The sequence below is a fragment of the Polyodon spathula genome, chromosome 2, assembly GCF_017654505.1.
Source record: "Polyodon spathula isolate WHYD16114869_AA chromosome 2, ASM1765450v1, whole genome shotgun sequence".
NCBI classification, from domain to species: Eukaryota; Metazoa; Chordata; class Actinopteri; order Acipenseriformes; family Polyodontidae; genus Polyodon; species Polyodon spathula.
In genome coordinates, this window is record NC_054535.1 from 30,121,310 (window position 1) to 30,193,398 (window position 72,089).

General features: G+C 35.8%; 1 protein-coding gene across 1 annotated transcript; it reads left to right on the forward strand.

The window, feature by feature from the left end:
* The first annotated feature begins 19,939 nt into the window (after nucleotides 1–19,939).
* Nucleotides 19,940–46,052, forward strand: rbm46 (RNA binding motif protein 46). Its single transcript, XM_041272140.1, has 4 exons — nucleotides 19,940–20,103; nucleotides 31,225–31,692; nucleotides 33,893–34,660; nucleotides 45,862–46,052. Exons 1-4 carry the CDS (start codon nucleotides 19,953–19,955, stop codon nucleotides 46,050–46,052), a joined length of 1,578 nt encoding a protein of 525 aa, XP_041128074.1. The 5' UTR covers nucleotides 19,940–19,952.
* Nucleotides 46,053–72,089: the final 26,037 nt, after the last annotated feature.

Genomic DNA, 72,089 nt, shown 5'->3' on the forward strand with positions numbered 1-72,089 from the left:
AGTCAAACCAAAGCATGTCTGATTATAGCGCATCATAGCACTGTCCCTGCCACAATATTCTGCAATGCCTGACACTCACTCACTCGCCAGTTAAAACAATTAAAAAAAAAAAAAAATGTATATATGAATTCAGGTGTGCTACCAGAAACCTTTCACATGGTACGCACAACTGAACCACACCGACATCTCATCCCATGCTGATAACGACTCTGCATCAACATGCTGTGTATTGTTTCTGAGTGCTGCATTTCTGTTCTTTCCGGCGTTTCCCTTTTTAAAAATGAATAAAAACAGCACGCTGTCATCGAGACAGAATAGCAACTAGTTTCAGCCAAATAGTCCACAATAATAAAAGCTACAAATAAACCTATTTGAAATACAGACTTAAAGGAAAAACTAGCTCACAAATATTTTATGCTGGTTCCATTTCTAATCATTTTACTCTCACAATTACTACCACTAATCATTACTCCTACCCCTCCTCCATGCTCTTTGGGGGGAAACAGTAAAAAAAAATGTAAATAGAAATGGCAGGTGTCCCGTTTTTGCATTTTGAAAAAGTTGTCACCCTAATTATTGCCCACATTGTTAAATGGGTAACATAGCAAGAACGAGCCATGATGTGGTACGGAACAGAAAAGCCAGAGCACTTGTTTTGGGGTTTATGTTTTTTTGTTTTTTTAAGTCACTGCAGTAATTTAGAAGACATATCTCAAATCCCAGTGCACTAGAGCAGCCATTTTGAAAATAACTTTGAAACAGACTTTAAAGTGTAAGAAGTTGTCAGGATGGTAACAATGAAAAGATAAATTACAGGTATGTTACCTACACAGTTGCAGCAACATGTGAGGACAGTATAATGATATATATATATATATATATATATATATATATATATATATATATATATATATATATATATATATATATTATATGCGTACTCGATGAGAGAAATTCCCGAACTTAAGGGCTTCCATGTATATTTTAAATTGTAAGCAGGAAATGTAATTGAAACATATCTTTTTGAAAGAATTGAGTATTAGCTTCTTTGCAGAATGTTTTGTCTAATTAATCAGTAAAGCTTCAGAGGAATGTTGACTGTAACCGTAGCTGGCCTCCTAGGGCTTTAAAGCATTTTGTCTAGGGCTGCACACAAAGTGATGACAGCAAACGTCAAGACCACAGTTTGCGAACAGTTTAAGATTACAAAGGCATTCGATTCTTAGTAGCTTATGTATACTTCACCTTTGACAGGACACTAAATCAGCTTTTTACCTGAAGGTTTATTCACTACTTTATCAGACCCTGCTGATGCACACTTGCAAAGAAGGATTATGGAACCCCAAACAGACATTTACAGCTACTGGTGTATGCTAGAGGCTTAAATTGTAATACTGATATAAATTTTAAAATCCCAACCAGTTATTTCAGTCACATCTTGCAGATTACTTGATATCATACTGGGTGCAGCTGTGTAAATGGATTGCATCAGGTTGAAGATTTATTTTACTTGTGATGTTTGAATCAATATAGAGAGCTTCAGAAGATCCAGTGAAAATGTGTTTAATGTATTACATATACAGTTGAAGTCAAAAGTTTACATACCCCAGTGGAAATGTATAATTTTAAGAACTTTCTCGAAAACAAATAATTATAGGAAAAATCTTTTGTAGCTAAAGTTTTGCTTTTGTGGATGAGAGAAAAAAAGTTACAAGAAATAGATTTCTGCCATTTTTTTTGCAAAAAAAATGCTAATTCAAAAGTATTCATACCCTGACAAGGAACATAACATTAATGGCTAGTTGAGGCACTTTTAGCAATAATATCTTCTTTTAAATGATTAAATGATATTTGTCAATGAGCTTTTGGCATGATTCTTTAGCGATTTTGAACACAAAATTGTTCCAGTTTATTCAACTTCCGAAGACTTCTCTTGTGCACAGCCTTCTTCAACTCATACCAAAGATTCTCAATCGGATTTAGATCTGGACTTTGACTAGACCATTCCAGAACCTTTATTTAATTCTTCGTGAACCATTCTGAAGTAGGTTTTGATGTGTGCTTTGGATCGTTGTTGTGTTGGAATGTCCAGTTGCACTTTAAACAAGTTTTGCACCAGAGGGTTTCAGATGATTGGCCAATATTTTTTGGTATGCTATGGAATCAATTTACCATGTACTGGAACTAAATTACACATGCTATTAGAGGAAAAACAGCCCTATAGAAGGATATTACCACCTCCATGCTTTATAGTAGGTATGGTGTTCTTTTCTTTGTACGCCTCAACAAATTTTCTCCAAATGTAACGACTATCAGTGTGACCAAATAGCTCTATTTTTGTTTAATCACTCCACAAAACCTTTGACCAGAACTCATGTTCATCATTCAAATGCCATTTTGCACACTTTAAACGATTGTCCTTGTGACGTTTTCCTAAGAGTGACTTTTTTCTTGGCTTGCGACCATTGAGACCTTCAGTATGCAATACTCGACCTGTGGTTGACATGGAAACCCCAGTCATACTTGCAGCCAATTCACTTTGAATATCTTTGGCTGTCAATCTCGGCTACCTGCATGAGCCAGGCTAGAAAAACATGAACAGTTACATGCATCCCAGTTAGAAAGTGGCTATGGCCACCTCCCCCCAAGAGACGAGGCAACCAAAACATGAATGAATAATAATAAATAATTAATGAGCTCCACAGTGGCACTCTGCCACCTATCCCCCAAATATTGAATTTAATGAAAATCAGCAGCTGAGACACGGCCCGTCCCCCAGAGCATGACTGTGTTGGAGGAGAGAGCCCAGCCTTTCTAACCCGACCACACATCCTGCAGAACTAAATACGAACCACTCAGCACTCAGGTAAGGAAAAACACCCTTCTCACATATTTTTTTTATTTTTTAGGGGGAAACCTCAGGGAATCCATGGCTGAGGGCAGCCCTTCCTCCAGGCTGTAAATGGTCAACTCCCGTTTGGGCTTCCCAGTGCTTGACTGAGCAGCCGAAACAAAAAGAAGCGACAAGAAAGAATAACACACAGAGCTTTTATGCACTTGCTGATGACGTTTTGGTTAGGGGTGGATTCTCCTTCCAGAAAAGCAACCGAGTTTAGTCAATATTAAATATATGTGTACTTGTTATTACTTACGTAAAGTGTTAACTGTTTTAAAAAAGCTTTTATGAAACATGACTGTGTAGTAATAGCTTTTATCTTCTAAAAAGCATCCTTCAAAATGTTTTTTGTTTATAGGCAAAGCCAAACAATTACTGGATTTAATAGGGGTGTATATGAGATAGTATTTATTTTTTCAATATAAACTCCACATTGAAAATAACTTCATATGCACCTGCTACTCAGCATTTCCTGATAACTAAAGTTATTACTGCAGACAAACAAAAAGATCAAGCAAACATTTTATTTGGTCTAAAAAGTAAGCATTTATTATATTTGAACAATTTTTAACAAAATGAATAAAAAAATCTACATTACATTTTTAACATGGGGTACCATGGATTATTATTATTATTATTATTATTATTATTATTATTATTATTATTATTCTTTCCACCAAAAATTGCTCAAAAACTCACCAGATTCGGTAGGTTGGTAGATGCTTATGGGAAGACGGAAAATGCTAAAGAACTTATGTCGTAAGTCACATGGTTTGGCCGCCATATTGGATTGGAAAAACACATTTGGCGTAAATGTAAAAATTTGTCTTTCGAAAACGCCTTATTGTAGTGCTTAAAGTTGGTATAGTTGTTGAGGGATAGTCCAAGATTAACTGGTGTTTGTAAGAAGCTGATAGGTTGTGTGGTATGGTGGTCATGCTGCATAACGTCAAAATTGCACTGTACAGATCTCATAATCACAAACTACAAAGAGATTCTTCTCCCAAACCTCTAGTCCGATTAAAACAAACCCAATGGCACATATGATCGTAGTGTGATTGTTTTTAAATGGCGTTAAAGGGAAGTCGCTACAAAAAAAAAAAAAAAAAAAAAAAAAAACATGGCGGCCATGTTGGATGACATAATCAATGTACAAAACTGGCTTAAAAAAGTAGTCTCTGAAATCGCTAGTCCGATTGAACCAAAATGATCATACATGATCCTAGTGTGGTTCTGTATAAAGTTTGGTCAAGGGAAGGTGCTACAATAAAAAAAAAAAAAATCATGGTGGCCACGTTGGAAGACATAATCAACTTACAAAACTGGCTAATAACTCCTTGTAGAGTGCATGGAACCCATATAGTAACTCATGTATGTTCTACCAAAAAATGTCATTGCCTGTGACCTTTGACATCTCCTAAAAGTCAAATGTAAAACTTGCTTATAACTCCTGAGAGAGTGTAGATAGAGTCATGGTTACTATGGAAAACACATAGTAACCTATGTATGCATTCTGCACTGTTTGCCAAAGTGTTTGATACTGGTACTGTTAGTGACACTGACATTCTGCACTATTTGCTAAATTAATTGGTACCGGTACTGACATTCTGCATTGTTTGCTCAAGCATTTGGTACTGGTACTGACATTCTGCACTATTTGCTAAAGTGTTTGATACTGGTACTGTTAGTGACACTGGCATTCTGCACTATTTGCTAAATTAATTGGTACTGGTACTGACATTCTGCACTATTTGTTAAAGTGTGTGGTACTGTTACCGGTACGGGTACTGGTAGCCATAAAGTTGCTGGCAACTCTAGTTATTATTATTATTATTATTATTATTATTATTATTATTATTATTATTAAATTGTATTTGTGTGCTGACGGACGAAAGCTGCCTGACAGTATTATTTGAGACCACTGAAAATCCAGTCTCGTACAATGTTGTTTGCATGGATGGGGTCGAATCCCCCATCCTAAGTAGTTCGTCTGAATGTGGCTGGAGCGTTGTTAAATTCATCGGATGCACTTTCACATACAGTTCGCCCACTTTTTGCAACTTTGTAACATATTTGTTTGAAGTATAAAAGGACAGATAACATACACGATTAAAAAAAAAAGAAAATCTGTTCTCTCTCTTGTTGAATTCTTGTACGTCACCAGCTCAGTCGGCTTACACATTTTCAAAAGATTTAGCATATCTGAATCTACAATTACATTGATAATAGTATCTCCGTACAAGAAAAACTTCCACAGTGGGACTTCCATTTGTTTTGCTGCAGTTCACCGACTCTCAACTCCGGTGAATCCACTGCTTTGGTGGTGAGGCACCGGTGAATTTAACAACAGATCGTTGAGAAACTCCTGGTGAATTTAACAGAGCACCCTAAGGTAAATTATTTAATGGGTAATGAAGGCTCCAGCCACAGCATAAAAGACCCACTCCGGTCTCAGAGTGGTGGAGAGTATTAGAGTGAGTTGAGGAAGTAAGTAATTATTTGTTAGTGTTTATTTTTTGCCCTTTATTTTTGTGTTTTGTATAAATTGTTTGTTTATTTTTGTTATTAATACAATACTGAGCGCCGTAGCGCTTCAGTTTCACCCATACATCCTGTGTTTTTTGTTTTCATTTCCTGGTCTGACATTACCACTGCAGCCGTCACTGTCACAGAGGGTGCGTTCACGGAAATCATTCTGTGCAGATTCTGTGCAGAATCTGACCAATTTAGCCAATGGGCGCATTCACGAACATCACTCTAGAAGATCATTGGCTAAATTAGTCATAGTCTGCGCAGAATGATATCTGTGAACACACCCAAAGCCTCTCTCACTTCAAACGCTTCCTTGTAGCGTTGTTGCTGCTCACACGGGAGATGCCCTGCATACCTGGTTGTTCAGTGGTAGCAGGGCTTTGCAGTGTAGACTCGCCAAATTGGCTCCTCATGAAGTTGTGCAGGTCACATGTTGCCTTCACCACTATCAGCATTTTGAGGGCTCACACCAATAACACGCCTGTAACATGCCACTCTGTTGCTAAAATCCCAAAGGCATTTTCGACAATTCTTCTGGCACAAGACAGGCGGAAGTTAAAAGTACGCTTTTCATTGGGTAGGTTTCTACCTGAGGAAGGCCTCATGAGATTTTTTTGTGCAGTGGAAATGCCTCATCTCCCACAATAACATATGGTACAGGTCCCAGGTGATCGGCTCCAGGGAGAGTGGTGTCTTCAGGGATGTTTAGCTTCCTGTTTTGAAGTGCTTTCCCTAAAGTTAAGCTTGCCAGTGTACCTCCATCACTGTTTCTGCCAAATGCTCCATCACCAGTTACTGTACTGTAAAGTAATAATTGGCATCCATTAGTGCCCAAAGCACAACTGAGTAGCTTCCTTTGTAGTTATGAAACTGTGACCCAGGAGAAGCTGGTGCCTCGATCACCACATGCTTCCCATCAACTGCTCCCAGACAGTTTGAGAAGTTCCAGCGATTGTGAAATTCTCTAGCAATTGCTTCCCAATCCTCTTTTTTGGGTACTCTCATATACTCTGACACAAGAGCGTCCCATATGGCCTTGCACACTTCAGTAACTATGCCAGTCACTGTCGAAACACCTATGCTATAACTGAAAGCGATTGTGCGGTATGAGTCCCCTATTGCCCAAAACCTGCAATTAGATTAAAAAAAAAATGCCAAATGCATTATTATTATTATTATTATTATTATTATTATTATTATTATTATTAATATTAATATATAATAATATAATAATAATAATAATAATAATAATAATAATGGCATCATTAAAACAATCCTTTTATTTTTATTATTTGTTGTTTAGAAGAAGAGTGCCGGAAAAAAATGGAAGAACCCGAGGGACAGGTTTATCAAGGAGAGAAAAACGTGGAGCTGCGGGAGACATTTACCGGTGCTGGAAATATATCTAGGTGATGTCCCTGACTCCTTTCATAGAGGCAAGGGAATTGGAATTGAAACCCCGCTCAGGCGCGCAGGATTTATTAACACAAAACAGAAAGTAAACAGATGGGTCATGTGATGCTACCAAGGATGGTAACGCACAGAGGGCACATACAAAAGGCAAAATAAAACACAGTACAAAAACTACAAATAAAAGGTGCCACACAGGGCGAGCGCTAGCCTTATAAATGAGGCGTCCAGCTCCAGGAACCGGCTACACTACGTAACCCTCGCTATACATTACATGGGATAAATATCCCCTAAACTAACCTACTTATGAGCTGGTATTCTTGCGTTGCCTCCTGCTTCTTCATACTGCCTTGGCTGGGTATTGCCTTCACGAGCACCGTGTTGCAGTTTAAGGGTTGCATAGCTGTAGTTCCTGCAGAGCAGATGCACTCCTCCTGAGTGTTTGCAGCACCCCTCTGTGTAGCATGGAGGTGCAGTCACCCACAACAATCCCCTCTGGATGTTTTTATGTTGATGAACACTCAGTCGAGACCCGCCAACCAGCTGGTCGAGGACCGGCACAGCCAATCACTTGCTGCCATTCCTCTCAATCAAACCTAACAGACAACAAGTCCCATATATATATATATATATATATATATATATATATATATATATATATATATATATATATATATATATATATATATATATATATATATATAGTAAATATGGACTAGAGAGGAGGGCTGTAGTGAAAAATTATTGACCTGAGGGAAGACTATTGTTAAAGACAATGAGGGCATTCCACTCGAGGTAACAATAGTCTTCCCGAGTGGCATTTAATTTTCCACTGTGGTGTGCAGTACATATTTAATATATGAATCAGCGAAGAAAATAAGTGAGGCAAGGTTGGATAGTAAATACAACTTTATATATTTTGTTTAAATAAAGCTGATAAATAAATAACAGAAAATGTTTTTGAAGTTCATAACACATACAGTAGTTATAAAAGTTTTTTTGGCGGCTAGCTCACCGTGAGGCTTGCTGGCTGCTGCATAATCCAGTTTATATTAAACCATCATATTTGTTTACATCGTCGAGTCGAAAAACAGAGACAGTTACGTTTTAATCACACCATTTTTTTTAGTATTGTTTTGTAATTAATTTTCTGTGACAAATTCACAAATTGTTTTAAATTGTTACCCTTGGGCATGGTAGAAGGAAATTCTTTTGAAAAGGGGAATACTGTCTGCCTTTGATAACAGGCGGAGACATTCCTCCGTTCCGTTATAAAATTAGATGTAAAACGAGGTTACTACTCAAAATTGGTTAGTGTCCCATGATGAAGGTTTAAACAATTAGTCACAATTTCCAACCATATTATATATATATATATATATATATATATATATATATATATATATATATATCTAGTGTATGTGTATATATATAATATATCACAAAATAACATAGTACCTGGTTTTAAGTAAAAAAAATTGCTCATGGACCAAAGCCATTTTTTTTAATGTACAGTTGATTCAGTGAGATTGTCTACTACGTCCACTCTTAACAACTATGTATGTTAAGACTTTAATGTGTGAAAATCACTGATAGTTCATCACAGTTCATACCATTTGTTGGACCTACTTTCCTAGAACTAAAGGGTTTTGATCTCATATATATATATATAGATATATATGGGTCCAGATAGTCTCACTATATAGATATATATATATATATATATATATATATCTATATATATTGACTGAGAATCTGGCCCATGATCTTCTGCAACTTCATTATTTATGTTCAACTCATATTCTTTAAAATCTCTTCTCTGATTCTTTAAAATACCTTCAACTTCACATTGTTGTATTTTTTGTGTTTATATTTATTACTGGAATTGCAAAATCACTGTAAAGGATGCTGCTGTTTAATATGTCACTAACCAATAATAACAGTCAGTAGTGTAGGGTTCTGGTAAAGCACAGGTAAGTAGGTAAATCACTGATAAGTACGGTAAGGTATTGTAAAAACTATGGATAACATGGTGAAGCATAGGAAACGCATGGCAAACCGCAAACTTACTGGACAACTTGGTTGCAACATAAACTCTGGTGAGCCGCTATAAGAAGAAAGCTAAATAATCAACATAAGGGTGATGCAAATTTGAACCTGTGGTGAAATGTCATGACCCCCAATTGCCTCAAACATTAGTTTTATCTATAATTAGGTAAATGTTTAAATAAACATAAGTTAGCAGGAACTAATTGATAAGATGATGGAAATAATTAAAATGCTAATCGATTATGTAAATGAAGAAATTTAATTACAAATGCCTATAGATCAGCACAGAGTTGTGGAAACAATGGCAAACATTTTAAGGTAATCACCTCCCAAGCTGAATCCTCCTGGGTTTAAGCTGGGAGGGTTCGCAGTATAATGATGGATTTTAAGGCTAAACAAAACATGTTTATTGACTCCTTTTCATTCGCTTTTTACAAAAGCTATGCATAGTGATGACAGTATTCATGAAGACTTATTAAGATACAGTGGTATTCAATAGAGCAGCAGGTGCTTGTATTCAAAACCTTACCCTAATGGCTTCACAGTAAGATCCAAAAGCTCTCCAAAACATGCATTGCTTCCCATGATTGCTAATTGGATGATCGGCATGTCTACAGTATCAGTAACTAAGGTGTTGTAGGCTGACTGGCCAAGCTTAAACAGATCATTCAGCTTTACTGTAGTTCAAGACTTATATCTCAGGGCTTTAAATGTAGTTTATGATTTTGACCCTGAACACCTATAAATTATTTTCCTGTGTTGAGCTGTGCTGTGTGCTCACTCAGCTGGATCAGAGAATGCCTTACAAACTGTTCTTGTTCAGACCTAAATGAATCTGCTAATGACAGTTTCTAGTCCCTTATTTCATAATGTAAAAAACAAGGTATACAATGAATACACATACAGGGGATGAGTATACTGGGGGTGGGGTGGGGTGTTTAAAAAATTAATGGTATCTGCAACCCACCTTTAAATTCCAGTGGTCATGTAGAACCTGTTAAAACAAATCCCATTTCAGACCACACCTTTTGTTTCAAAATTAGCAAAATGTCTAGGATCTAAACACATTTATTTGGAATACAAGTGTGGTATCTAAATCATCTCATCTGTGGGTTTTGAGAATTAACATTTTGGAACATAAAGCCTGTGTGAATGTTCATTTGTAAAATAATGTCTCATAGCAAGCATGGTGGAAAAGCAATTATAATGTAAAAACATGAAGTATTATGATACTATTTTTATACAGTATATAAACAGCTTTTTTTTACAGTATGATACTGTTTTTTTATATTACTGGCAACCCAGCTGCCAGTTTTTACCGTAAAAACAACTTTTTTTTTTTTTTTTACAGTGTATGCTTTACCCACTGTCACCAACTTCAATGTGTATGAAGGGTGCAGTTGAATTGTATATATAAAAATCCATAACTTTTTTATCCTGTTGAAATTCTGCATAGTTTTCCAAGCAAAAAACAAAGTAGTGGTGGCGTTTCACCATTGTAAAGGTTTCTGATAGTAAAAACATAATAAAGTGATATAAAGTGTAACAAAAGATTTGCAGGTAAAGCATATTCAAACTTTATTGAGTATCATTATGTTTTTATTTTATATATATAATCACAGAATACCACTTAATGATTCATGATTTTCAAAAGGTAGAGAAGCTATATCGATGATTTTTTTTTAAAATTTCATTCATCAGAAAAATGCTAAAGGTGAAGTTATTATATTGTAAATGTATTTATTAATCTTATTTATTTTTGGGTATATGGTTCTACTGACATATAATGCTAGATCTGACAACCCACTTACTGTATACTTTAGTTCAGAAAATAGTACCACCTGGTGGGCACAATCCGATATAGTCTTTATCATTTTTACTCCTTGCATGCCACTTAACAACCACGAGCACCGAAGATTGTGAGGATACCTCCATTCCAGCTGTCACGTTAACTGACTCTTTTCATGCAGCGTTCTTAAGAAACAGATGTTACCAAGCTACTGAGACCTGGAGGCGAAGTCCCACTCTTGAAAGTCAGTCTGGATCGAGCACCTGACCATCGGTGGTTGCTAGTTCGCCATGAGGCAGAATAGACCCAGAGAACTTTCCAAAAACAATTTTAATCGGAGACAGGAGACTCATGTTTAGTAATCTAAGCAAAGGTGGGTCTGAATATCCTCAACCTTAAACTCATCAACTCTTGTGGAATATTTTGACTGTATTTTAATTGTATTTAGTTAACACAAGGGTAAATAAATCATCTGAGAAAACATCCAAGGTCTCCAAAAATTTTACCTTTTTTTTAACCTTTAAGTCTTCTGAAATGTCTACTATTCTTAAGTTGTCTTTCTTGTTTTGCAGTACAGTGTAAAGTCCAATATGTATTTCAGCACCAATTCACAATCAGGAGTGGAACAAGAGCTTGTGGTTAGGAGGAGACACAGAGCTTCAGCTTAAACCTCAGATTTACATATGCATATTGTACATACAGTACAGCTTTTGGTCAAAAAATTAAAATCACTTGTATGTATTCCACAATTTTGTGTTGATAAACTGTCCCCTTACCACATGAGAGTAACCTGCTATGCAAATGTAAAACAAACCAAAAAAAATGTACATGCATCAGTTGCCGTCATTTTTTTTATCCTAGTACTTTTAACTTTATTTGAGACATTGGTCCCCTTTCTAAGACATATCATTTAGAAGTTAGCAGCTTGACCCAGGCTCATTTTCAGCTCATATACCAAGTTATGACCTCATATCCGGAGAACCTTTATGGCTACACACATCAAATCAATCACTAGAAATGTGGTCCAGTAAAGCTGGAAAGAACCAATTTGGAAATACAGTTAAATACTGTATGTTAAAGACTTCACTGACCATATATTGAATTCTCTCATGGTAGTTTTTTTTTTTTGTAACTTGAAGACTAATGTAAAACTTTAAAACTGGATATAATATTCATAAGTTGACCCTGATTATTTTGTCAATTTGAAGGTTAACTGTGGAAGGTTTTACATAAGAAACATTAAAATTAACATTCTCTAGAAACACTGTATAGGATTGGGTGAACTACTTCAGTTTTAACTGGTGAAAGGATTATCCACGTTCTAAAACGAATAATTTTACTTACTGTGTTATGAAATAAACCCCTCACTAATCAGCATGTTACTTCTTTGAAAATAGTCTCTTCTTTTACATTTTTTTAAAGACAAAATTCACTTAGCCAAAATTGTTGAACATAATCCTATGAGGTAACTCTGACTCCTCCCTGTATCCCAAGGATAGAAGCAGGTGGTGTACAAATGCTCCAGTATTCCAAAATATGCTTAATGTTTTCTTTCTGCTTCCAAAGGAAATTTGGAAACACAAAATCACCATGTCTACATACAAAGAAGAAAATGGCCACTGCTACGACTTCGCTTCTTTCAAAAGAGGAGGTTTGTTGGAGGCACCTCGCACTTTGTTTACCCATTTCGGTACTTGCCTAGGGGACAATAAGGTGGCTTACCTGATACCAGGCATTCTCCCTGTGCTGACTGAAAACAGCAACAACATTCAGCAAATGGTGACCAATGACAGGCTTATCATGAGAGTAATCTTAAAAATAGCCAGTGTAAGGCTTGACATGGTTGAGGACTTTGCCACTTATGGGGCTGCCATTGTAACCAACCGTATGGACCAAGTCTGCATTCAACCGCCATTAAACAATGAAGAAGTGGCCAGAAGGGTTGAGAAACTTATAGGATCAATAGGTTACAGTCTTTTGTGGAATAACTATGAACACTTTTTTTGTACTTTATATCCAATATCCCTACACATATTCTCGTTATTGCGTTAATTGTACTGAGATACAGTATACTGTATATCTAAATGTGAATTCTTGTTTGCCAGTTTGGCTTCGTAGTAAACTGCAGTCAAAGAATCTCACAGCTTTTCATTAAAGACCCGATTTGTAGTAAATCGTTAGAAGAATGAATGTTTGATGATGTTCTTGCAATTTTTTTTCCAAGAACTTCCAATATCAGCATCAGAATAATGATCTGTGAGTAACAAGGAATGAATTTGAAGTGAATATAAAATAGGATAAGCCTTTTATTGTTTGATAACTTCATTGTTTTAATATTAGCATAACAATATACAGTTTCTGGTTTAGACAGACCAGCAAAAAGAAAATGTATTTATTCAGCCACCTACAGTGTATGTAAAGTGTATATTTATAGAAAGAGAATGTTCATTCTTTTACATTCCTTTAGACTCACTTCAATAGGCCAGAATGCCACAATACATATACTGGCAATCATTCAATGCAAATAACATAACTATGGTAAAAATAAAAAAATAAAAAATAAAAAAAAGCAGATTCTCTTACAGTTTAGTGTTAGTTATATTATATTTTTCAAATTGTTCACTGATGTTGTCCTTTCCTTGACAAAGAATAATTTTATTTTGTGATGTGGTAGTTTAGTTTTCAATGCCTTTCCAATAGTTATACATGCATTTAACATACTTTACCATGTTTGCTTTACCATGTGCTTCATCATACCTCTCTGGGCTTTACAATGCCATGTTTAATATACTTTTCTATGCTTCCTTCCCTCTGTAAACTTGTATAAACAAAGTGGCCATCTGTACTTTAAAAAAAATCACTGCCTCTTAGCCCAACCTTTTATTTGAAGTTGCACTTCATTTATTGTGTATTTTTGCTATCCTTAACATTTGCCATGCCATTCCTGATACTGTTCTTCAAAAGAGTTATTTTTGGTGGAAAACTGAGTAATCACAGTTTTCACGGTTTGAAAAAAAAAATGAGGTAACAATTTGAATGATCTGGTTTTAGTTCACATCAAGCCTTAGTCTTTTGTACAATGAAAAGCTGTTTATTGAACATGAACTACATGACCTAGTGCAGTAGAAGCTGAGCATTAGGGTTATCCAATTAAACACCTTTACACTAAGAAATCCTGCCAGCTCTGCGCTAGTATTTTAAAGGTTTTCATTTTTGTTTCAACAAATTGCTTCAAAATATGAATGCTAAATTTTAATATTTGCGCATTCTGTCCTCATTTGTCTTACTTTACTTAATTCCTGTGGTCCAGTGGTTATGAATCACTCTTTACATGGCTGTTAGCTGTTAGTTAGCTAAAGATTTAGCAGAGATTGAATCTGACAAGAACTGCTACCGCAAACCCAAGGACCACTGCATCTCAAGGGTGGCAAGCTTCCAAGAAGACAACTACTGGTTATTCAAGTGCAGTCAGAAGTGACTGCTACCTGGTATAACACTTGACAACAGAGCATACATAGGGTGTTTTTGCAGGTATGGGTTGATTTCACATTTGCTCTCAGTTCTTTAATAATAATAATAATAATAATAATAATAATAATAATAATAATATGTACCTAAAAATATATAATTCAGCGCTACAGTATTTATAAGGTAGTCCATGATTAGTACTAATTCCTAAATGTTAAATTATGTTAAAATCACCCACATATAACACAAACATTACATAAATTAACAAAACAAACAAAAATTGATAAATGAGAAACAAAGTAAAGTCATTTATACAGATAGTGACACATCCTTCCTAAAGTCTGGCAGCTGACTGAGTGAAGGCATTGGTCTGACTAAAGAGGTGCAGTGACAGAATGAGCCACCATCTGGAGACTTAACAATGTATTAGTTTGATGGGATCTGTGCTTTAATTTGTCCCAAGCTGATGATAGTGCCAAATGGTAACATTAGCATTGGAATACACATACATGTATCCTAATTACACTCACGCAACTAAACTGAACCAAAACACAGGGGCAGTAAATCACTGGTTAACATACTGTATTCTCATCTCAGGGCAAATCATTATTTTTAAGCAATAAGATCCATCACAGAGGGCATTATCAGGCATTAGTGTTTGGGTGGTAAGGGGTCCCCCGGCTATGCCAGAGGGACTATTACTCCTTATCAGTCCTTAACGAGGTTGCCGTTAACAAAAAAGTTCCATAAATCTTACCAGCCATGGACTTGCTATATGGGTCTTAAATGTGCAGTTTTGAAAGAAACACGTTATAGCAAACTTGCATTTCATTTTTTTTTAAAACCTTGCATCTGGTAGCGTGCTAAAACAATCTCTATTGCAGCCCTTCAGTTTATCTTGGAGAGATTTTCCTAGCCCTTTCTACTCCTATATTTCTGTTATTAATAATCCAGCAGCTTTCTCTATTGACCCCTGTGGAAGGGTAGTGGGTGTAGTGGGGTATACTTAGGCTGTATTAAGATGCATATTTTAGGCCTTTCTAAATAAATTAAAAGTATTAAAAAATTTAAAAAAATAAAAATAAGATGGTTTACTATTAACACCGGTTGGCGGGAGCCCATCCAACCCCTGGAGGGCGTCAGTCCCCAGTGGGAAGCCCTGTACTCCCCACTGGTCCCCAGGAGTGCTGCACAGAGCGCTCGCGTCAGGAGAGATCCTGCGTCACTTTATCGACTCGGACGCCGCATGCCCTTTCTGCAGTTAGTCTGAGTCGGTGGCTCACATTTATTTTCTTTGCGCCAGGCTGCTGCTGTTCTTCCTGCTTTTAAAGAACCTCCTGCTGCAGTTCTGGCTGCATTTTTCACCCACCCTCCTAATTTTTGGGCACCCTGTTCGTGGCTCCACCAAGGCGAGAGACCACCTGGTGAATCTGCTCCTGGCTCTCGCTAGACTGGCCATCTACAAGACCAGGAAGTGTAAGATCGCTGGGGAGGGTCTCTTTGACTGCAGAGTCATGTTCAGGGTCCTGGTCTGTCCCCAGGTTAATTTGGAGCACGCCCACGTGGAGTCCGCTGGCGACATGGCCGCCTTTGTCGGGGGCGTGCTCTGTACCACCTCCCCTTTGGTTTTGTGAATTTAATTTACAGTCCTTTTTTAATCGTTTTTTGTTTAATTAGTTAAGAGCCCATCCCTTTTAGCATCCTCAAATTGAGGATGCCAATGAGAATTTTTTTCTCCAGTCGTTATTTGACGGCTGGAGATGTCCTATATATTGGACGGTCCAATTTAATGGGCTTTTAAATAGGACTACTACTACTACTACTACTAATAATAATAATAATAATAATTGCAGCCAATATATTTAGTCACAGAAGTTCTAGCGATTTCAATTAAACAGAGATGTCAACCCCTAAGTGTTCACACCAGTGAGACCCCTGCAGAAAAACCTTGGGATTAATGAAAAACCTTAACCTAGACCAGTGCTGGTGATAGACCTTTTTGCACATGGCTGACAGCTAGACCACTGACCCAGACTAACGGCTATGCACATCGGGAGCAAAACAAACTACACGAATATAGTACCAGCACATACAAAAAAAAAACAACAACAAAAAACTGTTGCTAGTCATGAAAAGAAAATACTGTCTGTTTTTGCTCCTTTTGTGGAGACGAAATAAAATAGAAAAAAAAAAAATAAAATAATAGTCTGGGTACACCGCAAACTAAAAAAATGACATTTAACAGTGAATGTTTATATGTGATCTGGTTTAACACGTAACTTATTCAAAAATAATACATCTACACATATTTCTTTGTAAATACTGAGAAAATTAGTTTAATATATTATATTTTTTATTGATTTTCAGTTTTAATAAAATCTTCTCAGTTAGTATGTGAATATGATTATTTTTTATGCAATAGTTTACATTTTAAACTGTATCATGTATTATGCATTTATTTATTTATTTTTACTGTATGTCATGTATTCTCTGTATTTAAAGTATTATGGATTTTCTTGTTATTGCTTCTTGTAATGCGCTTTGTGAAAGGCGCTATATAAAATAAAGATTGACTGATTATTATTGGTCAACATTTAAAACAAAGAAGCGTCATTTTACAGAAATACGAAACCAGTGTGTGGCATCATAAAGAACATTATATTTTCGACTTGTATAATTAAATTCTTATTGCTGTCCATTTCTATTTTATTTCTGTGGTAATTTCTGCGTGAACGAGACAGTGCAAGACTAGCAGCCTCTCATTCGACTCTCTCAGAGTAATGACTTGTTGTGTGCAGAAACGTAGAAGTCAGTTTGTGACAACATGGTAATTTTATCTTTGGAAATACATATATAGAATTGTAATGTACGCCTCTTCATGGTGACCCCGTAATCCCTCAAAATGAAATAATACGCTTGAACAGTTGTATTGGATTTACCACTGTATCACGCACAAAGGAAGGGTTTTGCAGCCTCGCAAACAATAACAAACGTATGCACAAACGTGAGAATCCATTGCGCGGCCGTTAGACTCAAAATTGTGAAAAACAATGAGTTTCACGGGTAAACCTTGAGACTTGACATGCATAGTTAAATTGCTGAATTATTTCTCAAACATGATGGTTTGCTTTTGGTATACGGTACAAAGAAAAATGTAAATAACCAGACCCCAATGGTAAAAAGTTGTCATGCAAAATAAGAAAAAATAAATATAATAATAATAATAATAATAATAATAATAATAATAATAACTTTACATAAAATAACTAACTTTGAAACGTCAACAAGAAACTCCCTCTCCCTAGAACTAATACCCGCGCCTTGTCTGTACTGTATTATCTTCCTTCCTCTGATTGGCTTCTTTCCACATTGGCACGTTTAAAATAGTGACCCGTTCATGGACCATTTACTGTTGTTGATGTCACACAGTTCGGTCAATAAGGAAAAGCTGCGGCGTAGAGGACATACTTTGAGAAGCAAAGAGCGGTGCTTAATTACAAATCATACATTTGTGTATCAATAACAAAGAAGGTAAACTAATAATGACAATAAAGTGGCTCTCCCGTAAAAAAAAAAAAAAACCTCGTCTGGCTTTGAAAGAATTTATTTTTACAGGGATTTCCTTATATTGCATTATGTTTACTGTTAATTTATATATTTTATATAGGCTTCATGACAATTGAAATCAGAATGTAAACGATATGCTGCTTTGTGTCAGTTAGGTAACTAATTGTGTAATTAACATTGGTACCTGTAATCATAAAGTAATGTGATTTTTTTTTTTTAATCGTACCGGTTGTGTATCTTCTGTCATGGTACTGCAAATAATCAAGTCATTTTTGTTTAAAACAAACGACATTAAGTCTCAAGTGTTTCCTAGGTGTGTTTATTGTCAGTAATAAAGCATCCACCGCTGTTTAGTTTATTATGCTATTATTCTTCTTACAAAAAAAAAAAAAAAAATACTGTTTATGTATGACATGTGATTATCGTAATTTTAAATAATATTTATGGAGTCCATATTGAATACTTTGGGATTTCTGGCGGTGACACAGTTCTGGGCTTCAGGGACCATTTCGCGCCAAACAAACTGCTCAAAGTTTCTGCGCGAGGATGTACGCGTGTGTTTTGCTGCAGTTTAGTCGATGTCGGAGGCTGAGGAAAATCTTGATTTAATATGGTGTGTGTTTCTGTTGGCGCAGACGAACATTATTGATTGAGGTAATACAAATAAAAATGTACATTTCGGAATAATTAATCTTTCTGTGAGATGTTAGTGCGAGCCAAGTCAGGTAGTGGACTTAATTCTTAAATAACTGATCTTATTTACAACTTAAACTTTGAACACTGCCACTATTGTTGTCCAGTTGTTTAATATTCTTGCATGTCTCGCTGTGTTACATTTAAATATGAACATAGATTGTAGACTAGTGGAAAGATATTAAAAAACACTTGCAACTCTAAGTAATATGGTTGTACCAAAACTCGTCTTGTGTCACATTGGTCGAAGTGTACTCTCCAAATTGATATTTTTCTGTTTTGCTTGACTTGGCTGTTAGTGCCAAAGCTACTGTTTTTTTTTTTTTTGGGGGGGGGGGGGGGGGGGGGGGATCTGGTTAAAATGTTTGTTTAAGCGTGTATTTTTAATCTTTTCCTCAACATAGTCATAATAATCAGCTGGCGTTGAAATAATAGTCTATTTTGGTCCAGTGGTTCAAGAAAAGGGCTTGTTGTTTCCGTTTCAAATAACTCACTCACTGACTCACTGTGTGACCCTGACCAAGTCTCTATGTGCTCTCATCTTTTCGTGTGAGACGTTGTATAAATGATGCAATACACACCCTAGACTGTGCAAGTCGCTTTAAGACGTCTGCTAAATAAATAAACAGATAAAAAATATTTTTGCCTGTTTTAAGCTCCAAATGATGAGATACTGTATTCAGTTATGCTTTCAAGCGGGGTTTCTTTTTTTATGATGTGTTGAAACCAGTGTTTCTGTTTAAAGTTGTATCCTAAAGTTATTAATTTGATTTTCTGTAGGGTGCCTAGACCACTTGGTCAAGCATTCCTCTCCATTTGTGCCCCTGTGCTAGACTGGAATGGGTGCCCACTTTCAGTTAACACATGCTGTGCTATCTATCATGCTTTACTATAACTTGCACAGCTGAATGACAGTTTCTTAAATCCATGCTCTGTCCAGCACATAGCTTAGGGAGGTCAATGTGAGGAGAGAGTACTGTAGCTCCACACAGTACCTGTGAAAATGTTTGATACTGTACTTAGCAAACTTTCTAGAAAAGTTAAATTAAACAATTGTAAAGGGGGTAGTTAAGATGGTACCTACTGAAGCTATAGAACAGAATCTGCTTATCCTTTAAGCAGAACTCGTTATGTGTCCGGTCTCTTAGGAAGTGGTGAACTTAAAGCTTGAGATAAACATCAGTGGAAATGTTGAAATCTTGGTATACCTTAATATATCTTGCAATCTTGATATAACCAATTTATGACCATAGAAGTAACATAGGTATGGAAGTATGTAATATGTATTATTTTTATAGCATTGTCAGATTGTTGCATAGGGAAAAAGGGTTATGTCCAACTAATACAACTGTTTAATACAATTCTGAGGCAGACAGGTCACTTATAGGCAGTAATGTAAACTATTGGGGAATAGGTCAATTCACTAGTACATTTAAAAAAAGGGTAATTCTGTTGCAAATGCTATGTCAGTGTTGCACAATACAAATACAATCTTAAAAATTGGTTTTGTTTTCTACTACACAGATTGTAGTATTTATCTTCCAAATCATGGCTGATGAAAATCAAGACTTGATGTACAGCCCCAGTGAAGGCAGAATGGGAAGCCCCAGTGAAGCTGCTCTGCTTGCACTAATGGAGAAGACTGGCTACAGCATGGTACAGGAGAATGGACAGAGGAAATTTGGGGGGCCCCCACCAGGTAGATATGGGAGGGACTGATGTACATCATAGGCTCTATCCACGCTACATAAAAGATCTTGAGACGCATACTCGAAACCGTTCTAGTTAATCCAGCACAAAGTGTCAACACTGAAGTAAAGTACTGTTTCATGTTTAGTTGGGCTTAGTGCACACACACACTATTAAAATAGTTCGATTACAGTTCCTAGCAGCACAATGAACAGTGGAAGTTAATACAGTAGTATCCCACCATGCACTGTATTTTATTTTAAAATAATGTGGAGGGTTCTCGTCAGTGCTATAGAGCGTAGTGGGCCGCTACGTTGCTACCTGGAAAAATGACGCTGTATTCAGGCCGTTACACTGTGTTTTTAGTTTGCATACAATACAATAGTATCCCACCATGCACTGTATTTTATTTTAAAATAATGTGCAGGGTTCTCGTCAGTGCTGTTCAGAGTAACGGGCTGCTACGCTGCTACCTGGAAAAATGACGCTGTATTCAGGCCGTTACACTGTGTTTTTAGTTTACATAATTGCCAAAAAATAATAATAATTCTCTGAAACATTGTTCATTATTCCTTTATGTGAGAAATTGTTTTGTTTAAAATACTTATTTCAGCTCTCAATATTCTTCAATGGGTTGGTTGTGACAGCATGTTCTTTGGTGAGTGTAATGTATGCGACACAGAGATGAGATTGAACTTCACTTATTATAACATTCCCCACTGTTAACAGATAAGACTAGATCCTGGGTGCGCCACTGATACACCGCTCTGTAACAAGCAACAATGTTGCAAATCTTTATTATTATACCATAACTACAGTGGCTCTCAAAAGTATTCACTCCCCTTGGACTGTCCCACATTCTATTGTTTTACAACATGTAATCAGAATGGATTTAATTAGGAGTTTTTGCCACTGATCAACACAAAAAAGTCCATAATGTCAAAGTGAAAAATAAAATCTACAAATTTTTCTAAATTAATTACAAATATAAAACAGAAAATAATTGATTGCATAAGTATTCACCCCCTTTGCTGTGACACACCTAAATAAGCTCTGGTGCAACCAGTTGTCTTTAGAAGTCACATAATTATTTGAATGGAGTCCACCTGTGTGCAATTAAGGTGTTTTACATGATTTCAGGTTAAATACACCTGTCTCTGGGAGGTCCCACAGCTGGTTGTACATTTCCTAACAAAAATTACATTGTGAAGACGAAGGAACATTCAAAGCAAATCCGGAATAAGGTTCTTAAAAAGCACCAATCAGGGGTAGGATATAAGAACATTTCCAAGCCATTGAATATCCCCTGGAGCACAGTAAAGTCCATTATTAAGAAATGGAAAGAATATGGCACAACTGTGAATCTGTCTAGAACAGGCTGTCCTCAAAAACTGAGTATCTGGGCGAGAAGGGCACTAGTCAGGGAGGCCACCAAGAGCCCTATGGCAACTCTAAAGGAGTTACAGTCTTCCACGGCTGAGCTGGGAGACACTGTGCATACGGCAGCAATAGCCTGGGTGCTTCACAAAACTGGCCTTTGTGGGAGAGTGGCAAAAAGAAAGCCATTGTTGAAAAAAACTCACATCAGATCTTGGCTAGAGTTTTCCAGAAGGCATGTGGGAGACTCTGAGACCAAGTGGAAGAAGATTCTATGCTCTGATGAGACCAAAATAGAGCTTTTTGGCCTCAACGCTAAGTGCAATGTTTGGTGCAAGCCTAACACCGCACATCATCCTGAGAACACCGTCCCTACCATGAAGCTTGGTGGTGCCAGAATCATGCTATGGGGATGCTTCTCTGCATCAGGGCCTGGAAAGCTTGTGAAGATAGAGGGCAAAATGGATGCAGCAAAGTACAGAGAAATCTTGGAGGAGAACCTGCTGAAGTCTGCAAGAGACCTGGGACTTGGGAGAAGATTAATTTTCCAGCAGGACAATGACCCCAAACATACAGCAAAAGCCACACTGGAGTGGCTTAAAAACAAAAAAGGTCAATGAATGTCCTGGAGTGGCCAAAAGCCCGGACCTCAGTCCAATTGAGAATATGTGGAAAGAGTTGAAAATTGCTGTTCACCAAAGGTCCCCATCCAACTTGATGGAGCTTGAGCAATTTTGCAGTTGTAGTTGCAGTGTCCAGATGTGCAAAGCTGGTAGAGACTTATCCAAAGAGACTTATGGCTGTAATTGCTGCCAAAGGTGCCTCTACCAAATATTGACTCAAGGGGATGAATACTTATGCAATCAATTATTTTATGTTTTGTATTTGTAGATTTTATTTTTCACTTTGACATTATGGACTTTTTTGTGTTGATCAGTTGCAAAAACTCCTAATTAAATCCATTTTGATTACATGTTATAACACAATAACATGTGGAAAAGTCCAAGGGAGGTGAATACTTTAGAGAGCCATTGTATTCATGTACTGCATAATCTTTTACATTATTTTGACTGACACGGTTTTCTTTCCACTACAGAACATTAAAGCAAAATTGTGCCAGTAGACAGTGCTATTAGTGTGTGTTAATATTAATGCCTCCCTGACCAACCACAGCTCTAGTTACACAAGATTGTACTAATGTGATTAATAATATTAGTAGGATTGTACAGCTGCTATGTTTAAAATTTTTTTTTTTTTTTTTATTGTGTTCTTTCACCTGTAAATACTGACAGTAAAACACTGCACTGATTCTGACATAAAAAATTAGACAAATTCTTTTAAAAATAATAAATGTGTTTATTATTATTTTATTAAATTATTCCTCTTTCAAATACACTTTGTTACTATTTCCAAAATATATTTTAACACATTTTAAAGAGATAGAAAACAATGGGGGGGGGGTAAAAAAAAAAAACCCACCTTAGCTGTGATCTTGAAGCTGCATGTTTCTGGCTTGCCATCTGTGAAAATGTTCTTTTGTGACCAGAGGGTATGTTTGAAACCATGACTGCTTCACGTCCCTGTGACTAGTATCACAGTCATATTTTAGTTGTGTGCTTGGGTGAATGGGTGACTGGTATTCCTTGGGCTGCATCTTTTGGAATATGATTCTGGTAATTGGTCTGCAAAATTTGTTTTATTTATTTTTTCTTCCCCGTTTGGATGCCATGTGGGTTTTTTTGTTTGTTTGTTTTTTACAAGCAGCGCCGTCCGCTGATTGTTTCTATTAGCGCCTCTGTGACATGCATATGTTGTTACGTGATCAAGCCAAATGGCTTTCATTTGGCAAAATGAATTCAGACTAAACCGTTTGTATTGACTCATCTGTCAGCACACGTTGAATGTGCTGGCAGTCTTACACAAGTACATTTTTCAAAGCCTTCGCCACCGTGGCGAACTTCGGGAAAAATAGTTGAGCCACAAGGGAAAATGTTTCACTTGTGGTGACATGGCAAGCGGCTAGCGGGAACGTAGCATAACAATCTGGGTTAAATAAATAAATCGTTCAGATGAAGAACAGTAACGTGTATTCCAAACAGTTTTGAGATATTCAGACTTTTATTTTAAGGTCTTTAGAAAAAAATCTAAACTTACAAGTTTTACAATAATCCTTTAGCATGACTTCAGTTTCCCATAGATAGATTTATGAGGGTTTTAAAACATAACATGTGGGACACAGTACATGTCCAGTTTTACTTGCAATAAGTGGGAAAAAACATTTAAGTTGTATATTCCTTTATTATGGAACAACAGTGACAGAGAGGTTTTCCACTTATTAGCACATGTGTGGTCAAATGTAAGTTACGTCTTTGAATGGTGTAACAACCATATACATTGGAACAATGACAACAAACGCAAAACTCCACAATCACATGATCACAGTAAAGTTTATTCGAATATTTAAAATGTGAGATGATCCTTATTAGTATAGTTTTCTTATCAATACGTAACCTATGTTATTTTAACAACAAATAATAAAGTACAACTCACATGCAGAAACTACTACTATGCAGTAGGCTACAATTTAAAAAAAAAGTTGTGAATTTAAAAAAATGTTTAGAAAACCTAATATTTACGCTATTCTTGAAAGAATAAAAACAACACTAATTATATCCACATAATCGTAGGCTATTTTAATGTTTTGAAAGGTAAAAACAGGTTTCTCAGTTTGACAGAAACGATAACACTATGGCAAAAATCTAGTTTCCCCTCAGCGGAATGGCGTACATGGTAGGGAGTACGTCAACCTATGACGCAGACTCTGCATCTATCAGTTTACAACCATAGATATAGAATATTATCCTGACAACTACTTCCACAAAGAGTAAGCATGTGCATGACTTGTCCTGGCTCGCCTGCAGGGGGTTTCGAGGATCTCCGTTTCTTTCACCTCATGGCCCCACCCTCACTGCTGCCCCTGCCCCACCCCCGCTCCTCCCAACAGCACGCTGTGAAAAATTCCTGGTAAGAACACTGATGTGTTAAGCCCCATATAAATAGAGGTCCGTATTGCAAAAAATAAATAAAACAAGTATTTTGGAAAAAGTAAATGCGAACACACACACACAAGTAGGACTTAAAGTTTTTGGGTTTTATTTTTAATCAGGTGACGTCCCTTTAAACAAATTGAGCTGATTCTGTTTCATAATTAATCTCAGAAAAAGCTGTTAATTACAAAACAATCTTTGCTTTTACCTTCATATCTTGCATGAGCCTACTTCTGGTCCCTTTAATTTTATTTCAAAGAGAGCTGAAGGCAGTTGCCTAATTTAACGTTGAGTTTTTGTTATTTTCTCCACTAGTTTAACAGGTGTCCTAAGCATAACAATTAATACCTACTGCAGAGTGTACACTGATAGCAAGCCCTTCAGATGACTGCTCAGAGTATTTCGCCAAACCACAAAGCATTTTGGGATATTGGAGGATACACAAAAAATGTAGTTTGGTATTACAGTGTCCACACTTCTGAGAAACCGCACTACCTAGTGCAATCTAATTTAGAAACGGACTCGAAACTACCGCCTGAGTTGGTCTTGAGTCCAGTATTAAATGCTTTGTAGTGTGGACGCGAATCGTATTTAGCACTTTTAAGCTGGTATAAAGGAAACTAATACTGTTTAAAGGCATACTATGGACTTAGTTTGCTTTATCCTAAACCTTAGTTTGCTTTGTCCTAAACATTTTGCAGTATTAAAGTTTACTCAGTGATCTATAGCTCTCTAGGTGTACTGTTAAAAGTGAAACACTAAAAACATTAAATACTTTCAAAGTCTTTGGCTATGACTTCATTAAAATGTCAATGTGAATTAGCAGTTATGCGTATCGAAAAATGCAGCAAAGCTTGTGTGCATAATCAGAAAAAAAAAAACTATTTCTAGCAAAACAAAAATGGCCAACATGGTGAAAAGGATTATGGCTAATTATAATGGATTGTCTGTTGGTTTATTTGGTGGAGCTGGTATAAACATTTCAAAAACATTTATTTTAACTGAAACATAGCTAATGACAATTGAAAAAAATAACTAATATATTTAGTAAATAAGAGTTCTGACATCCATTCAGTTATTATCTTGAATTTGCAAGATCTCCTTTGTATTTAATAGCCTAATTTAATTTTCCACAAGTCTGGGCCATACAGTTATGACCAAGTGTTTTACATCACCCTATAGAATTATCAGATTTTGCCATCTTAAAGTCAAATGAAACCTGCTGAGTAATATGTTACGCTAACATATTGAATTACATACTGCGTTGTAGTTTTCCATTTACTTTACAAGAACTGACAAAAATTGAAAAATTTGACATTTCAAAATCTAACCTGAAATACTGTAGTACTGTAATGGCTTCCGGTAGATTTTTTATTTATTTGTATTTTTATAGCTCTTTTTATACACAAGTATCTAAAAGCATTGTACAGTAAGTACATATAAAAATCAAACCACAATACATTTGTAAAACATCTACCACAATCATACCATTTAACCGGTAAACAGCCTAGCTATCCGGTATATAGTCTGGGTGATCCTAAATGTTAGTCAGTGCTCGAAAAGAGCTAGGTGTTTATTTTGTTTTTGTTTTGTTTTTTGTAAACAAAAGTGCACAACCCCGCTAAAACTGCAAGTTCCTTTGTCGGATCAGTGGTTTTTAAAGGGGCAATGAATTCGAGAGTTGCATTTCGGTTCACTATATATGTATACACACACTGTAAGACTTTAAATAAACGCCCCAGCGTTTATTTGCAATATTTGCTAATAGCCTGGGCGACTGTTTGAGACTCAGTGTTTATTATGTAAGATCATTAACATCTGCACATACTCCCTGCACACAACCTTATAGAAACGACATAAGTAAATTACAACATTCCAAAACTTAATTAAAGGTTGTGTATGTGGGTAATAACAGTTTGTATTGTAATAATAATAAAAACAGTAAAATCCACTAGACAGCCCTGTAAATATCAGAACACAAGCATGTATTAAGTTAGGTTTGCTGCACAATAATAAAAAACTAAAACAAACATGGTTTTAAAATTAATAAAAACAATAAGTATCAGCTCTATTAACTTTATATTAATATTATATTTATTGTTTACCCTCAAAACGTGTACATTGGTAAGTATGGACAATCGATGAAAAATTAACCAGCAGCGAATCTTCATTGCAAAACAACCGCATGAAATACTGTGTTAATACAAACAATAAGTTCATACTGTTAGCCCATGACACACTAAAAATTGCTTCAGACTGTTTAAAGATGAACAGTAAAATCAATACAATTAAGTTTTATCACAAAGTCAAAGCAAAAGTGCCAAATCTGTTTTTATAATATGTACATTGATAAATAAGAATGCTGGAAAAAGAGCAAAATATGAATATTCATAGCAAGATTCAATGCAAGAAATACTGTTAATATAAAAAAAGAAAAACCTGTACAAATACACTAAAAGGAAACCCTGCTAATATCAGAAAACAAGATTGTATTTTACTTACTTTCAGCACGCTCAAAAAGGCTTCACAACTGGTTTTAAAATGAATAACATCGCAAAAAAAAAAAACTACACATTGTCTTAAAATAGGTTAAATTCAGCGTTCTTATCATTCATTCTGAGCCTCGGTATCTTCATCGCTGTTGAAATACAACTTGGTAAGCTCGCTGTACAGCCATGTGTGTATTGACTAGAACATTCAGTATGACGCACATCATATTATTTATAATCCTCTGTTTAAAAGAGGGATGGCTATAATGTGTCATGGACAACAGCTGCAATGTCATGGAAAAGTCACGGAAAATTATTCTTAAACAAGGATGGGAACTCGGATTTCTCCAAGCACTAAATATACACACATGCAGACATAGGTAAATATTAGGGGTGCAACAATTAATCGATGAATCGATCCTTAAATTTCCAGAGCTTCGATTACATATTGGTGAATTAATGCATCAAATTAGAACCTGGTTTGAAGTCTCCTGTTGCTGGTTTGCATTAAAACCTGGAGTGTGTGACAGTGCTCTTCTTTTAGTGCTAGTAAGGTATATTAGCGTGTTGCAAGGATACACACTTTAGGCCTTTACGGTTGCGTTGGACAAGCCAAATCAAAAGTAGGCCTGTCGTGTTTACGTTTTCTTGATTTAAAAATTAAGGCAGGCGTTTTTTTGTTTTGTTTTAAATCGATTAAATCTACTTAACATCTGATGTGGGTGTACGTACAGGCTTTTCAGTTAAAAACTCTTCTTTGTAAAGTTCTTTGTATTTCTTGTTTTTTTGTAATCAGAAGTGTTCTAATTTATAGAAGTTGTGCCTTGTTCTTCATTTTGAAAAATAAAATGTCAGTGCATTTATTATCAAAGAAGAAGAATTTGTGAGGTTTTAAGAAGAAATGCGTCATATGGCTTTTTCGTTTTTAACGCCAATTTCTTAAAAGTCAGTTGTATTGCTACAGTGTCAAGGATGATGCTTGTGAAGTTTGGAGTTAGTCAAGTACATTGTTTGTCAACTGACACAGGTTTAAATTTCAAATGTAAATGTATAACGGGCAGCCATCTTGTTTTATAAAACATCCCCATTTTTACATATTTGTATCCCATTGTTACTGTTACTGGGATGATAACTAGTAAGTTTGGAGTTTGTTGGACAAACGGTTTTCAAACAGCAGCAGTTTGTTGTTAGGGGCATGTTTCGATAAGATTTGTGGCAGCCATTTTGACATCAAAATTTATCACAACAACTTCTGCTTCGCAAACTTGATGTGGGTTTGGATGCTGATGATATATGCCAAGTGTCAGATCAATTGCTTCACCAGTTTCCAAGAAGAAGATTTCGAAAGGTTTTATCGAAAAATGCGTCACGGCAGCATTTGCAGGGGCACAGCAGCACCGTTTTTTCAACATCTGACAGCCAGTGCATCCAGCTTGCTACCTGCCAAGTCAGAATCTGATCAATCACACAGCTTCGAAGCAGCAGCAGTTTAAAGTTCTGGGGGAAAAAAAAAAAAAAAAAAACTAACATTAACAATAGGCTTCCCAATCCTTGCTTAGAAGCCTAATAATGCAGTAATATAAAACTCACTAAGACAAGAAAACCATTTTATAAAAGTATGTTTTCAGTCAAGACTTAAAAACTGTAATGGTCCCAGCTTCCCTGGCAGATGCAGACAGAGCATTCCACAATTTAGGAGCTTTACAAGAAAAAGCTCTACCTCCCATGGTGATTTTGTTAACCCTAGGAATAACCAGTAGCCCTGATCTCAGAGTATAATTCGGAAGATACAGGGTCAGTAACTCTTGCAAATAACAGGGTGCTAATCAAAATCAATTCTATAGTCCACAGGGAGCCAGTGCAAATAGTCCAAAACATGGGGTAATGTATTCACGTTTCCTGGTTGTAGTCAGAATTCTAGTGGCTGTATTCTAAAAAAGCTGCAAGCAAGAAACCACCCGTTTTCAGATACCAGAGAAAAGTGCATTTTAATAGTCAGTTATTGATGAAACAAAGGCATGCATTAGCCTCTCAGCATCATGTATGGAAATATTAGGTGTAAGCTTAGCTATATTTCTCAAATGATAATGATACTGTACTTTTGTAATTTTCCTAATGTGATTCTCCAATGATAGATCAGGATTAAAGATGACTTCCAAATTTCTCATTTCTAGTTTTAGTTCCAGTGAGAGACTGTTGAGGTCTAACTTAAATAAATTGATGTTCTTTATTGATGCTGTGGGCATACAAGCATGACCTCAGTTTTGTCACAATTCAACATTAAGAAGCTCTGTGACATCCCAACACTTCTCGTCAGCAAGGCAAACAGCTAATAGCACATGATGTTAAATAAAAGACTAAATTATGTACTTTTTAAAAAAAAATGGTATTTCTATCATAAAATTCTAGGTGATGGAAAACTTTTGGCCATAGCTGTATATTTTGCCACATCTCAACAATTTTAGTGGTTTAGTACTTCGACTGTCTTCTTTTTTACCACCCTTTTTAACTTGATACACTGCCACTCTCACTTAATTGCAGTAGATGCAGGTTAGATTGGTTTTATCCAAAGCCCATTAGTTTTAGATTATCTTCAGTTTTAAATCCAGTCAAACACTGCAGGGTCAAGTTGAAGAGGGCAGTGAAAAAAACATCACTAACTACTGGTCAACTGAAAATGGTTGAAAAGTGTGGAAAACCAGCTCATACCATTAAGCTTATTGCCAGCATTACAAGTTGCTATACCTGTCAGTAAAATATTGCTGAAGCTGTGGAAACACCACCATCTTGTGGCTGGGATTGAGATGTAAATGTAACTTTCTTTTATTAGCAAACATAGGGGTAGATGTAAGTATAGGCGCAGTGTAAATAATTGCGGATGCAAAATTTAAATTGCATTGTGGCCAGGCAATTATTTTGCACTGCACCCTATGTAAGCTTAAGAGTAATGCAAATTACTTAACACGCACAAATAATAATCCGCAATTATGATAATGAGGGTCTCAATGAGCGCATCAGTCTATTTAGCGGCCGCACTTGCAAAGTTAGGAGTACAGAGAGCAGTAGGCACTGTTTTACATTTGTGGAGCATGAAAATACAAAAGGGCAGCAAAGTCCTCTTGGTGCATGGAAAAGAAAAGAAAAGTTTTCTGATGAGCTGATAGTCCTTATGGCTGAGGTCACTTAGCATGAAACTGAGTTGTTTGGAAAAGCCTTAGCCAACATCAGTTATGCTAGTATCCTTAATAAATTATATGTATTGGCCTGCCTTTTTTAGCATGACATCCAGAAATGTGCCTAGCACACTAGAAATTCCAACTGTGGTCTGAAAGGAACCAGTGGCTAAGTAGAGCAGATAACACAGCACTTTCACATGTTCAGGGACATCGGTCCCTAGATTGACGCTGGGGTCTGGCTTATCCCAGAATTCAGCTATTAGGTCTAGGATGACCTGCAGAGTGAGACGATAACGTTTAGTACTGCATCCTCCGGCATCCCGCACAAAGTAACCCTGGGATTGAATATGCAGGTTCTTTTTCGTCTTGCCCTTCTCCAAACGTGTTCCTGCCTCTCAACAAGAGCCAAGTGAACCACAGCAGCCACCCTGTAGCAAATGACAGGTCTCTGCAGGTGTGTGCTTTTATACAGCTCTTAGTTAACTCACTTCTACAAGGTTTGCACCTTGTATAAGAGGTGTACAGTTTTTGGAGGGTCAGCAATTGCCTAAGTGCAAGATAAAATCCTTACATCACATAATGTTTGTGCCCACTTAGTATCCAGATCCTACCTAATTCCATGCTCTTTTCTTCATTTGAATGCATTTCAATATAATTGTAATGGATTAATTAATGATGGCAAATACGCCGCATTTTTACCGGCTTGTAAATTCAGACTTTACGGCAGCTAAACACAATTTACGGCAGCATTATGATTTGCACCCACAAATCACTTTGCACATATCCCATAATGTCAATCTTTTTTCACAGTACGTGAGGGTCATAGACTCCAGCTGTTTTGAAATACAAATGACATTGCATATTTAACCTCTATTACATTAAGAGTAAAACCCACATTTTATATTAAGTGTACATTTAATATAAAGTCACACACTTGTGTTTTAATGTAATAACGAAAAACTTGTTTTATGAGTCTTACACATAAACAGAATGTCTCACCCACTACTGGTTTTATTGCTGTTTTTTTTTTTCTTTATTTCAGGCTGGGAGGGCTCACCTCCGCCTCGTGGTTGTGAGGTATTTGTTGGTAAGATCCCTCGTGACATGTACGAAGATGAACTGGTTCCAGTGTTTGAGAGAGTAGGAAGGATTTACGAGTTCAGGTTAATGATGGAGTTCAGCGGGGAGAATCGTGGTTACGCGTTCGTCATGTATACCACTAAGGAGGCTGCACAGCAAGCCATTCATATGCTGGACAACTTTGAGATTCGCCCAGGGAAGTTCGTAGGTGTGTGCGTCAGCCTGGATAACTGCAGACTGTTCATTGGTTCGATCCCGAAGGAGAAGAAGAAAGAAGAAATCCTTGAGGAGATGAAGAAAGTTACAGAAGGTGTTGTGGATGTCATTGTCTACCCGAGTACCACAGACAAAACCAAGAACCGTGGGTTTGCATTTGTGGAATATGAGTCTCATAAAGCAGCAGCCATGGCTAGGAGGAAGCTTATCCCAGGTGCTTTATTCTGAAGTGTTTGCATTGATTATATGTAGGGGGGTAATGATTCATTGTGTGTCGATGAATCATGATTTTTTTTACATTATATATTTTATTGTAACAAGTATGTATCATTTGTATTGAAATACAAGACCAAAAGCAGAACATAGCTCATTGTAGCTATTGGTTCTTGAATGAAGAATGAGTGTGTTTTATAGTTGGTCTGAATACATACATTCCCTAACTCATGTAATATTAGTCATTTTAACAAAATAGTTCCTCAGTAAATTATCATTTGATTTTGTGCATCATGCAATGTTATGTATCGTATTGTGACATTAGTGCATTGTTATGCCCCTAATTATATGGTATTGATAGATATGACTGAAGTGTTTGAAACAGAAGTGCAGAAAAGAAAATATTTTTATGTAACACTTTACGGTAATGGTTGCAGATACAGAAATCCAGTTTTGCTTATTCCTTAAATCAAATAATTGAATAGGTAAAGTATTCTTTTGGAGAAGTAGCATTGCTTGTATGGAAAAAAATACATAAATAAAAATATTACAGACAATGTTAGTGTCTGTAATATTAGGTGGGACAAAGTTGGTGCTGGATTTAGGTTGCTAGTTTTCAGCATTGGAGGTAAAATATTACAAATGGATGACAAAAAAAAGCAAAGTATTTTTCGGCTGATGATAGTTTCAAGATATTTCCCAAAGAAATTACATGCAGAATGAGGTAATTGTTTTGCATATCTTAATGTGTCTGGAGAAAATACGATCGATCGTTATTTAGCTTCAGAATCACACATTAAACAAAAGGCTACTACAGAGGCTGGTGAACAGAACTTAAAATAAACAGCTTTCAGAAACCAAACTGGAAAGTCAGCCCAGACAAAAACTATTTCTGTCTGCAAGTTAAATCAGTACTACACGATCGAGCACAGCCACCTCGCTTCAACCTGTTGCTTACTTTTTCGCAGTTGAAGTTTTTAGACCCGAATAGCCATGTTTTCTTTGTTTTGACTCGATACTAATAAAATTAATTATTGGATGGAATAAATAACATGACAACGAACATGCTGCATACATTGCCTTTATTAAAGTATGCCAGATGTCCTTGGGTAACTGAGTTTTTGGTTAGTTTCTAATCGATTTCCACATCTGTATAATTTGGCAAAACTTTGCCTTAACTTCCAACCAATTCAGTGGCTGGAACGTGCAGTCCCAATGTATTGGCAAGTCAACTGCAGGGGGATGCTACATGCTTGCCTTTAACAAATGACAGCACTCTGTTTTAGTAAGAAAGCAAGTACCACTATTTTTTTTCACACTTATTAACCATTAATCATTCAATTAAGGCTCCAACCACATTCTCACATTGATGTATGGCAAATTTTAACCACCTCGCTACCAACCCTATATTCCCAACGCACACAAATATACAATTTACATTTAAGGCTTTCGCCCTACCACAGCAACTTACAGAGACTTGGGGGTGAACTATGCATCGCAAATGCTGCTGCAGAGTCACTTAAAATAGGACTTCGGTTTTGTTCTTGTTTAAAATATTATGTTGCTTTTTTAGATTCTGTCCCATAATACTGCATTTGTTTTTTAGTTGTGAATTGAGTTGTTACGCCATGTTATTGAATTCAAGTAAGAATAGCTTTTTTTTTTATTTTATTTTTTTTTCCAGGTCATGAGAGACAATTTTAAATGCTTCCAAGCCAAATAGTTTCACAGTGAATGTATACGTAACATAGATGTTCATTGGCACTAGCTGTGTTTACAATGACTTGGCACCAAGAATAAAACATTGTGGAAATGCATGTTCCAAGCATGGAGCACTTAGAGGGGGTAGGCCAATGCCATTTTGGCACAGTTAACATTGTTCCATGGGTCAAAATGCATCAAATTCAAGGACCAAATTAAGTTGTCATCTTAATGAGACAGAAATGTATCCAGAAGCAGGTTAATCTGTTTGTACTGGTTCTGCAATTAGAAGTTTGTTGTAAACCCATGTCAAAATAAAAAAAGGACAGTCCAGTGGGTTTTTTTCAGGAATAATAGTGCTGCTATCACAGCGTGCTATCTTTATTTTTGGTGTAAACTTAGCCACTGTCAGCACTTTTAAATTTATGACTGAATTTACAAAGCTTCATGAACGCACTGTTGCTCAGTGAAGTGAAAGTGTTTATTTTTTTTGTATTCAGGCACCTTTCAGCTGTGGGGACACACTATTCAAGTAGATTGGGCAGAACCAGAAAAGGACGTGGATGAAGAAACTATGCAGCGGGTGAAAGTGCTTTACGTGCGTAACCTGATGATTTCTACTGCAGAAGAGACGATACGGAATGAATTCAGCAAATTAAAGACTGGTGCGGTGGAGCGTGTGAAAAAACTGACAGATTACGCATTTGTGCACTTCTACAGTCGAGATGACGCCATCAGCGCAATGCACTTCATGAATGGGAAGAGCATTGATGGTTCGAACATTGAGGTGACGTTGGCCAAGCCAGTCAATAAGGAGAGCAGCAGGAGATACAATCAGAAAGGTCAGGTAAGCCAAAACCCTGAAGGCTTTCTGTTCCAAAACAAAGACGATGGGAACCCCACCACTCCCACACGACCACTGAGCCTGCCAGCCAGACTGAACAGTCATCACAACCCCAGTACCCCTGAAGTAGAGAGATACGTTTACCCATTTTTCCCAGGGATCAACCTGGTTGCAATAAGCATGTATTCCTTAAAATTGGGTCATTTCTGCTCAGCAGTAACACGTCTAGATTACTACTGCAGCAAAAACAATTGGGCACCACCAGAGTATTATCTGTTCTCCACAACGAGTCAAGATGGGAAACTCCTGTTGATCTATAGGATTGTTATCACTGCCACTCGCAGCAGTTTTATGCCAGATAAACTCTGTACCATTCTGGAAGATGCCAAAGAGTTGGCTGCACAGAATGCACTGTGGAATTTAGGTGAGTACTTTGTGAAAAGTGTATGATTTACATGTTAGATTATATTATTTAGAGTTCTTAATGTTTTTTTTTTTGTAAATGTGGTTGTGTGGAAAGCATTGGTGGTTCAGGAAAAAAAAAACTGGTAGAGAAGCTGCATCGTGTTTGGCTGTTCTTTGCTTAAACACTATGGTTTTAAACAACATAACAAAAGTGAACCTTTTAATACGTTAAGTAATACATTAAGTTTTTCCAATACATGTATAAAATAACACAGTACTAATGAGTTGATTTTTACTACAGATCCACAGATTTAACACCTATTATTTTCTTTGTTAAAATAATTTTACTCAAAATAAGTAAAAGGAAATATCGATCAGCCTGTAAATAGGCTGGAGTAAAAATCCAGTTGAATAAATCAAATAGTAATGACTTTTTTGTGTTAATGCAATACTGGGTGGAAAGAGCATTATTATTATTGTTGTAATGCAAACTATTTTCTAAACTATTAAGGTTCCACAAGAAGAACAATACAACAGTGAATATATGATTGTTGAAAATATGCAATATAAAGATTAAGGGCCGGACCAAATCAAACCCCAGTCGCTCTTGCGAAAGAGTGTTTATGCGATAATATTGCTAGTTTACATATTGCATTTTCTTGATCCCAAAACCAAAACTAGCCATTTCCAATCCGTGTGCGTAAGGGGCGAAGACAGATATCGCTTTTTCAGAAGCAAAAGTAGGAAGGCACAGAACAGCAGCTGTCGACCAATCACAGCTTACGGTCCAGACCTTCCAAAAGAGGGGGAAACAGGATGAACACTACGGAAAACAAACAAAGGTAAGAGTGATTGTAAAATAATGAATATACGCGCAAAACCCTGGTGTGTGTGTGTGTATATGTATATAATATTAGTAGTATTTTTCTTACAGGCATTTAACGTTGTGTGTGTTTTTCTACAGTTGTTTTTTTGTGTGGTTTGTTTGTGTGTATTCCCTATGCAGTTGTTTCCTGGAGTTTTGTTTGTTAATGAGTTTGTATTCAAAAGTTGTTTACAAGATTGTTTATGTTTTGCTCAATTGCACAGGTTGTTTTGTAGATGTTTATTGTATAGGTTATATCTACGTGTACAAGACGCTAATGAGAACAAAACCAACACATGAATACATATTTTTCTGCAATCAGAATCAAGTGGCGACATTGTAAAGCTAGCATAACCTACAATATGACGTTTGTTCATATGTAGTTGATGTTAGTAGTAGCAGTGGTGTGGTTAAAGCATTTATCCAACAAGGCACCTTACATACAACAGTTGACAATGAATATGTAGTACACCAGTTGTAACAGTACAAGCAATTAGGTTTGGGGCCCATTCCTATTTTCCATTTCCAGTTCGGTTTTATAAGCAAATCCAATTCTAATACAGCCTATTCCACACAGTTACAATTCCAATATAGCACAGGGTTAGTTTACTTATAAGTAGGAGTTTGAATAAAAAAAATTAAACTGCAATTGACCCCACCCCTTCAAGTAAATGGCAGCATTTCCAGAAAATCACTGAAACTATTTAATTATACAAACATATAGCATATAGGGTGGTGCACACAACATGAGGATCTGATTTCATTATACACATGCATACATACAACCTATGTTCTGGGGAGTAACTATTCACGAGTATGCTGAGTGAAGCATGCATGCTTTCTGTACACACACTGTACAAGCTGTGAAATACAGCAGTTTTTTTGTTTTTCTTAAAAATATTTCCCAACATAAAACCAATGTCACCTTACAATAATTGATTCTGAGTTTCAGTGTTTAAAAATAAAATATCAAACAGAACAAAATTTCAATGTACCATTTGTAATTCGGTAATATGAGAGAATTGGTCAGGGGTCTGAATACTTTTGCAAGGCACTGTGTGTGTGTGTGTGTGTGTGTGTGTGTATATATATATATATATATATATATATATATATATATATATATATATATATATATATATATATATATATATATTTATTTATTTATCTGTCAAAACCAAAAACAAAGTCTTCTTTCAATTGAAATGTAGCTGCACTCACAGAAGATTAACATTAAACTGTCTGGTCTGTCACATAGGGCCAGAGCCACCTCTGGAGGAAAGTTCCAGCACTCTGCCACAGACCGAGGAGCCTGACACTGGACTCAGACACCATCAGCAATGAGGGCAACCACGAGCACCAACTAGAGCCCAGAGTGCCATCCACAGCCGCCTCCACTGCCTCCACTTCCAGATGCAGGGGTCCACCTCCAGAAGACGAACTGGCCCCCATCCTGGAAAGACAGGAGCATCCCTCCAAATATGTATAAAAAAAATGTTATAGTTTAATAAATGTTCTTTTGATATACATTTGTAGTGTTTTGTTGTTTTTTTTTTTTTTTTTTTTTTTTATAAATACCTAATATTTAAACACCTATTTTTTTTTTTTTTGACAGCCTATTTCAAAGTTCAGTGTAATGCTTAGGACATGTTGGAATTTGAGAATATACTGTATCATGTAATAATTATTCTGGCACAGTTTGTGCATAACATATTTACATAAAATAAAATTTTGCTGGCGTTTTCTTTGGCCCTGGGAATAGGTTCCCACATCCTCCTCATCCTCAGATCTATCACCTCCTGCTGCCTCGTCACCGGGATCATGCCGTTCCTCAGCAAATGGATGCTCTGGTTGCTGGGGAAAGTTGGCCTATTGCCTTTTTGTGATTAAATGATTCATATATGGGGGCTCGCAAAATCGCTACCCCGAAGTTCCGGGACAACCAAAAAAATCTGTCGATCAACGTCTTTTTTTTTGGCTGCTTGCCCGATGGGCGATCTGTTTTTTTTTTACTCTATAACAAGATAACTCTCTGTGCTTTAATTAAACATCAGTTTCTCAATCGAGATTCCGCTCACAGATCATCCCGGTGAAACACATTTAGAGGGATCTATGTTTTTCATTGATAATGCTTGAGTGATTTCTGGAGTGACGTACACGTACACATTGCTTGTGACCAAGTCCCACGAGGATTGCCCTGTGTAACACCCCTGACAACTCAAGCAATCCTATCTAGTCAGCGTACTGGTATATGTCACGTGAATGTCTGCTCAGTGAAGCAAAGTGTAAAACGAACACTACGACAGCCAAAATATTTTTTATATTGAAGGCTATGATTTGTTAAAGTTACAGACTGGAATTACAAGCGATAATTATTATCAAATACAATAGTTATTATCTCTGACTCAGATTTAGCACGTAGCATGTTGACATCTCTTTTTTTCTTTTCTTTAATGTGATTAATAAAATGTACCAGTAATTTTATTTTAAATGTATGGTACTTGCTTGTAACTTATTGAACCGAGTGCAGCAACAGTCTAGGGTCCAAACCATCAGCCGAGTGTAGATATACTATTTACATCCTCGCTATATGGTCTTCGTTATACGATTAAATACTGATTTTAAAAAAAGATAAAAATCAAACTGCTGCTGATGTTGGCTTGTACAGCTCTATTTAAACAGCGAGGCAACATTAGAATTTTGTTTTATTTTATTTTTAAATAAGGAACTAAGATTTCAATTAACATTTACATTTGAAACAAAAGTGAAACTTTGTTGATACGCTTTTTTTTTGGGGGGGGGGGGGGTCGTTGTACTGTGTTCTTTAACGAATACGATATAGCCAGAATACTGGATGCAGCATGCCACAAATAGGTACTGTACTTGTAATTCTGTTTTTATTCACAATCTCATTATTATTATTATTATTATTATTATTATTATTATTATTATTATTATTAGTGGTAGTATTGACAAATACTGTAAAAATAAAGAAAATCAAAGCATAACAGTACTAATGTGAATAATTTAGCTAATGCCTTTATCCAAGGTGACTTCCATAACTTACTCCAGCAGCTTATGTTGTTCATTTTGGTTTGTCCTTTTACTATAGCGAACAAAGGGCTTTGGGTTTATAGGGAGGGTGTACTGTATTTAGTATTTGACATGACACTTGCACATTTTTTATATATAATGTGCACACATTTGCTATTTCATTTTTGTTTTTCACCTCCCATAGTGTTCAGCATTTAACAGAGAGTATAAAGAAGTTTGGATCAGAATCCAATATCATCCCTCACAAAAAAGTAATATACTACAAGTATACTTGTGCCAAAATTGTCTGGTTTTAGTATGCTATTAGTACCATTATACTATCCTGTTTTGGTACTATACTTGCAGTATAAAACTTTTTTATTTTCTTTTTGTAAATAATACAACGTAGTTCTTAAATGTTGGACATTTCTTAGATTGTATCTTCTCTTTTGCATACCTGCATTGTCTCTTGCTAGATATGCACCTCCAGAATCTGACAAATACTTTTAGTAAACCAGGAGCAACTGTGCTCTGGTTTAAAAAGGTATAATGCTCTGCGGCTGCCCGCCTATGTGGATAACTATCACAAAACTAGTAGAAACTAACTAAAACACAAGTCTGGGAAAAACAAATAGAAATCTGGAAAAAGTCTGGAATTTAGATGTTGAAAAAGTGTGAGAACCCTGATATACTGTACCTATATTGAGTACAGTGTATTTTGTACAAATCACACTCCATAGGTCAATTATGGGCAACTTGACATTTTTTGGACAACCAAATGTGGACAATGGACTATGGACAAAGGGCAAGTACAATTACCAAAATTTTGCGAGCCCTGTACATTCTTTATTAGCATTCCAGTTTGGTTACATTTGCTTTACTCGAGTTTGATGTGGTTCATTGTAATGGAGCACTGTGCCTTTAAGAAATGAAAAATTAGAACGAAAGTAGGTGACGTCACAGCTTACGAGTGAGTGAGCAGTACTACTAGCCTACATGCCCGTGGACTTAAAAATAAAGTTTGTCGTGGACACCACAAAGACAAGAAATAAAAGAACATATATCTGAAATGCCTTACCATCACTGAAAGACATTGCTCCACGCAAAACTATCCGTGAGTAGAAAAGAGTTTATTGTTTGTACGCATTAAAGAAATAATACATATTGTTTTATTAAACATTTAACTCGAACTGGTACAAAAAAAGTAGTAAAGAACAAAACAGTCTTGTGTGTGTTTTGTTTAAGGGTGCAGTAATAGGCATAATACATATAATAATATTTGATACTGTAAATTATTATTTTTTAATTATTCAGTGTTGTGTGCAAATGTTCAATATACGAGGTCACTGGAGCATCTTTAGGCATGTGCTGTTTTTTTTTTTTTTTTTTTTTTTGAAAATATCAGGATGTTTAGTGTTATTTTTTTTACTATTTGTTTAATACGCAATAGTTTCCAGAACTTTGAAGTTGACTATAAAATCTAGTCCTGCGAAAGTCTTGCAATGTGATTTATAGCTGGAATTGAGTAGATTTGGTCGGGCGATAGCAAGCCACTCCCCCTTCTCAACCAACTTGTAGTCACCAAGCGATAGCTGCTTTTGAAGGCCGAAAAGGGCTTGTTTTGGTCCTGCGAGATTTCACTTGGAATTTTTCTTGTGCTTTATTACCGCGAATGCTTTTGCATCCTTGTTCGCTAAGACCAATCAAAAGCCCTAAATCCAGTATTACACACTACACATTAATGCTGAGGAAAGTTGTACTTTTCCAACTCGCTGTGGTGGTTGAAGTTATTAACATAAAGAACTTTACATGCACAGCAGTATGATCCATAAGTAATATTTGGATCCTATGTATTTTTAAATTTTGCAGTTTTTTCCTCATGTTTACAATATATTGTGCCTATGCTATCCTTGTTAACCATGGTTTTTACCATGTTTTAGTACTCTGATTCCTAAGCATGCTGAGCTTTATCATATTTTAACTATTCTTTACTACTAGCCATTCAGTTGAGTGTTTTAGTACTTTAAATGTATCAGTTGGGGTCAATTCTGTTTTTCAATTCCAATTCCAATTCAACCTCAATTCAATCTGGTCAATTCCAATTCCACCCATGAATACTCAGTTCAAATTCCAATTCCAATTCCATTTAATTAATTTCAATTAAATTCCAATTCCAGTCCATGAAATAATACTATAATTGTGTAGTTAAGCATAATAACTCACATTCATTTAATATGTATGTCTTTATTATTTTATTACAACTGTTCATAATAAAGTATATTGTATAACAAAGAAATACAGATTTTTTGTTTTGATTTTTTTTATGTTAGTAATGCAGGTTATTGTATACATTATAATGTACATGTGTATATCCAAGTAATATGAGGAAAAAAGACAATGTTCTCTACAGATGTACAACACTGTCCATGTGATACTTAAAAAAAAGTCAAATCATCACATTACCATACAAAATACAGCATCAACATAACAGTTTATCTTATGAATCTTATTTTTTCATTCAGCATTTGTATTCAAACATGAACATTGTCATGGTTACACCGGATAATCATAAGTTCGTCAAATTTCAGATCTCTTAGCTTACACCGTTCTGGCCTGAATACTTTGTCTGCCACACAAAAAATTCCCTACAGGTGCTGAAGAGACAGGTATGGTGAGATACAGTGCCTATAGAAAGTCCACACCCCATTTCCAAATTTTCACCTTTTGTTGCCTTATAGCCTGGAATTAAAATGCATTAAAATAGTTTTTGTTTTCTTCATTTATCTACACATCCTACCTTACAACTTCCAGTGAAAAAAATATTGAATTTTTTTTTAGAAAAGTAATTAAAAATAAGAACCGAAATAGCTTGGTTGGGTAAGTGTCCACCCCCGTTGTAATAGCAATCCTAAATTAGCTCAGGTGTAAACAATCGTCTTCAAAATCACACACCAAGTTAAGTGGCCTCCACCTGTGTTAAATTGTAGTGATTCACATGATTTCAGGATAAATTCAGCAGTTCCTGTAGGTTCTGGGTAGTGCATTTCAAAGCAAAGACTCAACCATGAGCACCAAGGCACTTTCAAAAGAACTCCGGGACAGAGTTGAAAGGCACAGATCAGGGGATGGGTATAAAAGGCCTTGACTATCCCTTGGAGCACGGTCAAGATGATTTTTAAGAAGTGGAAGGTGTATGGCACCACCAAGACCCTGCCTAGATCAGGCCGTCCCTCCAAACTGGATGACCGAGCAAGAAGGAGACTGATCAGAGAGGCTACCAAGAGGCCAATGGCAACTTTGCCAATTTTGCCTGTATGGTAGGGTGGCAAGAAGGAAGCCATTACTCAAGAAAGCCCACCTTGAATCCCATTTGAAGTATGCAAAAAAAAACACTTGGAAGATTCTGCAGCCATGTGGCAAAAAGTTTTGTGGTCTGTCGAAACTAAAATGGAACTTTTTGGCCTAAATGCAAAGCGTTATGTTTGGCGCAAACCCAAAGAACACCATCCCTAGTTTGAAGCATGGTGGTGGCAGCATCATGTTATGGGGATGTTTCTCATCGGCAAGGACTGGGGCACTTGTCAGTATAAAAGGGAAAGTAAATGGAGCAAAATGCAGACATGTCCTTGAGAAAAACCTGCTGCCCTCTGCAAGAAAGCTGAAACTAGGATGAAAGTTCACCTTTCAGCATGACAACGACCAAAAGCACAGCCAAAGCTACACGAGTGGCTAAGGATCAAAAAGGTAAATGTCCTTGAATGGCCCAGTCTGAGCTCCGATCTAAATACAATGGAAAATTTGTGGCAAGACTTGAAGATTGCTGTCCATCAACACTCCCCAAGGAACTTGACAGAGCTTGAACAGTTTTGTAAAGAACAGTGGTCAAATATTGCCAAATTTAGATGTGCAAAGTTGGTAAAGACCTATCCCAACAGACTCACAGAGTTGCTGCCAAAGGTGATTCCAGCAAGTATTAACTCAAGGGGGTGGAGACTTATCCAATCTTTCAGTTTTGTGTTTTTAATATATAATTTTTTTCTCAATAAAACCTTTTTTCCCTTTAACAGTGTGGAGTATGGTGTGTAGATAAGTGAAGAAAAAAATCCTCATTTAAATGCATGGAACTTTGAGGCAGAGACGCATCAAAATGTGAAAAAAAGTTCAAGAGAGTGTAGACTTTCTACAGACACTGCAGGCAAGTTGTGCTAAGAAAGGAAACTTGTTCTGGTTTTCCTTCCAGTATGCTAGACCGTTAGCATCTTTTGACTGGCATGGTTGGCTCAAGTAGTTAGTGACTTTGTCAGAAGCAGCTGTGCTTGGTGGAGTGGGTGGTCATGTATGAAGACATTTTCACACGTTTCTTTGGTGGGGGGAATCTACTTTTGGTGACAGAGAGATGACCTTGTTAGGCAAATGTTCCCTGATACTGTTGGCAGCATTATCAGTTATTATGTCAGATATCTTGTTTGCTATGTTGTAGCATGTCATTCATTTTGAAGATGTTTTCTGCAGTGTGTTTGCCCTTAAAACGCCGACAGGCCAACATGACACATTGTAGTGCATAATCCTGAATAAAGTGGCCTGTGATCCCAGAAAATCACCTCATGTTCCTGCTCGACCACAGATCTATGGTTAGGCAGATGTCTTGAGCTTGCTGCATTTGACTCCTGGTGATCTTGGACGCAGGCAGTGTGCTGAGGAATAAGTGTCTGGCTGATGTGTTTCGTACTGGGCATGGTTAATCAGGTTCAGCCAAGCTGAGGATGTTGCGAAAGTCTATGCTGTCTACAATAGACAGGGGCAGGAGATCATTAGCTATGAAACTAACAATGCTGTCGGTCAGCTTCACTTAGTGAGTGTCTGTGGCCTTCCACTTGATGGTTTGAGGGTTTTTTTTACAGGGTTGTATTTACAGTATAATCGTAAATCTTGAAAAACTACTCACTTCTAAATCTTTTGTAGTCATTTTTGTATTACTTTAGTATAAATACATGTTAATTTGGATTCATATGTTGTTTTTTTCTGATTTTATGTGAACGAAAAGACACACATTTGCCCGTTTTCCCATTGGAAATAGTGATATTTCGAAATATCACTCTCCTGGTCACAAAAGCAAAGTTTGTGGGGAATAATAGCCATTTTCTATACTTTTGAGGCATAAGCAATTAGGAAATAACACTTACTACCCAGGAACAAAAATTGTGTTACATAGTGTTATTTATTAATGTAATTAATTTGTCACAAAACATGACTTATGAATTATGACATCATGTACTTACTTGAAGGTGTCTTGAAGCTGGAGGCTACTCTTGTTGAACTAGAGACAGATATACTGCAGTGCTTACATGTAGCACAGTGATTTCCCACTGCACTCGGCTCATCAAAGTGATCAAGGACTGAAGTCTAGACATTGTACCTGTATGCTTATTATGATGTAGTATTTTTTAAGGGGCTGTTCAATAATCAGTGGTTATGTCAGTGCAGAGTTCATACACAAGAATCAGGTAATCATCCAAAAAAGGGTCAGGGCAGCCAACAGGGTTCTCAAAACAGTCGAAGGTCATACATAATAAAGCAATCAAAATAATCAAAAGCACAAAACAAATCTCTCCCAACAGCACCAAACTCCTTTTACTCCCTTTCACTAAGAGGCTGTCAACTGTTCTTTATATAGAGCTGGTCATTACCCTTGATTTCATGCATGTGTGCTGACACACACACACACCTTGATTACCTGCACAGGATTCTGGGTGATGCATCATGACCATGCCCCAAGTTTTACCAGTTGATTTAACTCAGATGTACTTGCAAGCAGTCGTCATATTGGCAGATGATAAAGATATGGGGCATAATGCCATGACTATGGTTTATACTTATATAGTGTCATACTAATTGACTCACATGTCATGAAATGGCTATAAGTGATCCATAAATCTGAAGCTCATCTTCTAATTGGCAACTCAAGCTGAAATCTGCATATCAGTTATGACAACTGTTTCTGGTGATTGTGTTATGGACATACAAATGTGTTAACTTGAGGAATAATACAGCTCTTAAACTTTTCATTATCAAAACGCACAAAGCTTTGCAAATTTTAAGTCATTCTTAAAATGAATATTTAGCCAATCAATTATACATTCATCCAGTTCAGCACAATCAATATTGATATTGATTTACTTAGATTCTGGTATAGTAAGCAAGCTTGTTAAATTTGCACGCGACAAAAATAGGAGTGGCAAACACTTGGAGCAGCGAAGGTCATTCAAAATGATCTAGACAAGATTCAGAACTGGGCAGACACTTGGCAAATGACATTTAATAGAGAAAAGTAAGATACTGCACGCAGGAAATAAAAATGTGCATTATAAATATCATATGGGAGATACTGAAATTAAAGAAGGAATTATGAAAAAGACCTAGGAGTTTTTGTTGACTCAGAAATGTCTTCATCTAGACAATGTGGGGAAGCTATAAAAAAAGCCAACAAGATGCTCAGATACATTGTGAAAAGTGTTGAATTTAAATCAAGGGAAGTAAAAAACTACAATGCATTAGTAAGACCTCATCTTGAATATTGTATTCAGTTCTGGTCACCTCACTACAAAAAGGATATAGCCGTTCTAGAAAAAGTGCAAAGAAGAGCGACCAGAATTATTCTGGGTTTAAAAGGCATGTAGTATGCAGACAGGCTAAAAGAATTGAATCTTTTCAGTCTTGAACAAAGAAGACTACACGGCGACCTAATTCAAACATTCAAAATTCTAAAAGGTAATGACAATGTCTACCCAAGGGACTTTTTCGACCTGAAAAAAGAAACATGGACCAGGGGTCACAAATGGAGATTAGACAAAGGGGCATTCAGAACAGAAAATAGGAGGCACTTTTTTACACAGAATCGTGAGGGTCTGGAATCAACTCCCCAGTAATGTTGTTACAGCTGACACTCTGGGATCCTTCAAGAAGCTGCTTGATGTGATTCTGGGATCAATAAGCTACTAACAACCAAACGAGCAAGATGGGCCGAATGGCCTCCTCTCGTTTGTAAACTTTCTTATGATGTTTTTTTTTTTTTTTTTTTTTTTCAATTCAGTGAAATTTAACTGTACAAAAATGGGTGGAAGTGAGTGGAGTTCAAGTGAAATTCATAAATTCTGTTGCTTTCAAACTTAATTCCAATTCCTTAGCTCTACTATGTTTCAATTCCAATTCAAGAATTGAATTGGAATTGACCAAAAAATTCCAATTCCATTTGGAATTGACCCCAACTCTGATATGTATAGTAGATTGCTTAATTTTTACATTCTCCATTTTTTGATTTTCAGATTGCACTTTTTGTGGCCCTACATCACCCAATAGCCTTTCTCCTGGTACTACTTCAAGTAACAGTTTGCTTCCTTATGGATGTAGACCTTGCTCTTACCCAAGCTTCCCACTCTCACCAGCTCTACCTGTGGTGAATGGAAGTCATGTTGGACAGAGATTATTCATCTCCAATCAGTCACCGTTCTTTTAAGAAGAAATGCCAAGAGAAGTACGTTTCTGGGGTAAATTCTTTCCTGTGGAACCTAACAATTTGTTATTTATTTGTTTTAATTATTGCATTTCATATAACATAGAAAAATCCATTACATTAACATTGTGGGTCAGTGGACTGGTTGGATCCATTTTCTTTTTACTTGCTTTGAAACAGCTAACCTAATAAAACACTGCTCTTTCACTATAAGTAAACCACATAGCACTGTTCAGGTCATATATTAAACAATCATAGCCTCCTTATTGGCTCAGTCTTAAAAAAAAAAAAAAAAAAAAAAAACATCTAAATATAAAGTTATTTCAAAATAAGTTAAATTGTCAATATTTATTCAATACAAAAATATCTAGCCTACATGGCAGTAAATTAATTGGTAGAAAAAAAGATGTTAAAAGTATAAAAAAAATTACTTGAAGAGAAATGTTTATCATTATCAAAAGGAATGAAACACAGTTATATTACTGATATTTACAGTTGATAATAATGCAATTATTCCTTTGTCATTTCAGTGGCCTGAACAGCTGAAAACTAACATATAAATGCCTATACAATCACTAGTGTTAATGTAATGCTGTTAAACATTTTTTTTACTTTGTTATTATTTGTATTATATTGCAACTTGTATTATTATTTAGTGACAAGATTTATATTTGCTGTTACAAAAAGCATTGTTGGTGTTATTTTTCAGTGTTTTTATTATAAAGGATGATCAGTAATGTTAATAGTAGCAGAATGTATTGTATTGGCTACTGAATGGTGGTGAAAATCCTATTGTCAGGTAGAAGAAAAAAGACGTGGTTTCAATTATATGTGGATTTTGCAAAGGGGATAAGAATATAATAGCAGAAAAAGAGCAAGCAGTGTCTTTTTGTGGTCATTTAATAATATCAGTGTTTTCATCAAAACCACCTCTGACACACAAAAATAAAAAGGTTAAGGGTTAAAATATTCAGGTTTATTTTTTCACTTTATATACAGTATTTAACCTAGTTAAATACCTAGAAATTTTTTTTAATGAAAAGTTGAATACCTTAACTTTTATAGTAATTGGCTGTCTGTTCTACAGTGGCTGTCGATGGTTTTATACTTTTGTTAGTAAGATGCCGCACCATACTGTAGGTTATTATAATTATTTGATTGAGTTCGTAATGTTTGGATAAGCATTCCAGAAATAGTATAGACCATTCTTTTAATATGTCTACCAAGAGCATTTAGCTACATTTATTATATATTTATATTTAGGCCAGATTACACTAGCTGAACCGGTCAAGCCTGACTTCATCGCACCCGATCTACGCCCAGTGTGATATACTTTATGATGTGATCTTCTAGACTTTTAACCATGTTGAAAAGGTCTACTGTAGCTGTGTCACAAACTTTTATCTTCCCCAACCGCTGTACATGACAAAATGTATCAGAGTTTGTCATGAACTCAGAAAACTAAACTAATAGAATGGCCTATACTCTTGTAGTAAAGATATTTCAGTCTTCAATTTTGTTTTGGGTAAAATTCCATTTATAGTAATGTTATACACTGTTGAAGTGGGAATTTGTTTTGCTCATTTACACAGTTGCTGTTAATGTTCTTTGAGCACATTTATGTCATGGTTTGCTTCAATGTTAAAATCATGTGTTTATAAAACATGTTAAAACCAGTGCTGATGTGTTTTATTTATTTATTTATTTTTATTTATTTATTATTTATTTATTTGCAGAAACAGGTTTATATTCCTGTCATCCCACCTAAGTCAAAGTTTTGTCACATATACGTCAATACAGTAGGGTGGATTCATAAAACTCAGACAGGGCTGCAGAATGTTCATGCCAAAGGATTTGGTTGGGAGCCAAAGGCAAATTACATTACTATTAACTAATTTATTATATTATTACTTCTGTAAAATAATATAATAATAAATAATTTAAAAATAATAATAATAATAATAATAATAATAATAATAATAATAATAATAATAATAATAATTTACTTTTCCCTAAAATAGTAAAACATATTTAACGAAACAAAAAAAAAAAAATTAAAAAAAATCACAAAACAAGAGGCATGTTTTACATTTTTCCAATAAACAAATAAGGAAAGAAATGTTTGTTTCAAAACAGTGCTGTGTCTAAGATATCCTCTGTACAACCTACAATAATACAATAATCCAGACACCCACCCCCAGACCTAGTGTCTGGAATGTTTGTAGTCTGTGCCCCGAAGATTTTGAACATTTTGCTACCCTGTTGTCAGACAGGTTTACTCTGCCAATAATGCATTTTATTTGCACATTATTTAATGGCGTTAGGTTAGGTACTCCTCATTAGTATAAGGTGTAAGGTGACACTAACAGGCTGCAAAATCCCCCTAATTGTGTCTTCCTAAATTGTGCTAATCTACAGTGCAGCTGGGCTCGTATTCAGTGGGATATGACTTAATCTATCTGTGCTAGCAGTTCATAGTATCTATAGGAGGGAGATCTCCTGGTGCAGATAGTTCACTAATTGAGTTTTCAAGGGTTCATGTTCAGAAATACAACCTTAATTAGCACTGCTTCAAATATGAGATCACAGAAACTCGGTATGACTTGACTGCACAATACTGCCCTCATACTGCTTGTGCCATAAATACTGGGGAAACAACAACCAAGGGTTAGAATCTGGAAATTATATTTTTTGTCGTATTGTAAATTTGTAAGCAAAAAGTAACACAAAATAATTTTCATAGAACGTTTGAAGGACAGTTTTAGGATTGAGTGTGCTAAAATGTCACCTTCAATTTTAGAAAGTGTGCAGCAGTATTGTTTTGTATGCCTACCCTTTTATATTTGGGCATTGCTTATTGTGAAACGACTGAATGATGTTACTTGTTTCAGTAGTTTGTTTCTTTTTCCAAACAATTAGACACCAAGGAGAGATTCTTCATCTTCTTTCACTTGTTTCTGACATAATAGCCTTTTACCAAAACAAACAAGACAATATACAGGTCATATCTCCACAGGAGAAAATAAATGCCCTGATGAAGGTATAGCTGGTCTCAATGCTGTAAAAATAATCATCCAACACCAGGTGGAGAAAGTAGCCTGGGGCTAGTCGTAATGTTTCTGGCTTGTGAACTCAGTGTGTGTTTACATAAATGCAGAACAACCATCCTTCAGCAGGTTCTGAATTTGTGTGGCCATTTCAGTAAGTACAAGTCTGCAGGCCAGGGAAGGGTTTTTCAATGTGCTTGCTCGACATAAGTTCTCAGGAGAATTTTATTTGCACTGTATAACTAATTGTCTGATAAATAATCTCCCTTCCACACACCCTGAGCTTAAACTCAGTTGATTGCTCTGTAATGCAAGGAACCTTGAATATCTTAAACAGGGAAAAATAATGATATATGCCTATTTAAAAAAAAAATAAATACATATATATATATATATATATATATATATATATATATATATATATATATATATATATACACACACACACACACACACACACACACACACACACACACATACATATATACATATACACACACACACATATATATACACACACACACACACACACACACACACATATATATATATATATATATATATATATATATATATATATATATATATATATATATATATAATATAATTTTTTTAAATAAATTTAGTTGTTGCCAATTATTTTTGTTATTTTCTCCCAATTTGAAATGCCCAGTTATTATTTAGACTCAGCTCACCGCCACCACCCCTGCACTGACTAGGGAGTGGCGAAGGTGAACGCACACTGTCCGACTACAGGGGACACTGGTGCGCAGTCCTGACAAACTTTTCAGTCCCTGCTTAAGAAAAGCATCCCCATAACATGATGCTGCCACCTTCATGCTTAACAGTTGGGATAGTGTTGATCGGTTGATGTGCGGTGTTGGGCTTGCGCCAGACGTAACACTTGGAATTTAGACCGAAAAGTTCCGTTTTTGTCTCATCTGACCACAAAGTTTTTTCCTCATGTCTGCAGTATCTACATGCTTTTTCGAAAACTCCACGCATGCTTTAAGATGAGGCTTTTTGAGTAATGGCTTCTTTCTTGCCACACATCCATACAGGCCAGCTTTTTGTAGGGACCGGCTTATTGTTGATGTGTGAACTCTAACTCCGATCTCAGACACAGAACTTTGCAGATCTCTCAGGGTCATTGTTGGCTTCAGAATGACCCCGAACCAGTTTCCTGCTTGCCTGGCTGCTAAGTTTTGGATGACGACCTGATCTGGGTAGTGTCTGGGTGGTATGATGCATCTTCCACTTCTTAATGATGGACTTCACTGTGCTGAGAGGGATAATCAGCACCTTTTAAATGTTCATGTACTCTTCTCCTGCTCTCTGCCTCTACCACTTTATTCCTGACTTGTTTCGATAGCTTCATGGTTGCTTTGTTGGATCACTGTGTGAGTTGCAGCTTGAAAATCTTTATATACCTGTGGGAAATTATCTATAAGTTAAACCACTTTGAGTACAGACAGGCTGAAACCATTTCACTAATTTTGTGACCTTTCAGACAAATCCTTTGCACCTGAGCTGATTTAGGGCTGCAGTAGCAAAGGGGTTGAATACTTATGCAGCTGAGATTAATCTGTTTTTCTCTGTAAATCTTAATTATTTATATTCTATATGCATTTTTTAACTGTATCAATGTGGAGTAGTTTATGTAGATTCTACATGTAAAGTCTAATTTGAAAGCATCGTGGAGTATGCTCAGGTGCCAACAAAATGTGAAAACTTTGCAGGGGGGTGAATACTTCTGCAAACCACAGCATATATGCAGTATATCAGTAACAAGTATATCAGTAATTGTCATCAGTTATAAATAAAATACTTATAAATAAATAACACTAAAATATAAATGTCTGGTTTGTGTTACTTTTCCTGGTCAGAATGCATTTCTCCTATGGCAATAGCATTTAAATAAAACAGAACATATGCTATGAACAATTATTGTTACCAGCAGTCATCAAAGGATTATAGAACAACTTATCAGATGGTTCCTGTAATGTTTTCAGTATTGCTGCAGTAGAAGCTACAGTTAAATCTGTTTTTCCTAGATTAAAATATAGTAAAGGGCACACAGTTCTTTAGTGGATTAGATTTATTCTGTTCGAGCAAGAAGGGTAAAGGCTTGAGTGGATACTGGGTAAGACACTTAACTGAATAGCAAAATACCATTGTGACTTAGGTGTTTGTTCCTCTCTCCATCAATGTCTTGCAGAGCAACTACAGGGCTATCCCAAATGGAAAAAAAGAGAACACATACTAAATAAAAAATAGGACAACACCCAGGAAATTTTAAAACAACACAGAAAGTAGTAGACTATACAGTTCAAATGCTGTCAAAAGCTACCACTTAATATTGAATTGACACCCTTCTGTATGCTCTGAATGGAAACATTCTTTCACAGCTATTAACATTTATATTGCAAAATAGTTCAAATTCATTTTCTAGACATACAAGTCTCACAGCTCTTTAAATAATGGGAAATAAAAGCTGAAGTGTATTGTAAATTTTGAGGTTATTGACTGTCTAATTAACCAACCAGACAGTTATACTGTTTTTATATTGTTTTATTATACCAAATGACTTTGATCCTAACCAATCAGGATGCAAGTAGTTTAGCTGATAAAATTTACCAGGATTTCAAATGAATCAATACAACACAACCTTTCCATAAAAGTCAAAAGAGCATAGGCTGAGGGTACCTTAAGAACAAGCCTCCCTGCAGTAAACTAAAAAGTAGTCAGGGACCTCCCAGATAAATGCTCAATGAGAGCAGTAAAAAGAAAATCAAGTGATGGTTTTCCAAAATGGTACTGTAACAGGTGTTCTGTGACTGGGTATCCACTGAGAAACGAGAGAGACACAGGGTTTGAGGTTGAAACTCTGTTCAGCCGTCCTTATTTTATTTAATACACACAGGCCGCTGTTATGAACGTTGCAGAAGGGCATTTATAACATGGCCTAAATTACTTAAGACTACTTATGAGCTTGTTTATTTATAGTTTGGGAACAGTATTGGTTGCATTTTTTCCTGTACTTTTCCTAATGATTATTTAGACTAAAGATCTTTGATAAACTAGCCCTTTTTTTTTTTTTTTTTTTTTAATTTCTCAAGTAGAGATTTTAGTGAAGCACTTATACTGCCTGTATCTGATTTACTGCAATCAGACCAGCATCTGACAACAAACTTATTATCTGTCCTGAGTTCTGACAAGGCTGAACATTAGCTCAACTGTTGTGTCTCCATGTCAGGTTATGAGAGGTGTGGGTGACGATTAATGTCCAGACAGTACTTTTTGTTTGCACGGCAGTCCCAAACACAAATATTTACAATACACGTTATTTATCCCGGTGCACGAAACTGCTCTCCCGACCCGGGATGGTAGTGCGTATGCATGTCCATGCTGTGCTGTGCAGGTCGTGCTCAGGGGTGTGTGCTGATCTCCATGGCTGCAGCTCCCTTTTACTCTGCAGACACAAAAACAACAAAACACAACACTGGTGAGTCAACAATTTCAGCATTAAGGGCCATACTCGCGTAGCTGCCTCCCCTTTGTACGCCAAACTCCTCCCTGTGATCATCTAGACACCATGGTCTATCCAATCGCTTCCTGCCTAGCAGCTGATCACAATGGATTTGTTTAACAAACTTGCAGCTATGGGCTTCCTCCAAAATGGTCGACTTCCGGCTTCCACTTACTATTGAGTCACCCCGTCTATGGGGAAGCATACCACCAACCTTACGCAGTGGCCTTTCTGGTCGGGAGGGAAATCTGCAGCTCAGATTTCTTCTCTCTGTCACGCTCCGTCTCACCTTCCTCGTTGTGGTCTCTAATTAGGTATCTGTACTTTACGCCTTCCTATCTTCCATTACAGCTCTTTGTTATGCTTTTACAATGGTTAACCTTTATAAGTGTAGGTCTATAATAAAACAAATACTAGTATTCAAAAGAGTTGTAGAAAAAAAAAAAAAAAAGGTATGATTAGCCAAACTGCAAACATGATCATTTGAAAACCTCAGTAGCTGGATTTTGGAAAAAAAAAAAATACTGGTGAGTCCTTGAATGTACCTGCTAGAGAAACAAATTGAAATATTGACAAATTAGACAGTAGAAGAGAAAATCAATGCATCGGGTGCCAGAGCTGGCTTGTGTCAAAAGGGCAAACAGCAAACTCAAAATCCTGTAGGATAAACAGGGGTGAAGAGGGCAAGGCAAGCATGCTTGTTTCCTAATTGAGAAAGGTTATATTATTATGTATTACTTACCCAGGGCGACTTACAGTTGTATATAAAAAAATACTGTTAAAACACTTTATTTTAAACACTACATATTAGGCATGCATTATGTACTTATTTGTGAGTAATTAGTACATAATACATCATGTATACCCTCATAATAAGCGTTTGTTAAATACTTATGCTTATTCTCAAACATGTCTTACTAACAGGTTACTGGACATTAATAATGTGCCTTATACTGAAGTGAAGACTGTTCTTGGCCATATTAGGTCTTACTAGCTGCTTGTATGTGATTAATATCTTCCGTTTCCAGTAAAGGGGTTATTGGGAGGATGTTTGTCACTAGTAAAGAGTTTTGCAGCCCCTATTCTGAAGTTTTTATTGTGATTAATTAAGCGCTTATTAGACGTATATAGGTCATTAATAAATACTTTTGCAGCCCCTATTCTGAAGTAAAGGCTTCTTTCACATTACTTAAGAACTTATTAGCAGCATATGCCATTAATACAGTTTTGATCTAACAAATAATGCACAAAGAAGCAGTTATCACCAGGGCATCTTTAATCAGTTGTGCAACCTGTATACTTAAGTGAAAACTCCAGGCACCACATGAAGCTCTTACTCACATTAATGAACCTGACAAAAGATTAATTGAAGTAAAAAAGAAACAGACAAAACCCCTTTAATTAGGAATGTATTTGGTTTTTTGAAAGAACTGTTAAAACTTGCAACAAATTCCAATATAATTATTTTTCCAGTAAAACGTACAATCTTAAATTGGAAATATTTTATTTTGCCTAATATGTAGTGCTTAAAATAAAGTGTTACCAAAAATACATATCAAGAATTACTGTACAATTAAGAGCATGATAAAAAATACAATGATTTCTGTCCCAATAAGAGCAAATACAAAACAGTATGATTTGACAGTTCAAGAGCAGGTAACAGTGTTGATAGTTACATCAGAGTTGCATATGAGTGCAAGTGAAATACAAAATACTACAGATTGGGTTAAGTGCAGGATTAAATACAGTAAAATAGGGAGCAGATAAGAGCAAGTTAGAGTGCATTAAAGGCAGAGTGCTATATTGTCCAGAAGGGAAGAGTTGAGTACAGGTGCTGACTGAAGAGGTGTCTAGAGGTGCCGGAAGGTGGTCAGGGACTGTGCAGTCCTGACTTCCGTAGGACGGTCATTCCACCACTGCGGGCCGAGGGTGGAGAAGGAGTGGGCTCTGGAGGCAGAGGAGCCTAGCGGAGGTACAGCCAGTCTTCTAGTGCAGGTGGAGTGGAGAGGTCGGTGTGGGTCTAGGGAGAGATGATGGTCTGGAGGTAGCTGGGCGCAGTCTGGTCAAAAATAAAAACCCAGCAATCAAACACTCATTTCCATTCAAATATTTCATTTTTATCAGAACTTGGGAATGTAGTGTAGATTAACACACAAGGTAAACTGTTATTAATGTCATGGTACAGCAATTTTTATATTGTGTGGCATAAATTAATATTACATAGTAATCGCATATTAAATTAATGTTAAATTAATTTTTAATAGATATGCAATTGATGTTAAATTTACATTCAATTATTCCTTGTTACTTTCCATTAACATTGAAGTCAGGTTAACTATTTTCAATTTGGACATGTAAACAATGGGAAATAATTACATATTTTCAAGAGTAACAAAATGTAATATAAATGGACTTGATATGCAATTACATTTTCAATTGACATTTGGTTAACATTTAGCAAGAAACCATGTATTGCATATTTATTAAACATTAATTTATCATTAATTTCATATGCAATTGCATATCTATTTAATATTAGTTTATGCCGCGCAACATAAAGCGTTACCGACATGTATTGTTAAATGCACTGTTCCCATGCCTATACATGTATTGTATTTACTGTGCATTGCGTGGTTAAGTTTGTTTACAATGTATGACTTTCATTTACCTGTGTTTTACCGTAATATCACTCTGTTTTACTACAGTATACAAGGGAATACAGTACATGCCTTATAATAACCCACATATTTTAGGTCTTTTAGACCTTTCTTTTCCCCAGGTCTGTTTTTCAATGTTCATAACTTTTTTTTTGTTTAATGATTGCAGACATTACAATTGCTGGAACTGGTTTTCACAGAACAATGTTGAAAAGGCCTTGAAAGACTATATGTTCCAAAATGTCTAGCAGTGGAATTACTTGGGTATTCTTATTCTGGAGAACTTAAATGCTTTCTTCAAAATTATTAGATTATCAAATGGGTTTTATTTGATTTAAACTTCAAAACGCGGAATGACCTTCAATGTTAAAGTTCAAGAACAAGATTTATACCTAATATTGCACATTCATATTCTGAATACAAATGGCAAGTGATAGATCTTCCAAACCAGTCTGCTCAGCCTCTGAATTCTTTAGCAATATTCACAGGGTATCTATCTTGATGTCTGTGCTTTGAAAAGAGAAAATATAAATTAATGCAACTAAGTACCATGTGTTGTATACATTAAAAAAACAGAGTCCTATTTAATTAGTTTTCATGTATATTTAAAGGGTATAGTATGAACACTAAGCAATTTAATTGACTGTTATGAAACAGATACATTTTTACTTCTGACAACAAAAAGTATTGTGGCACAAATATATACGCTTAGTTTTTTTTTTTTTTTTTCATTAGAAACATAGATTAAATAAATCAAATACATCAAATGTACATTTCATTCTGTGGGCTAAAATAACTGGACAATAGAACAATACATGTCTGGTCGACCTTGATTTTGTGGACCATCGAGTACTCCTGTATTTTGTTGACAAAACACATTAATAGAGGTGATATAGGTCTTAAAAACAAAACATAGACCAGGTTACCTTTGTATCGGACAAAGCCATAAGTAATTTAAAATTAATTATTTGCTCTTTTGGTATTTATATACTGCAATGCTTTTGATTTACACGCCAAGCTTTATTTTGTAAACACTAGAATGCTCTTCATAACACCACACCTTATTTTTCTTTGGACAATTGTACAGTGGTTTGTCTAATGTCCAGTTAAACAAGTTATGGCAGCAGATAATCGTTACAAATTATGTGCTGCACTTAATGATAGGTTTTATACACAGAACATAAGTTTAATTTTTATTTTTTGATGTGTTATCTGGCAAATAGACAATATACATCCTGTGCTAGATGTTATGGGCTATAATAACCTCTAGCATTCTGTTGTGATTACTTCATGCACAGAGGATGACTTTATGTATAAGAGGGCAGAAAAAAGTTCCATGAATAACTTTTTAAGTACATACAAACTACTAAAAGATGTAATTGTAATTCAAATATAAAGCTCTATGAAGTATAATAGCCATTAGCTGATGATATCGCTTTGTGTCAAATTCCTCATACGTTTCAATTTTTAAACAGGGATTAAATACAGTTCACTTCATAAATAGAGTTTACTTCATTGCAAAGTAGTTAAAAAAAAAAAAAAAAACATTTTTTACTAAAACGCTCAATAACACATTGAAATGTTTTTCTCTAGTTCCAAGCATTACAGTATTCTCATGTCTGGCATAGTTCTTATGTTCTTATGTTCTTATATTTCAAACAGATAAGACATATATTTAAAGCACAAACAAATCTATACATTGTGTTACATGTCACTGTGTGCCGTGCCAATATTGTATAAGTAATACAGTGTCCAAGACAGTAGTCTGTCTCTTAAGAAATTTTAAGTGGTGATAATTTTCCAGCCGTATCAAACTTCTACAACTACTGTTCCGCAAAATGCAAGTAACAACAATACAGGTATTTTCCACTAATGAATTATTTATCATATTCGTACAGTATAATCATTTCTGCAGTGGGCTGTTTTGCTGTATATCTATTTGCCATCACACGGACTCTCCTGGTAAACTGTTATTTTCAGATCACAAAATATTTCATAAAAAAAAAACACTAGAATGGTTATTAAAATGCCAAAAGAGAAATAACATTATAATATAGTTAAGCTACTTGAACGACTGTATATGTTTCTGCCATTTTATTCTTTAAAATCAGTTAGTAAATCCTAAATGCACTGGAGTTATCAGGTTATAGTTAAAATACATGAATAACAGTGGTCTCATGTCTCCAGACATTCTCTGGGATGTTAGTGTTCTTCTGTAACACCATAAGAAGTAAAGTATGGTTCACATGTCATTCTAAAACCTTAGGGGAATTTTTGATACTTGGATTATCCTGATGAATTTCTTGTTTCCCATTACCTAAGCACATCTGTGTTATATGAGGTCTTTATTTATAATCCATTTAAGTTTATTAAGTTTGCTTCAAATTAAAATGTATATTGCTTCTCTCTCCCTTCACAAACTGAACATTGGACTCCATTATGCAATTATTTAACAGGTTGTCTGTTTCCTTATGGATCTTCTCAATAACCAACATAACCTGTGGGTAGTGTTACAATAAGTAAAAGAAACGCACATTCCTGTTCATCTTCCTTCAATTCTACAGTGAATTTATAGATGTAATTTCCCTCCCTTACAATAGATATTTTTTATTTATTTATTTTTTTTATTCAGCTCTGTCATTCTTGTTACAGACGACATCGCCCCAGTGATACAAAGTACACTGGTTCTTATTTTTGGGTGAATAACTTTTATGGATGTAAGTAAGATGGATCATTATCTTGTGCTGAAGCCATCACATAATGCGTTTATGAATTTAATGGAGTGTAGTAGCACCACAAGGGAGATTCAAATTACCAAAGAGCCTTTTATTTAGAAAGTAGTGGTTTTCAACTTCCACTGCATACTGTCTTATTTGCTTGAGAACGTATGCTGTAGACAGTAGGAAAACAAATATGCTGGATTGAAGGATGGCATACACAACCAAGGCAGATTCAGAGGCCAGTAGCCTTTTAGGTTGAGGCCATTGTCAATCCTCTTATTTTATTTACAGTATTTATAGCCTGATGCTGGTGTCAAGTTCAGAGGTCTTTAAATACTGGTCCATTTTAAAAATGTAATACAATGTCAAAGTCAGACATACAGTTTCTATTATCTAGGGAAGTTGAAGAACAATCCACAGACTATTTCCTGTGTATTTAATAAAAGCCACAGAAGAGTAATATAACATTCTTCAAGTTTAGTACTCTTCAGACTTTCCAAACATCTCTCAGAAATTTAAAAAACGCAATACAATATCAAAGTCCGATGTGCAGTTTCTATTATTGGAAAACTATGCACAGACTATTTCCCTCCCTAACCCCTGCAGAACAAGGGCCAATGCAACAACCCCCTGTGGATCCCCAGCCAAGATCTGCAATCATGCTCTCTAGAAGACTCTGCTTATAAACAGGAGCCACTGGGGACCCTACATTTTTTTAACTGGCTTACCAGCTGAAAAAAAAAAAAAAACACTCTGAATGACTGCAAACAGCACAAGTAAAGGGATAAAAGTAATTTGAAGCTACAGTACAGTGTATAGCCGTATTATTTAATACAAAGTCAGGTGTAGTGATCATCAATGTCTCTGAAGTTCAAGCTACAGGTGATTCAAATACTTCAATTTCCATTAAATTGAAGGCTCAGAAGTGGCACATTAATATTAACTGATTGCACTGACCTTCTATATGAGACTAAAATCATGTTTTATCTTAGATAAGAGATACAGGCACTTCTTGACACTTTCCTTTAACCTTTTCTGTAAACTTTGGAGGGCTCCATGGAATGGCTTAGATGCACAGACTTCTAAACTGCAAATTAAAAAAATATTTTCTAAAACCTAATCTAAGTACCTTACAAAGAACAAAAATCTTCTATGGGATGTATATGTAGACACATTTTTTCTTTAGCATACATCTTAAACATTCAGCACTCAAAGTCAGTTTTAAGAATTCAACCTTTGGCTATTTAACATTTTTTGCATCTTTCTTGACTTTTAGGTATTGTAACACATCTTCACCTGGCTTCTCCTTCAGTTTGGCTGCATATGGCTTTTTCTCCGTCAGCCCGTCACACAGCCCTGACTGCAGGGTTCTCTTGCCTTTATCCACAACCTCATCAGCCTCAGGTGCTTCAAATTAGAAAAGAGCCAGGTGACTACCCTCTGGCTCCTGGTAACCCTGTGGCCTTCTGGGGAATGTAGTCCTGCAGATCCCTCTTAGACTACATATTTTCTACTCTGCCAGACATCCTCCGTCATCTCTGCCACACATCCTCTCCTTTGTGCGTAGCACACCTGGCCATTCCAAGGCCACTCCACCCACCTTTCTCTGAAACCACACCCCCCTTTAAAACACATCCACCTTTCTTTACTTTTCCTTCCGTGGGGGTAGATTAAAGGGTGGGTTGTCCCACATTGTGGCACATCAACCAAGGGACTGAGAACCGGCAACAGGGGACTCAACTGACATAGATGGGGCAGCTGGAGTGCAGGTGGGCGACCGGGAGGCTGCAACTGCAAGCAGAAGTGCCGATCCCAATGACAGTGCAGCAACTTCTGGCACAGAGGGAGCATAACGAAAGCTAGGGTGAGCAATTGTGCCTGCTGGCGCAACGACCTTGCCACTCCACCTTTGTAGACAGCAACTTGCCACCATATGTAACACAACCTTCGGCCAATGTTCGTTTGCACCTTTTGAAAGTAACTGACTATGACAGGTTGTGGATATTATTTATTTGTGTATTTATTCATTTTTCTTGTTGCTGTTGTTGTTGTTATTGTTATTATTGTATATGTGTGTGGGGACGGATGAATGCTGTCCGACAGTATTGTTTATTGTTTGAGACTGGCAAAAAGACGGTCTCGTAAAGTGTAGCTGGCAGGGATGGGATTAAATCCCCGTCCCAATAAAGCCTGTGGGAATGTGGCTGGAGCCTTAATAAGATAATTGTTTAATGGGTAATTAAGGCTCCAGCCACAGTATAAAAGACCCGCTCCGGGCTTAGAGTTGGGGGGAGAGTTAAGGAAAGTAAACACTACCAGCCAGCAAACAAGGCACTCGTTTGTATAAAGGAGAATTATTGGTTAAGTGTTTATTTTGGTTTGGCCAGTGTGCCCTTTATTTTGTGTTTTGTTTAAACCTTTGTTTTATTATTTAATAAAGATACGGCTGCGGCCGTTTTAGCCCTGTATCATTTGTGCTTATACTGCTTCCTGAACCTGATGTCACCACCCACATGCACCACTCAAGCCATCATCTTCCACACTGACTCAGACACAGAACTGAAAGTTTAGAACATTAGTGCACTTTTATTTACCTGGCACATTCAGGTTGCATTTGTAGGGATAGGGTGTCGTAACTAGCAACTAGGTTGGGCAACCTTTCATGCAAAATAGTTACAGCAAAGTGTAATCACAGCTTATGAAACTCACAAATGAAAATATGGTAACACTGCATCATGCGTGTTCAGTGTAATTACAGGTGTGGTAACATCGTAATTGCATTGTAAAATGCACAACCTAATGTGTAAATACATGGCAATACTTTTTTTTTTTTTCATTTTGTATTTAAACATGTTCAACTACACAATAATGTGTGTAATTACCATGTCATTATATTGTAGTTTGAAACACAATGCAAAGTAATAATTAGAGAAAAGAAAACTTAGAATCAGTGGAAGAATTCCAGATCATGTCATCCATCTGCTAATCTTTATTGTACTACATAAACAAGATTAACTTAAAAAAAAACATCTTGCAGAATAAAAGAATGGAATACAATAGTGCTAAACAGTTGTAGATATTTTCTTAAAAAACTAATTATGGCAGGGGTCTATAGTATAACAAAAAATAAATAAAGAATACACAGAAAGTCAATCAAATAAACCAGCTAAAACTGTTTTACCCTCTTTGGATAGCAGAGATAATATTGAGTTTTGCTAGATGGAAGGTCGTTGTATTTTGAGGGTTGGAACAGGGGTGTTCTGTTACTGTGTGGGTGTCTGAGAGACGAAAGAGACACAGGGGGCTAGTATTTGAAACGTCGCTCAGGCGCCCAGGGTTTATTTACAGGCAGTTGCAGTGGTTAGTGGCCGCCACTAGGGTACCAGCAATAGTATCCCTTGTGCGGAAGGGTATACACAAACCCAACCAAACTATATTTTATTTATAAACCCAACACAAATATATAATTTTACAGGGGCAGGCCTCAGCCCTGCCACAAAGGTCATTATCATCATTAGTACCTACTAATTACACACATTATATGAAGTGTACATAATGATGTATATCTGTAAAACCTACACATTTTTTCAAAACGTATTATTTTTTCATGGCTTATGTTCTCGTATTGTCTTTCAAATAACCATTATCTTTGAACACAAAAGCTTCTGGCACAAAAAGGAATATAATTTATTTTTAGACAGACTGGAAATATTTGAAGGATACTTTATGGCTAATAATGAAGGCTTAATGTAGATGGATAAAAAATGAGAAAAGGACAATAGTTGTCAGTGGTAAAAAAAAACAAAAAAAACGAAAAACTATTTCTGCAAACTGAACTGACTGCAAATGTATTTATTTTTTGTAATGATTCCACTGTTTCAGCATTGGATCCTGTTAACAATGCTTTACGGTTATTTAATGGTATTTCTTAATATTAAATGAAGTTGGATATTCATGATTGTTCTAGACTGTCATTGAAATCTTAAAAAATGTTTAGAATAACAAACTGTGTTAAATTAACAAATAGCTTTTCAGTAACTCTTAAATTTGTGTTAAATCTAGTTTTCTTAAAATATATAAAACACTGTATATTAGATTGATAAATAATGTATGGTTTTTAAAATAGTATCTGCACCCCTAGGGGAAAACATCAGCACTAAATAAGTTGAACGTGTTGTTTTTTGAGGAAAAGGCTTTACTGCTAAACACTGCAGTATTCCAGCTGAAGAGTTTGATTACAGTGTTAATATTTTCATTTAGTAAGATGGTGTATTAAATTAAATTAAATCTTCAGCAATTGATCTTATCACTGTTTGTCTTTTTCTTCGTCATTCAGAAATCACTGCTATATCACAAATGATTTTTCTCTCCAATATGCTGAATACAGATGTTATCTTCTGGATTTGGTTGCTTGTTTACATTCCTGTATCTGTGTCTTGTTCATTTAGGTCACATTCACTTTGTATCATTGTCGTCTAAATTTCATAATAAATACGTTCACGTTGAATCAATAATAATGGTTGACTTGTGCATTTGGAAAAAGAAATAGGGGATGACATTACCAAATAAATAAGAGTTTGTGACTGGAGGGAAAATAAAATCTAGTTAGGCCCAGTTTTGGTGAATCATAAAACTACTGTCAATCAAATATATCCATTAATACTGACATAAGTATATTTATTAAAATGCAATAGATCAATTTGTGTGCAGTACAGGTATATGCTGCCTTTCACATAGGACTTACCACAGTGAGAAGTCTGAACTATTTTTGTGTATTTTGCTACAAGTATTTCATTTTTATTTCACCGGTAACTTGACTTCAACAGATACTTTTACCACAAAGTGTTTTTAATGTGAGCAAAGTGCAACACCCCATCTTTTTATGTCAGTCAGACTTGATTTCCATAGCATATGAAGTGAATACGTTTTTTATCATGTGGATCACATTCAACAAAGCAACAAACCCCAGACTTCCTGATCTGTTTGCGAAATATATTAAAACCAAGCAGAGTAAGTATAAATGCAGAGAAATAACTGATACGTTCTGTAAAATGTATTTTGTTTCTGAAGCATGAAAGTTTGATTCGTTCATGAGCAATTTGTTAGATCTCCAAAGTTCATTATTTCTGCAGAACACAGAAGAGAATATCAGGAACAGTACTGTCTTTATCCATACATTTAAATGCTCAATCATGCCATGTTCAGTAATTCCTAAAGACAAATATTGTTTTCAGTGATATTGATTTAGACACTTTTGTTTATTTCAGTATTATCAATGGTACAGTCTTGCAGTGAATACATAAAAAACAACTGGTCCTTGTGATGTTCTTACATCAAAAGCCTTTGAAATTGTTTTATATTTTGCCAAAATATGTGAATTAGACAGGTGGAAAGAACAGACATTTCTAATTAAATGCATTTCATTAATTGCAGCATACGGAGCTGAGCTTTTAACATTGTGTGCTCTGGTCTGATGAATGTTGCTGTCTGAATCAATTTAAATATTAACTAAATTAAGTACTATTTAATGAGAGAGGCAAGGTGGTGCAATTTGATACAAAGCAATAGAGTTTGAGCAGTGGTCATGCAGGATAAAGCAGTGATCAGTTTACTCAGTATGAATACAGACACAAACAGGTGTATTTGACTGTCTGCCAGTTTGACGTATTTCTAATTATTGGTAGGCTCTTGTAGGTTATAGAATGGAAAATGGGTTATTTGTGCCTTGCGTGGCAGGTGTTGCTTTGTTTGCTAAGTAGAGACTACACCCATTCCTTTTTAACTGTTTACATTATGCATCTGTATAAGCACAACAGTTTTAACCAGGCTACTCACAAGTTATTTTTTACCTAGTTTAGCTGAGGTTTCTTTCCACCTCGCTACATTTTATTGTCTTTGTAACAATGCTAAATAATACACCCTTGTACTGTTAATACCCCTGTACACTCAGTAACAGTCCAGTCCTACTGTGAGCAAATCAGACTAAATAGAAACTGCTGTATGCTTTTTACATATTAAGATCTTTGAAATGCTTGTGTTTCCCATCAAACTAACTGAACTGGACAGATGGAAATGACTGTAGTGTATAATTAAGTGAAATTTTTTTTGCACAAAACAGCTTTCATTTTGACAGTGTGTGCTCCGGTGTGATGGAGTGTGTGCCCCTCGGTTTGCAAGAAAACTAAATGTAAAGGTTAGAGGTTATTGTGCAATTCAAAAAGAGTAGTTGCATTAGTAAAGGAGAAAGCAGGAGAGAGGAAATGTTGTCACTGTTTTATCTTTTGTGTTAGGAAACTAACATGTGCCTTTTTATTATTGGTACTGTATCTGTGCTGTAACTGTGGTTTCCACATATGGTCAAAAATGTTCTTAACCATCTTTCAAGCAGAAAAGCACCTACTTATCATGTACCTGATAAATCCCCTAATTCTGGTTTAAGTTCCCAAAAGTATATGGATACCCAAGTGCATGACACTGACTGTCCAAAACATTCGAAAATGTAAATAAAATAGTAAAATCATGCACAGTGTGTAAATGTACAGCATGTGGGAATATGACTCACTTGGCCAATATAAGCTGGGTGAGCTATTCAGAAGCAGCGAAAGAAGGATCTTATAATAGTAGGTGGGATACCCAGCTCATCCCTCAACACAGTAGCTTTTGCTGAATTGTCGATCAAGACAATTTCTTAGGTTTTCCTGGAATTGTAACATTTGCAGAAAACCACTGCCAACCACCCATACCACCAAATAAAAGACACACCACAGGCCAAAAATTGTGTAATAAACATTACAATAAAAGTACATTGTCTGGGGATCCACATGAACTGCAGCATCTGTTTAACATCTGCACTGTGATATTAGCTAATTAGATGTTATATTATTTTTAAATAGATTATAGTTGCCATGTGCAGCAAAGTAAGCAAAGGAATTAGTTAGAAACAGGTGACTAATAAATAACTTTATACATTTGAAATATGATAAATTGCATTAAGTATATAATGGGGAAGAAACAGGCATGCAACTTAGTTTTCTTTCATTTAAACAAACATATAGCATTAATACTGAATATCATTTATTAACCTGGCTTAGGAAATGTATCATTAAATGCAGGCATAGAATGCCTTATATGTTTTTCGCATGGTTATATTATGCATTATGCTTTACAATGCTTACCTAAGCTTTACCATGCTTTACCCATGCCTTAATACACTTTGGTATGCTTTTGCTATGGAAAACATCTATAAGGGATAGGACGTTAATATGCATGAAAACAGCTGGCCCTTTTTTTTCACTGGATGTTCAAATCTTTCCATTCAGACAATGTTAACAGGACGTAATAAATCATAACCGTGAGTTAAGATTGCAAGCAAAATCAAAGGGTCCACACCCAAACTTTACTGCCACAATCAATTATTACTTCAGTAGGGACAGGCAAAATATTAAGATCATAAATGTCTATAAATCAGTTTGACATTATCTATACACCATAACGTCCACTAATTCAACTGCATCTGCCCAAAAAAATAGATGGATTTAGAATTTTATAAGATTAGGGAAACTCTCATGAGATTAGGGATTGCTCTATATAATTGATCATGATGGTTGGGACAAGGTAAAGAAGCGCACAAAATTGAAATATTCTTGGACTGCTACAGTAATTCCCAACCAGTAACTCTCAGTAGTCCCCCTATAGTTAAGTTGTGACAATGCTCCCATTATAAACATGAAATTTGAGATATGAATAACTTGGATTTAAATTCCATGACAAATCACCCAACAGGTTTCACCTCAATGTATTAAAGCTAATGTTTTGTTGATGACAGTGACATTAATGAACACTCACTGATAATGTAAAGCATGGCTTATTTTACATGGGGGCCGTGGAGGACATGCCCCCCTCACTTTGCAGCAGTACTAAAACTTTTATTTGGTAATAATGTATTCGTATAATCACTAGTCAGTATAGCAGCCTGTCACAAAGACGGCTGCAGTGGGTGACGTTAGACCAGAAACCATGAACCAGGAAATAAACAGCAGAGGTGGAGTTTGGTGAAGCTGAGCGAATGGTCTTGCTCAGCATTTAATAATGAACAGACAGACAGAAAATAAAAGGTTGTAAAACAAACAAGACACAGGACACGGCACTCATAGCCAAAACAAAAAGACAAACAAAACGGACTATACAGACAAAACAAGGTGAGCTTCTATTATTATATCTATTACAATTACCTCCGTCTCCAATCCTGTTCTCCACTCACCGAACACACAACCCACAACACAAAATACACACAGGGGCGGGACACTTTGCCACACATCCTCAACTAGGACCCTGTGGAAATGTCAATCAACTGAGGCAGCACTGGCACGCAATGCATTATGGCCGATATCAAGTAGCGAGGAGAAAGCTGAGCCTGGTATTAAAGAACTGTTTCTACAAGTTTTTTCTTTTCATTTTGACATTTCTTAATCATAATACTATTCCCAATGTCTACATTCAGAGGGCATGTACTAGTCTAGAAAGGAGAAAAAAGTATAAGTTAGTATAGTTTTATAAAACTATACTAACCTATACTTTTTTATATGTATAAACTTTACACATTGTTTAGTTAAGTTTAGTTAAAATCTTATTTTTAGTTTTTTTTTTTATCAGGTATTATTATACTCTCCTCTTTGGTAAAGTTACTTTTTCTGTGTTTTTGAATACTTTGAGCCATTGTCTCTCCTCATACACTACACCTACATCAGTTGGGTGTAGTCTGAGTTGTGATTAATTTGGTGTTTATGTTAATTTAAAATTATTAATTTCCGCAACTCTTGCGAATATATGCAAGATATTTGCAATGCAAGCAGAGCTGCATAAATTCACAAAATCTTTGAATTTCTGGCCCTATGTTGTCTAAAAAATGTACAGCATTTGCAATGTGAATGCATGCAAAACTTAGATTGGCATATACCTTGCCGGTCCGTTCAAAATGTACCAGTGGTAATATAGCCTAAGCATCTGGTATCTCTGTATTATTAAACGACTGCAATTATGACAGTTAGATAAAATAAATATATGTATATAATAGTCTCCACCTTAAAAATAATAATAAATTATATTTGATAATGTCTGGTGCTCTTATTTTCTAAAATGTAACTTTTTTTGTATATGTTTATGGATTTTGCAGCTGAAACTACTTTTCAATCCATCTGCCACTGCACACTTACTTTACAATCATGCAGCGTACGATTTCGTTGATTGCCAATTTCTGAGGTGTCACTTTTCTAGCCCCCTACTCTGTATTATATTAAAGGATGTACATTGTTCAAAGCACACATTTCTGCTAATGAAAACGCACTTAACATTGCTCAGAGCAAGCCTTTTATTTTGCAGCTCCCAAGTCCTCGATGGATTTAACTTTAACAACGGCATTAAAATGTGCATACAAATGAAGGCATTAATTAAGTGCTGGAGCAAGATAGGATATATTGCCATCATGTTGTCATCTGCCACTTCCTCTCATGTTACAAATTCAAACAGGGTATGCAGTTTGTGCAAATGCCAATGCATCGGCTATTCATGCTCCTTTACAAGATTTGTAGAACTTAACTGAATCCACATCCAACCAACATTATCTGATCTTCAGTTCATGGCATTTGGAAATACTTCACACAGACCCAGAGACAAGTAAAGCCAAAACTGTGTTATCTATGTTGGATAAAAATGTAATATTGATTATATTTCTGTTTTGGATTTTTTTTTAAATTTTAACTGTGAGTTGTCCCTGTCCCTGTATGGACTATGGGGTATTTATTTGTGTTGTATGTTACATGTAGTGTGTTAATGTTGGTGTATAGTCATTGGTACACAGGATATAAATGGGTCTGTGTGACACAAGTGTTTAAAACGTATATTTGTATTTAGGCACGAGGATTGCACAGCACTTCACGTGCAGGTAAAATTTAATAATATGTGAGCACAGGGAATTGCACTTTTATTAATTCACGTGCAGTTGTACTGAGACTCCAATTGAATGATTGATTAGCAATCGAGTCTTGGTACAGCTGCATAAAAGCAGCATGTTTTCACTCACTCGGGGTTGTGTGTTCGGTGAGTGGAGAACGAGGAAAGTAAAACCTAAAGTAAATAATTGATTTAAACTCACTGTGTTTGTCTGTTCGTCCACTCGTTTGTCTGTCTGTTTAGTGTTAGTACATTTTGTTTGTCTGTTCGTTTTGGCTACTGTGCTGTTTTATTTTACAAAGTGTTTTTGGTTTGTTCAACCTTTTATTTTCTGTTTATTGATTAAACTAACAACAGCACAATTCACATTTCACCTGACAGTACTGAATGTTTCTTTCGGGTCTGACGTCACCATACACGCCATCCTGTTACAGTACAATACAAAGAAATGACCAATAGTAATACTATGAAATAGATTAATTTGTACAGAACAGTGAATATGCAGTGAATAAGTAAAAAGAGCAAATCAAAGACATGTGGAGGGGATCTAATCATATAGCAACACTGCCTTTCCTTTGTCTTTTGAAAGAGAAAACTGTTTCAATCTTTCCCAGTGTAGTGTTGAATCAGTGGGAAGTATTTGTAATTATTTCTTTCGACAAGCTCTATGCTACATTACACTACACTATAAAACCAAATGTTTAACAATAAACAATCTTTCGCCACAGATTTAAACCAATATTAGTGTTTAATTATTTGAGGATATACTTTAACAGCTAGTTTCACAGACTCTGATTAACTGATTTGCACTATCCAATGTTACTAAGAAACCAGCTGAATATGTATGAAAAAAAAAAAAATCTTTTGGACAAGATCTTCATGTATTTCTTTAGCATTCGTTTTGTGGGACTATAATACTGTACAACTGGTATTTGAATTACATTTCTGCTTCAAGGTTTAGCCTGAATCCTTATAAGAAATATTTTTAACAGTAAGTTTACCCAGTATCTGTGATTAAATAATAATGCAAAGTAAAAACATAGTAAAAGCATTAGAAAGAACAAGCAATGATGAAATGGCAAAGTGTTAAAGGGATACTTTATATCATATACATTTTCCTAAATAATGAATTAGTTTAATAGTCTGTTATGACTTTTTCTAAGTAATAATCCATTGTTTCTGATTAGATAATTGGTTGCAATGTGTCCTATTTTAGAAAAGAAAAGTAATAAAATATTAGGAAAACATAGATGGTTAAATAAGGTATCCCTTCTCAGTAAAAGCATTGGGAAAAAGCTGGTAAATTGCAAAATTACTGCACAAATGTATCCAGTAAGCTTTTGTAAGGGGCTGACCATTGTTAGTTTCACAAAATGCCCCTACTCCTCTTCACGTCTTAAAACATCACTGACCATAAGAGTGACACTTTCAATTGCTACAAAAGCATGGAATGACACAAACAATTTCAGACTAACACCACACCACAATCTTGCTTTTAATCTCCTTCAATGTAAGGGCATTGAGATCCACCTTGTGATGTTTTGCTCCAAGGAACAATATTATGAATAAATATTGCCACTGATATGCTGGTGGGTGTAATTTAAAAATGCACGGTACATCTGTAGGCAAAAGTTGCTGTGCTTACTATTCAGCATAGGAAGAGTGCTATTGGGATACTGATTGGGAGAAACAGTGTGGTATGTACAATAGCTATTCTAAAATACACAATTTAATATGTTCCCAAATAATGTTGCATATCCCTGAATGTTTTCTAGTAAAGAAGACTACACGGCGGCCTGATTAAAGCATTCAAAATTCTAAAAGGTATTGACAGTGTCGACCCAAGAGACTATTTTGACCTGAAAAAAGAAACAAAGACTTGGGGTCACAAATGAAGATTAGACAAAGGGGCATTTAGAACAGAAAAAACACTTTTTAACACAGAGAATTGTGAGGGTCTGGAACCAACTCCCCAGTAATGTTGTTGAAGCTGCCACCCTGGGATCCTTCAAGAAGCTGCTTGATGAGATTCTGGGATCAATAAGCTACTAACAACCAAACGAGCAAGATGGGCCAAATGGCCTCCTCTCATTTGTAAACTTTCTTATGTTCTTATGTTCTTAATACCTAATAGAGTTTAAAAAAAAGTCAGTTGCATTTTGTTACGCACATGTTCCTTAGAATTATCATTTCAAAGCAATCCTGGAAGTATATACAAAATTAACCCGCCTAAATGAGAACTGATATCTCTGCTTCATCACAGTATCCATGGATCCAGTTACTGTATGTCTCAGTGGATGAAGGGGTTTGAACCATGAACACTTTGCTCCAGAAAAAAAGATGTTACTAGTCACCTGAAGGAACACTGCTCTTCACACGCGGTAAGGCTTCCATTGCAATAACAAAGGCAACAATAATTTGGACTTGTTTTCTCAATTCAAAGTCTGGAAATTTTGACATGCTCAACTATATTGTATTGGGATAAACAATGGCTGTTGCCACAAAAAAGGAACATTGATTGCCCTGGAAGATTTCCTTTGGGTGAGGAGGTAAACCTCTTTTCATAATTTTCTGTTCTTTCCTGAATTTTTTGTCAAAGCTTTTAATACTGAATCCTGGAAGTTTTGGCAAGGCTACTTAAATTGCCTTTTTTATTGTTGTTGTATTTGTTGATAAACTCCAGGCAAGAATGAGGAGCTTGAAAAATGTCACTTTAGAATGGACTGTAGCAATTTTTTGGGCTTTCATTCTTGATGGGGATAGTGAAAAAGCCCTATCAGTACATCCAGTGAGGCTGACAGCTCACCATTTTCAAAGTCTTTCCAAATCATTTTTAAATTGTATTTATGTATTTACTATTTGATTTATTTGTTGTGTTATTTACTTATATGACCTCAAGAGGTCAAAATTAATTCTGTTTATGATCCTCATGATGAAGTGAATACATAAATCGTTTTTGAGGTATGTTTGTAATTTTACTTTGTAATTTCTTTGTCATTCTTGTGTCTTTTTATATTCCAGAATATTCTGAATTATGCAAATAGTTACTGGGTCTTTATTTGCATGTTGTTTTATTGAAATTGTTTTTATTGGATTTATTATTTATTTCTTGCCCTTAGTTTGGATTTGTGTGCTTTGATTAACCTTTTTGAAATTATTTTGCACAGTTATATATTTAATTTAGTTTTGTTGATTTCACTTTATCTACACTTTAGTATGCCCAGTTGCAGATAACAAGACAATAAAGAATTAAGTTTTGTGACTGAACTCGAAGTGCCTTAAATTTTAAGTGAATTCTTCTGTAAAAATAAAAATCTCATTTGTATGTCAACTCATGAGTTGCTGATGCATTGTTTGCTGTAATAAATTAAAGGGCCCAGGTGAATCTTTTTGCTACAGTTGTTTTCAAATTTTGGATAGAGAGAGATATAAGCAGAACTCTGAAGTGTTGCCTACTCCAGCCTCCAAAATATTGCAGTCACCCGTGATATGCATCTCCACCAGGGTATGAGAAATGTTCTGCTTCTTAATGGATTTCTAGTTGAATGATGAACCTAGTTATCACATGCATTCATGTGGTATATGCCTCAGTCAATTTATTCATAGTATCCCTACTGTATTCACTCCTTTATTGTGTTATTCAGCACTTCATTATTAATGGGTTGGTATATCTCATTAGCTTTGAAGCATGTCGTCTTTTAAAAACATGTATGAAAACAAATAGATGTTGGCAATTGGAGGAATAGACTAGCCACTAATTTGCTCACTAATTTAACTATACTCCAAATGAGACACAATTATAATGCTAATTTGCCATCTCCTTCCAATCATACCAAGAAGCTGTTACTTGTTTATTAACCTGAATAGTAAATATAATCTTCTTTGAAATGTATAAATGGATAAGATGCTCTTGTGTTTTTTAGGTTCAGAAAAAACTGTTTATAAAAAAAAAAACTAAGAAAAAATGGAAAGTAATTTAAAAGTAAGATGTTGGTGCATTTACTATTTTACAGAACCTTGAATCAAGAAATCATTTAATCTATTTATTACCCAATAAATGTCAGTTGTCATTTTTGTGTATTAGTAAATACATTGTTACACAAGGGGCTTTGGGAATGGTCTTAAGTGATTTCTTAGTA

Excerpts from the sequence above, each read along its gene's own strand:
- rbm46 (XM_041272140.1), top strand. The coding sequence starts at position 19,953 with ATGGCTGATGAAAATCAAGACTTGATGTACAGCCCCAGTGAAGGCAGA. Across the intron at positions 20,104-31,224 it reads ATTTGGGGGGCCCCCACCAG|GCTGGGAGGGCTCACCTCCG; the intron begins GTAGATATGGGA and ends TCTTTATTTCAG. Across the intron at positions 34,661-45,861 it reads GAATGCACTGTGGAATTTAG|ATTGCACTTTTTGTGGCCCT; the intron begins GTGAGTACTTTG and ends TTTGATTTTCAG.